Here is a 68,714-nt window from a genome sequence, read left to right as displayed (position 1 = left end):
TTTATTCATCACTTTATAAGTTTCTGCAACTGCACAACTGACCCAGTGAATATGTTCTACGTCCACTAATGGGAAATACTATTTTAGCAACAGAGACACGTCATCTCTGCATATTTTAGCATAAACAATATGCAACAGAGACACGTGATCTCTGCTGGTATGGGGGGGAAACCTGGCACACAAAGTAGGGTTCAGCAAATGAACCATGCACATGAAATTCCAAGCTCCTGTGTTACTGCACTCACCCTCGAGTGCCCGGTCCGTCCCAGCCTCACTGTGGAGAACACGTGTGGCCTTGATTTGATGTGACAAGTGCCTAGCAGGCACTTTCTTTCCCAAGGACCTTAAATAAAGCCCCCTTCGCCTCCTTGTTTTGCACGCTGTAGATGATGGGGTTGAGCATGGGAGTGAGGACCACGTACAGCACAGAGAGCAGCCGGTCTCGCAAGCCCGAGTATGCAGAGCTGGGAAGGATGTAGCAGAGCCCTGAAGTGACGTAGAAAATACAGACCACAGTGACGTGAGCGCCACAGGTGGAAAAGGCTTTCCTTCGGCCCTCAGCACAGTGGACCCTGAGAACAGCGGCCACAATGTGCATATAGGAGATGACAACCAGGGCGCAGGGGGCAAGAGCCACCAGAAAACCAAAGAAGACCAGGGCGAGTTCACTTGCCTGCGTGCTGGAGCAAGAGAGTTTGAGCAGTGGAGGGAGGTCACAGAAGAAGTGAGTGATGAGGCGAGGTCCGCAGAATTTGAGTAGAGCTGCAAGGGTGGTGTGGGTGAGTGCATTGGCCAAGGCAAGAAGGCAGGAGATTGAAGCTAGTCCTGCCCGGGTTCTTAAGAATATCTGGGCAAGACAAGCACGATAGGGCATGGTCCGCACTGGTGCCAGCAGATGCACCAGCACCTGAGGCACCGTGTTGGAGACATAGGCAGTGTCCAGCAGCGACAGGTTGGCTAAGAAGAAGTACACGGGAGTGTGGAGCCGGGAGTCCATTACAATGAGGCTGACGATGCCCAGGTTCCCAACCACAGCCACTATGTAGACCAGCAGGAAGATGGCAAAGAGCAAGGGCCTCAACTCCTCTGTGTCAGTCAACCCTTCCAGAAGGAACTGGGACACTAGGGTCCCATTTTCCAGCCACATGGAACCACGCACAGAAACCTGCACCTGTAGAGTCCCACAGAGACTCAGATGAGGGAGTAAGTTCGGAGTTCAATTGACAAAGGGAGTGGGGGGGGGGTGAGGGAAGGTCCAGAGACAAAGCAGACAGCTTTCAAGCTGACGGGATGAAGACTCAGGATTGGAGGAAAGGAGGTCAAGCTGAAGAGCCCAGCGGGAAGGTAGAGGCCAGCAGAATGGAAAGGGTAGCCCCCCTCAGCCCCCACACCAAGAGGAGGTGCACACGCCTTGACGTCACAGTGCACGCACCTCCTGTCAGGGTATCAGAGTCAACCCCTCGGAATCCTCTCCCTGAATAAATGACCCTGGACCTTGTAACTTTCCGAAAGGGCCCCGTTATTTCACCATCGCCAGTCCAGCAGAGGCCCAATTCAGGATCACTGATAAGACATCAGTCAGGTGTCTCTTTCTGCTCTTCTGAACCTTTCAGTGCCTTCCACATCACTCAAAGTCAAAGCCAAAGTCCTCCCCAGGGCCCACCAGGCCCTCTGTGACACACCCTCTCCTCTCCTCTCCTCTCCTCTCCTCTCCTCTCCTCTCCTCTCCTCTCCTCTCCTCTCCTCTCCTCTCCTCTCCTCTCCTCTCCTCTCCTCCCCTCCCCTCCCCGATCTTCAGGCAAGAAAGAGGTCTGTCAGCTCCTTGCCCCATATTGCATCTTCAGACCTATTTACCGAAGTGAACATCCTTGCCTGTTGCCGCCCTCCTCACCAAGGCTAATTTCTACAGCTGCCTCCTCTTCTCGATCCCTGGAAATTCTTTCACATGGGAAACTACTAGATGCCACTGAATTGTTTGCTTTAAAATGGTTACTTTCATGTTATGCCAATTTTACCTCAATAAATAAGGAAGCAAAGTAAAGATTTTTTTCAGGCATATAAAAGCAGAGATCATTTGTTATCAGCCCAACACCTGCACTGTAAGAAATATTAAGGACAGTTCTCTATAAGGAAGGATGATACGAAAACATTTCAGGTTCGATCCTTTGTCAGGGTGTGTGTGGGAGGCAACTGATCGATGTTTCTCTCTCATATCAGTGCCCCTCTCTCTCCCCCCCTTTGTACAAATCAATGAATGTATTGCCCGATGAGGATGAAAAAAATTGACACAGCGTGTCCACACAAAGACTTGAACATAAATTTTCCTATCCACTTCATGAATCATAACCCCAATTTGGATACAACCCATGCTGTGGTTAGACAAATCATGGTACACCTGTCCAGCAGAATACCACTCAGCAATAAGGAGGGATGAACTACTGAAATACCCAACTACTTGGATGGATCTCAAAATAACTACGCTAAGTAAAACAAGAGTACCTACTGTGTAATTCTGTTCAAATGAAATTCCAGAAAGGGCGAATCTAACCTACATTTGTTGCCTGGGGGCAGGATGTAGAGGAGGGGATTGGCTGTGAAGAGGCACATCCCCTGAAGAGGAGAATTGTGAGAGTGGTGAAAATGTCCTCTACCTCGACTTCATTTGTACACAGCTTTGTCATTCTCAGGAAACTGTGTAGTTAATATGCGTGCACTCTTCCGTAGGTACCTTTTGCCTCAACTAACTTGTGCAAGAACCAAACACAGAAAGGATGACCAAAAAAAAAACAAAAAATGAATGACAAAGTGGTTGCTTTAAATCAAACCATACCTATTATATTAAATGTGAATTTGCCAAATACTTCCATTTAGAAACAGACATTATTGGAAGGAGTTTTTTTAAAGAACCGCACTACTGGCTGTTGACATGAGCCACAGTTACAGTACAAAGACACCAATAAGTTGGACGTATGTAGGAGGATGGACAACGGCATAAAAAGGAAATAGTACAGAAAGCAGGCTGAGGTAGTTATATCAATATTAGACAAATCAGCCTTCAAGGAAAGCTGTACTACCAAGATAAAGGGATCAGTTTCATAACAGTAAAAGTAGGGACTGATCCATCGGGAAGATACAACAACCATAAATATGTTAATGCCTATTAACATATCTGCAAAATACGCGAAGCACACACCCACAGACCTCATAGTTGAAAGGGGCAGGGCGAAAATCACAGTTGGAGATTTTTAACATCCTCCCTCAGTGAGTGACAGGAGGAGACAACACAGCCCATTGAGATGGAGAACAGGGGCTGGCAAACTACAGCCCCCTGCCCAAGGGCGGCTCTCTGCCTGCTTCTGAATGGCCCATGAGCTAAGAATGTGTTTTCACTTTTAATGGGTAGTGAAGAGGAAGGCAGGGGAGGAGGGGAGGGATGGGAGTGGGGGAAGGGAAGGTGCGGGGAGGAAGAAAATGGGGGAGGAATGCGAAGAAAGAGCAGCAGCGGCTACAGTGACGCTTGTGACTGAAAAAGCTACAATTTTCACTGTCTGATTTTTACCTTAAAGGCTTCTTGGCCCCTGCCCTGGCTGCTGTGGCCCGGTGGATTGACTGGTGGCCTGGCCAGTGGGCCTAAAGGTCTCTGGTTCAGTCCCACATGCCAGAGGCAACCAACTGGTATCTCTCTCACACACTGATGTCTCTCTCCCTCTCCTTCTGCCTCCCTTCCCCTCTCTTCAAAAATAAATAAGTAAAACTTTTAGAAAAGTTTACGGCCCCTGACATAAAAGGCCTGAACCATATTCTCACCTACCTGAAATGCATTTCCATGTTCAGAACACTAAGTACGAAGTCTGAATTTTACATCTGTGTAGATCAGACACTCTTTTCAAGGACAGGGTATGTTCACCAGGATAAAGCATTTGCTGGGCCCAAATCAATTCTCATCGAATAGTTTAGAAATTAAAATCTTGCGGAGTATGCCATCTGACCAGCCCGGTGTGGTTCCCCATTTTAAAGGAAAACTTTCAGCCTTTCACTGCTGAGTATGGGGTTAGCTGTGGGGTTTGTCATATAGCCTGGTCTTTACGTTATATTGAAGTATGTTCCCTCTATCCCCACTGGGTTGAGAGTTTTACTTTTATCACGAAAAGACGTTGAATTAGCCCAGTGCGTTTTCTGCATCTGTGGCGGTGACCATATGATGTTTAATCTTTCATTCTATTAATGTGGTGTCTCACAGAGATTTCCATACATCGAAACGTCCTTGTTCAGTTCAGGAGAGGTCCTAGGCCCGGCCTGCAACGGGGAACCCCTCCTTTCCCCTGTCCCCCCGCCCCCCTACCGCCAGACCCGGTGGGGGATGGAGGGTGGGGGTGGGGGCGAGGGAGCATAGGGGGATAAATGAGTGTGACTCCTGCTGGGAATCCCCCGAGGGCTGGGCCCCACCCTGCGCACACAGATTGGGGCCTCAGCCAGGGCCTGGAGTGCAGCCCTTAGCACAGAAGCGCCTGAGTACTCCCAGAACTGGATGACAGGTGACCAGGGGTCAGCGAGCTGGTCTCAGCCGAGGCTGGCCTGGCGGTGCTGGCACTGACTAGGAGGCCCACCCCCAAGCTTGGGGCCCGAGGTCAGCCCGCCTCAGCGAGCCTCAGCAAGGACGCCCCTGTGCCAGAGCACCGCTCTCCTGGCAGGTAACAGCCCAGTAGCACAGTGTTTCTCCACGTGCACGGGGGCGGGGGGGGTTACACAGTGCTCTGTGGGGCGGAGCTCCATGAGGGAGCCCTCATTGGCTAAGCGGTCTCTGGGGTCTCCCGGACCAGGTGGCAGGAACCAGGCGCTGTCCCTGGACCTCCAAAAGGGGCGGTTTGCGCAGGCGCCTTGGAGACCCTGCGTCGGACTGCGTGGGAAGGGGTGGAACCTCCTGAGAAGGCCTCAGTCCATCCTCCGCGGGCTGAGAGGGTCGGCCATCAGGTGTAAGTCGAGCTCTGAGGGCAACCGGGAGGTTGCAGCAGCCATGGAGGCTGCAGACGAAGATGCAGGTGGTACGGCTGGTGCAGGGAGTAGCCTCGGCGGCCCTGAAGACCAGTGTGGCACCGGAGGCCCTAACAGCCGTGGTCTCCCCAGCGTTCTGGAAGGTCACGGTGGTCTTGGCGACCCTAGTGGCTCTGGTGATGTGGACACCCAGAGCGGCCCTTGCAGCCCTGCTGACCGGGGTGTCTGTGGCACTCCTAATGGCCAGGGTGCTCCCCACAGCCCCCCTTGCCAGGGCGACCCTGGAGACGAGGAAACGATGGGATCAGCAGCCATTGGTGCTCCCAATGTCCAAAGGGCTGCACGTGCCTCAGGGCCAGCGTCAGTGTCTGTAGGACCAGGAAACCGGAAGATGACCTTGTATCCTTTCCAACGCGCCCCTGAGGCCCGGTGGCCAAGGGATGGTTCAGGGACATCGCGCAAGGCCAGGGTCTGTCTTTTGGGGACAGGGCACAGGGCAGACGTGGGGAGACAAAAATGGGAGCGGGGAAGGGAGCCTGGGGTAGGCTGGTGGGAGGGGAGTGGACACCTGAGGAGGCTGGAGGGTAGGGAAGCAGGCCTGAGGGAGTGGGGGAGGTGGGACGGGATGAACTGAGTGAGGAGGGAGGCAGGCGTGGAGGTGGCCTGAGCGGAGGTGGCTTGAGCTGGCAGAAGAGGGAGGGTGGGGGTGGGAGGGAAGCTGGGGGTGGAAGACTCCAGGGGAAGGCTGGGGTGAAGGCCAGCCTCCGAGGTGTGAGGAAGCCTGAGGCTCGGCCAAATTCAGCTGCGGACGGTGCCTTAACCACGTCTCCCCCAGCAAGCTCACTGTGCCTTTCCGGTGCCCCCTGGAGGCAGAGATAGCCCGCAGGTCCATGGACCAAGAGGAGCAACACCAGCTGCAGGCGGTGGGGAAGGAGTTCAAAGTGAAGGGCAGCGTCCTGGCTGTGTGAGTTGTAGTAGGGGCCCAGATGGGGGCGGGGGAAGCGCTGAAGGCCTGAGAGCTGCCTTAGGCCTGCCCGAGCAGGGCTCTGTCATGGATACGATGATGCACTCAAGGGTTAGGTCTCAGGAGGGGCCGTGGTGTGCTGGGTGTAAGAGAGAGTCGTCACCTTCAGCTTGATTTCTGCCCCTCCCTTTCAGCCGATGGACTGCAGAAGACCCTGGTCTCCTCCGAGTGTCCGTCAACGCCTTCCTGGAAAAGCTTTCCGTGGTGATGGGGAACATCCAGCGCATTTGGCCTCTTTTTCCACCAGGTCTCAGCCAGGAAAGGGGGTCTGGGGCCTAACCCTGTGACCCCTCCTAGGCAATGCGCAGGGAACGCACTCCTGGAGGAGCGCCACGCCACTCTCTTACTGGGGCCTCATTGTTTGCCCGTGCTGGCATTTGGCTCTCTAAGCCCACTTGTTTTATTTCCCTGTTGCTTGAGGAACGGGATGATTAAATGTTTGCTACTGCAGAAAACAAAACGGAGCCAGTGTTCGGTGTCTGAGTGTCTGTCCAGCTTTGGCGCCTGCGCATTTCCTTGTCTTTGTCTTCATGTTGGCGGGGTGGGGAGATTCTGGGACTCGGGGAGGAGCACACAGCAATCGAAGACAGTTAGGGAATAAAAGGAAACGAAAGCCAACTGTCCTGACATTCCGCATCAAGAGCTGTCAACATTTCGAAATACTTTTGTACGTGTATACTTGCATTTATACATTAAGTGAATAATGGTAACCCAAGTGCCCAAGATTATTTGCTACAAGGATGTTTTTTGCGGGCTTAGCATTCATCTCTTCTGAAAATATTTCATGGAACACAGGAATAGGACCTCTTTGTCAAAAAAAACTTTTCCTGAGGAGGCTGTTTAGTGAGGTCTGGAGACAACACAGCGCTGTGAAAAACAGCAAACTCAGATGGGGGTTGGGGGGGCTTGGGGGGGACAGAAACGGGAAAGCAGACTTGCAAGGAGAGAGGGACTGGCTTTTCGGTGGGCAGGGGGGGTAGGGAGACGGTGAAACGTTCTCAGGGTCCTCAGAGGGCATGGGGGGTGTGGACCCTGGGATTGGAGGGGTGACTTCCAGGAGCTGGAGGAGGAAGCCCAGGGAGGGAGGTGGATTCCAGGGACTCGGGGCTGTACTCCCTGGGACCTGGGAGTGGATTCCAGCAGATGGGGGAGGGTGGACCCCAGCAGCAGGCAGGTTGACCCCAGGGGCAGGTGGGTAAACCATGGGAGCTGCAGGGTGGACCACACCTGTTGGTGGGTGGTCCACTGGGCCCCAAGAGCTGGAGGGGGGCAGCTAGGGCTGGCTCAGGGGCCCGGAGGGTGTAGGCTGACTGGCCGGCATGGGGGGCAGAGACAGGCTTTGGAGCCTGCCTCGGGGGCAAGCCATTCATCAGTGTGGGTGGCAGCAGCTTCACCCCAGGAGGCCTTGCCGGGAAGCTCAGCAGGGAGAGGGCTCCTCCACATTACAGTGGAACTGAAGGAAGAAGCGCTTGGTTTCCCGGTTCCAGCGAGTCCAAAACTTGCCCTTGGCCTTGTCAGTCTGCCTGCTCGGCCCCCTTGGAGATGATGGCCTCTTAGGGCTCGGCCACCACGAGCAGGTACTGCCAGCACCAGTCTGGGAGATTGCTCCTCCGCTCATAGGAAGCGGTGCTGAGGCATGATGCCATCCGTCATCTCGGGGTAGTAGATCTGGAAGAGCAGGCTCTGCTGGCCATCTCTGTGTCCCTCTGCTCAGTCACCTGGTAGCCCGGGTGGCCAGCCTTCACAAGTTTCTTCCCCTCCTCCTTGACCTTCTCTGGCGCCACCTGGCTGGGTGCTCCTTAGCTGCTGTGGCTGCTCGCCGGCCACGTTGGTCCGGTGCTTTTTCCCCTGGGCGTGTGCGAGGTAGCCCCCGTTGTTCTCGTGGAGCGTCAGGCACAGCTTGCATTCACAGGAGCCCAGGTCCAGAGTCAGTTACAGCCTTGACCCCACCATGGAGTGCTGAAGCTGCTGGCGGCTTCAACACTTAGGTCAGGTCACAGAATTCCTCTATTCCAAACCTGCTCTGGGATCCGCTCTCCCCCGGGGACAGCCAAAGCCTTCACAGCGGCCTCCACAGTGGCCTCCACAGCCCTACGTGATCCGGCCCCCGCCCCCCGCTGTCCTCCCCTCCCCTCTCCACCTTGCTCACTCTGATTCAACCACGTTGGCCTCCTGCCACATCTGAGACACATTAGGCCCACTGCTGCCTCAGGGCCTTTGCACTGGTTCCTTCCTGTCTGGAGCTCTCTTCCCCCACCCCGGAGATCCACCTGGCTTACTCCCTCATCTGTTTTGGGTACTTCTCAGATGTCACCCCTTCAGAGAGGCTTTTCTGGCCACCTCATTAAAATTGCCTCCCACCTCTCCTGTCCTCTGCATGACCTATCACCCCATGCAGTATCCCCAGCTCCGAGGACACTGCCCGGCACAGAGTAGCCCAAGGCACGTTTGTTTTTGAATAACCTCCCTTCCCTGAGTCTCATGAAAAGCCAGTCTCTTGAGGCCCAGAACCTTCCTGGCCTGTGCCTTCTCTCCTCCTTGTGCATTGATGCAAAAGCCTGCATCAATGGGTGGGGGAGGGGAGAAGAGGTTGGTAGTTAACTGTGATGGATATACAGCAGGGACAGGAAGGAGTTGCCAGATTCGAAGGAGTTTGGGTGCATTTAAACCACTGGGGGTGAGGGGGTTGAACGCAGTGATGACTGTCGGAGTCGCTCAGGAAACCAGGCGGATGCAAGCGAGCCAAGGAGCAGGGTTTATTAGCGGGGAATAAGAGGGAAAGCGCGGCCAACCGAGGGCGGCTGGGGAGCCAACCAAGGGGGGTTTAAGACTCGCTCGGTTGTTCTTAGGGCAGGGTTTTTAAGCTCCGAAACCCGCAGAGGGTAGCTGTTGGGGTGTCAGAGTGTGATTGGCTAGGGCTGGTTTCTGGGTGCCGTTTCTGCTGACCAAGACATTGTTCTTGATACATCTTGTCAGGCTCAAGGTAATGCTGCATCCTGTTATGCCGGGTAGGCCGACCCCAGACCCCAATCTTAGCCGGGCATCTGTGTGTCCTGGGTAGGGCCGGCAGGCAGTGTCCCAGGCTACAGTTTCCCACAGTGCAGTTTTCCCGCCTGGTGATTTTCCATTCCCCCTAGGCCTACCTAGTCCTGTCAATGGCGTGATGCACCATGTGTCTCAGCAGGGTTTCCTGGCTGCCTGGAGCACAGCCTGAGGAAGGCCAGGGAGGCCAGCAGTGGGTTGCCAACACCTGGGGAGGGGAGTATCGACGCCTAGAAATGGCGAGGTGCAGGTAACTTAAGTAAATAGGTGGTTGGGATTATAAACAGCAAGGAAGCCAGGGGCTCTCATACCACCTGGGCACAAGGGTAGGAGGCCAGGGGTATTGCTGCTGCTGAGGTGGGTGGCTTGGTCCTGTCACCCCTTCCCTGCCTCTGGGGCTCAAAACCTTGATGAGGTGTTGATGAGCACTGATGAGGTTTTGATGAGCGCTGATGAGGGAGGACCAGGTGTGAGCCCCCCTCCCACAACGAAAGAATGGCCCAGGGCTGAGAAGCCCCCTCCTGTCTGGCTCTGCTACCCTGAGCTGTTGCTGGACGTGAGGCTGATGCTCTGTTCCAGCTGCTGGCACAACGTAGGTGAACGGTGAAGCAGACAAGTCCTTGGAAAGACACAAACTGCTGAAACCAGGACAAGAAGAACAAAGAATATCCGAGCAACTCTGTATCAAAGAAGGAAAATGGACTCACACTTTAAAACCTGCCCATAAATAAAGCTCCAGGCCAGGTACCATAGTTATTATTTCCACTACACATTTAAGGAAGAAACGGTGCTAGTCTCGCCCCTTTTCCCCCCCCAGAAAATAAAAGAATGGGAGCAATATTACCGAGAATCCAAAACCAGACAAAAATGTCAGCAAGAAGGCAACTACAGGCCGTTATCTCCTCTGAGCATCGATGCAAGGAAATTAGCAAAAATGTTTCATACCAGATTCCACTGTATATTGAAAGACTAATGCACCATGACCAAGTGTGGTTTACCCTAGAAATGCAAACTGAGGGGCTAACATAGCCTGATTTCAGGACGTTCTCCAAACGCACAGCAATCGAGATGGAGTGCAAGTGGTGCCAGGGTAGCCACCTAGATCCAATGGCACACGGCCGGAAGCCCAGAAGCAGACCCACCCATATATGGTCGATTGATTTTTGGCAAAGCTGTCAAAGATAAGTCAGTGCGGGAAGCATCACCTCTCGAATCAGTGGTTCTGGAATATCCACATGGGAAAAACAAAGCTGGACCCCCTTGGCTGCTGACCTGTCCTGCGCAGAGATTAAGTTAAAATGGTCATAGCTCTACATGCCAAAGTGAAAACTGTAAAAATTTGAGGGATCATAGGAGAGAAATCTTTGGGACCTTTCGGTAGGCAATCAGTTGGCATAAAAAAACGCAACTGATTTCTGGGTGTTAATTAATGTTGTATCCTGCCACTTTGGTGAATTGATTCATCAGTTCTAGCAGTTTTTTGGTGGCATCTTTGGGGTTTCCTATGTACGGTATCATGTCACCTGCAAATAGGGACAGTTTTACATCTTCCTTTCCAACTCGGATGCCTTTTGTTTCTTCTTCTTGTCTGATCGTTGTGGCTAGGACTTCCGGTACTAGGTTGAATAAGAGAGGTGAAGGCGGGCGTCCCTGCCTTGTTCCCAATTTCGAGGGGAACGCTTGCATTTTTTGCCCGTCGAGTACGATGATGGCAGTGCGTTTGTCATGTATGGCCTTTATTATGTTTAGGGATGATCCCTCTTACCCCACTTTGCTGAGAGTTCTTATCCTGAATGGGTGCTGGATTCTCTCAAATGCTTTTTCTGCACCTATTGATATGATCCTGAGGTTTTAATCCTTCATTTTTGTTCCTGTGTGAATCACATTTATTGATTTGCGCATGTTGGATCAACCTTGCATTCCTGGAATAAATCCCACTTGATTAGCATGTATGATCTTTCTGATGCCTTGCTGTATTCAATTTGCTAATATTTTGTTGAGGATTTTAGCACCTGTGTTCATCGGGGATATTGACCTAAAATTTTCTTTCTTTGTAGTGTCTTTATCTGGTTGGAGTTGGGATCCTGCCGGCCTCGTAAAATGAGTTTGGGAGCCTTCCCTCTTCTAGAATTTTATGGAATGGTTTGAGAAGCAGAGGTGTTACTTCTCGGAATGTTTGCTAAAATTGACCTGGGAAGCCATCTATCTGGTGCTGGGCTTTTTGTTTGTTGGGAGTTTTTTGATTACTGCTTTAATTTTACTAGGTGTCATCTGTCTATTCATATTCTCTGATTCTTCCTGATTTATTTGGAAAGGTTGTATGTTTCTAGGAATTTATCCATTTCTTCCAGGTTGTCCAGTTTGTTGGCATGTAGTTGTTTATAAAAGTGTCTTGCAATCCTTTGTATTTCCTTGGCATCGGTTGTTATTTCTCTTTCAGGTCTGGTGCTGGTTCTTTGAAAAGTCAAGACTGACAAACCTTTACCCAGGCTCATCGGAGCAGCCAGGGACACCCGGACTGCCCTGGGCACCAACGCCTGCAGCCACACCGCCTGCACCTCGGTCTTCAGCCCGCACCGTTCCTCGTCCTTGACCTCCGGCTTTCTGTTTCCCAGAGCTGGACAGAGGCTCCCCTCACACCACCCCCGTAGGCAGTTGCCCCCCTTGGCGTGTGACGTCACTCGAACTCCCCTGAGCAGCTGCTCAACTGCTCCCTGCCGCCACTTCCCAGCAGCCCCATCATGCCAAGCCCCTGGTCACATGACTGATTCCTGCCAAGCCTGCCCAGCCCCAAGCTTTCGGGTGAGCCTCAAAGCCTGTGCCAGTGCCAGCCTGGCCAACCTCCCCTTGTGACCAGCTTGCTAACTGCCTGTCCCTTTTCATTGAGTGCTGGGGGTGTGTCAGGTGCCTCAAGGACTCTCCAGGCCTGTCTTCCTCCCAGGGACCCACACATGGCCTGAGTCTGTGTGGGCCCAGCCGGGCCCAGCCTGAAACTGATTCCCAGCAGGGGTCACTCCTGGGCCCTGTGGGCCCTTGGGCACCCCCAGCCCAGTGCCTTGGGGAGCCAAGATGGATGGACTTTGTTCCTTCATCACCATTTGTCACTCTCGGCCCTGTTAATGCAGGTGCCTGCCAGCCTGGGGTTGGGGTGGCAGCTGCCAGTCCCACGCCTCTGCCCTGGGGCTCCCGTGATCCAGCCACACACACTGCCACATCTCCAGCCCTCGGAACTGGGCCGGCTCCTCCTGGCCCAGCCCAGCGGCTCAGGAGGAACCTGCTTGCACGAGGCCTGCAGGGGCAGAAGGACCAGCCCTGGGACAGTTCCCAGTTGCTTTGCCCTCTGCTGGCACAGCCCTCATGCGCTCCCCATCCCGGGCTGCAGAGTCTTCCCTCTCAGGGTGGAGGACACGATGGGAGGCTGAAGATTCCAGAGGTGCCAGGGACCCTCAAGTGGCATGGAGCCCTGCTCGGTGCTACTGTACTTCTCCTGTCTGGAGGGGTGTCGAGTCAACCTGGAAGTTACAGCAGGAGGCAGGCAGGGCCTACAGGTGAGGGTAGGGCTGGGAGCCAGCATTTACCTAGAGGGGTGTTTCTGGGCCCATATCACCCCTCTGCCCACAAGTCTGGAGGGCGACCAGAATGATGTATCTAGCAAAGTTATCCTTTGGATATGAAGAGCAAATACAGGCTCTCCCAGACAAACAACAACTGAGGGAATTTATATTACCAGCACTGCATTATAAATAATGTGGAAAGGGACTCCTCTACCTAAAGCAAAAAGACGAAATTTAAAAAAAAAAAAAGAAAAAGAAAGAAAGAAAGAAACTGTGAGTAAGGTGACAAATGGAACGAGGAAATCACACCTCGGTCTCAGAAAAGGGTATTAAGCACTTCATTATGACATAAAAGTTAAAGGGAGAAAAGCATTAAAAATAACAAAACGTGCAAATAGGCAATGAATGCACAACATGAAAAGGGATCACGTGTGATAACAGCAGCACGAAAGGGGAGGAGGCAAGGACTGAACTTGTACCCGTGGATGAAGATAAGGAGCAAAGGCAGAAAAAGAGGACCATTGTGTCTATGAGGCATTTTATACACGCGTAATGGTAACCAGAAAACAAAAGTCCAGAGCTGAGCTATGAAACATTAACAAAAAAGGAAATGGAAAAGAAAGACCATAGAAATCCCCTACACACTAAGATAGCAGACAGAAACATGAGGGAAGAGAAACAACGGAGAGCCCTGGCTGGTGTGGATCAGTGGATTGAGCACCGACCTGTGAACCAAGGGTGGCGCTGGTTCAATTCCCATTCAGGTCACATGCCTGGGTTGCAGGCCAGGTCCCCGGTGGGGGGGGTGTGAGAGGCAACCACACGTTGATGTTTCGCTCCCTCTCTTTCTCCCTCCCTTTCCTTCCCTCTAAAAAATAAATAAATAAAAAATAAAAGACCTTAATCTTAAAAAAAAGAAATATTGGAGATACAGAGCAATCAGGATCAAAAGATGAAATGGCTCTAGTAAGTAGTCGTGTATGAATGGTCACTGTAAATGGGCTCAACTCACCAAGCAAAAGGCACAGGGTAGCAGGATGGATTTAAAAGCAACACACAGCTATATGCTGCCTTCAGGAGACCCGTCCCAGTCCCACAGACACGCAGAGGGGTGTGGGGTGTGAAGGGGTGGAAGACGATGCCCCCAAGCAAATGGCATCCAGAGGAGACTGGGGTTAGCCGTGCTCATGTCAGACAAAATAGGTATCAAGACAAAAAGGTAACAAGAGACAACAGAGATGGACATTTCATAATGAAAAAGAGGACAATCCTTCAAGAAGACATAACACTTAATATAAATGGACCCAACCTGGGAGCACCAAAATATACAAAACAATTATCGACAGACCTAAAGGGAGAAATTGGCAATAACACACTAACTGTAGGGGACTTTAGTACCTTTCTTACAGCAATGGGTGGATCATCCAGGCAGGAAGTAACAGGGAAATATCGGCCTCAAATGACATATTGGACTGGATGGACTTCACGACATTTCGGGAACTTTCCATCCAATAACAAGAGATGGAGAGGACATCACCCTGAGAGAGTTTGGACTTTGAGTCGCCGGTGTTGCTGACAGTGGGTGTGTTTTTATTCGTTTGGAGGATGGTTTCATCATGGCAGAGATGAGACTGTCACTGCCACCATAGCCTGAAAACTTACGTGATAGATTAATACACGTAAAGCACTGGAAACGGTGTCTGGAACGTAGTGTTAGCTGTTACTGCACATTAAAAGCATACATACAGATGTGCAGTAGCCGAACGGAGGACGGTGCTGGATTCTGTGGCTTGGCTCCTCACCAGCCTTCATCTAGTGAGCCTCCTTCTGCTGTGCACACCAGAGAATGAAAACCTGCACTTCCCTGGCTCCTTTTGGAACTAGCGTTGTGGGTGTGGTTCAGGTTTGGTGGGCTAATTGCACTTGCCTGTGAATCGGAAGGCAAAATGAGGTGAAGTCAGCTTCTGGCTGTTCTTTCTGCAAGTCGCAGGGGCTCGCATTTCCAGAGTGTGTGAGTGTGATGAGAGGCAGGGTGCGTGCAGTGGTGCGCTGGGCCACTTTGGCCCTGCTGGTGACAGCAGCTCAGCAGCATCTCCGAGCAGCTCGGCATTCAGAGACGTCATGGCGGTAGCTTGAAATCGGCTGTGGTGGGAGTGTGTGTGTGCATACACCAGGGCCATCAGCAAGTGCTACAGTCAGGGTTCACCCTGCCTCTGGAGAGGTCACTGTTAAAGGTGCAGCATCCTCCCCAGTGGCCCGTGCAAATCTCGTGGCTGCAGTGTGGCTCTGGAACCCAAACACTTCCTGATACTTGGACCATAGCAAGGGGTATGTGTTCCTGGAACGGGCAGTGGATCAGCAGCTTCCTGAATCTGTCCCTTCCTTGTGACCTGAGCACCGGCTCCCCAAGCAGGTCATTACTGTGGTGTTCTGGGTCACTCCCAGAGCCTCAGCCTACATTCCATTCTCCCAGCCCTTCGTTTGTTTTGTAAGCTCCTGTTTTTCTGTGTTAAACTCCCTGGGTAAAACTCACCAGAGAGGTTTGAGATATCTGGGAATGAATCATGACTGATACTTGAGGACACCCCAAATAATTCTAAGATGCCTGCATCTACCCCTGCAGCTCTAGCCAGGGCACCAGCAGGAAACAAGTGGGAACCTTTTGAAGTATTTAACTGAGGAGTGCTTAATGAAAAGACCATCTAGAGGGGTGTGAGCAGGCAGGGCCAAGGGGCCAAGAAGCAGTGGTGAGTGGGAGTTGCCTCGTGTGGGCTCCGGAGAGCTGAGAGTTAAATCATCAGAACTTTGGGAGCTGGATGTGCACTGGAGCCAATAAGAGAGGCTTCTTTTACTTTATTCTCTGAACCACTCTATTGAGTTATGTTTAACAGGTAAAAAGCTGTGCACATTTCATGTATGCACGTCTATGAGGCTGGGGAGAAGCCCACACCTGGGCAACCCTCACCACCATCAAGGCCATAGACATACCTTCAACCAAAGTTTCCTCCCACCCTTTTATTATGTTTTTGTGTATGTGTGGGAAGAATACTTATCATCACACTTAACGTAGCCAATTTTAAGAACCCAATTCAGTATTGTTGACCGGAGGCACGGTGCTATACAGTGATCTGCAGAAGTCATTTATTTGCATAATAATTCAAATTTCAATGATATGAACTTACGATGAAATGAATTAGACTTTCAAAAGGTAAAACCCTTCATTTTCTAGTACTGTGCTACATGTTACTGTCACCCATGCTCTCGCTGTTAATTTTGCCTATTGCAACTGTATGGTGGAAAACTCTACAAAGGCGAGCCAGTCTCTCTGCAACACTGTTCCGCGATGTCCGCTGGTGGCTTGAAATTGGCCAGGGTTAGAATATTGACACCACAGAAACTGGCAAATGCTACAAATCAGGCCTCGGCTTATTGTTTCGTCGATGGCCTAGCTTAAGCAAGTGATGGAGGAAATGTTACTAATAAGATGAGCTGTACCGAAAAGACGAGCTGTGTCATCCATCTGTGGCTGCTCCAGTGTGAGTAGCATAAACATTTGGGGGAAATGCTTCTGCCACAATCTAAGACTATTATTTGACTCAGAAAAGAAGTTGCGTATGTCGCTGATGGGTGTGTGTCTGTGTTGTTTCCTTTCTGCCTCACTCATTGATTAACGTGAATGAAGATCTCAAGCAACGTTTGAGTTCAGGGTTTGGCAAACGCCAACTAAAACAATCTGTGAGAATCCATGAAGTCTATAAAATTTACAAGGAAGAGATCGTTCTATTTGATTATTATTTGTAAACTGTGTACTACACATTCTTTGTGAGTGAGAATTATAACAGAGTTAGAATTAGAGTAAACCTATTTGCACATGTATATGCATGCTTTTCAATCCCACCACCCTCCCCACACCACAGGGAACAAGCTGTCGACCATTTGCCAGCATGCCACAGCTACCAAGGGATGGTCAGGCTCCAAGGGAAGCCACCTTCTCTATAGCAATCCTGGGCCTAAATGTAGGGGCCCAGGATTGCTACTGCATCCTGGTGAGAGCTGAGGAATGCAGCCCCTCCCAGAGCTGCAGGGAGCCTCAGAGGATGAGTGTTAGGGGAGGGGGCTACAAATGCCCTTGGTTCTCACTCCCCCCACCCTCTGGTCTCTTGCCAGCGGCCTCCATTGGCTGAGCCCAACTGGCAGCCTGAAGAAGGGCGCTTCCTGAGTGGTGCCATCCATGTGGGGCAGCCTCTGAGGCACAGAGCAGAGCTGGGTAAGGGCAGTAACCAGAACAGCAGGTAGAAGGGCGGTTCAGAAGTAGCAGAGAGGAGCCTAGACGTGGCCTGTGTCACCTCCTGGGCTGAGGTGTGACAGGTGGGGCCTGGCACAGGAGCATGAGCAGTCAACACCACCAGTGAGGCCAGCTGGGGAAGCACTGTCCTCCAGGCAGGGAGCCCAAGGACGGGAAGGGGGCACTCTGAGGCGAAGTTGAGAAAGTGGAATGACACTCACCAGAGGCTTTGACCTCCGTAGCTGCTTTGATTCCTGCAGCTTAATGAGGGCATTTGTGAAGCCAGAAAAGAAACCAGTGTTTGGGCTGCCTGTCACTACCAAATCCAATAAGCAATGACATTACTTGAATTTTTATGGGCACTTGATTCAGATGGCTAGCAATCTGAGAAGATGGTGGGTTCATACCCTAACAGACCATCTTCCCTTCTTATTCCAGGCTAGACTTTTTATAATGGGGAATAAACAAGGTGCAGTGAGGGCCTTGAGGTTCAGGGAGGGTTTGGTGAAAGAAGCTGCAACATTCCTGTCCTGGGCAGTTAGCTGTTCCCAGGGGCAGGTCGTCATCTGTCTCTCCCTAGAAGACAAAGGCCCGGATGCCTCCAGTTGTTCCCAGGCGGTAATCTCTAGCCAGTGCCCCAGGAGGTGGGCTGGACCAGCCTTATCTGTAGTTTCTGAAACAATAGCTTTAACATATGCATTACTTGCTAGGCTTATAACTTTTTACCTGAAGCTAAAATTTTCCAACTCTTGAGTCCCCTATCATTTAGAGTTGAGTTGCTTTAAAGAATTTTTGATCACAAAATCTTAGTTTACTGCCTCTGTCCTGTGCCTCAGCTGGGAATACCTGTGAGACCTTGGGTCCTCCTCTGTCATACCCATCAGAACAGCTAGCATGGATTGTCAGTCGGTACAGACATTGTTTCTATGTTTGGTCACCTCAATCCTTGGCTCCCTGTTAAAAATATCCACGTTCCCTCTGGCAATGGGCGAGGACACACCTGGCTGGTGCTGTTGCTCTTGTATCAGTCAGGGGCAAAGCAGTTGTACAGTCCTTAGATCATCCTGGCTTGTTGCTTGTTGCCTGTGTTGGTGGCCAGAGCTGGTTCATGCCTGGGGCACATAACAAAAGTATTCACGTAAACACAGACGGAGTCAGTGAGGTGCACCCTGCTACTATGCACTGAACGTACAAGTCCTCTCTTCCGCATAATTGGAATACATTGAAGCCCTGACCCCGGGCAAATAGTGTTTGAAAATGGGGCTTAGATGAGGCCATGAAGGCAGGGCCTGCACGATGGGATGACGCCCAGCCATGAAGACACTGCCCACTACTGACCTCCCAATTTCGGGGAGAACCCTTTTCTTGGAAGTCATATGCTTCCCCTGATGTTTTTGCACCGTCTTTGGTTTTATGTGGGGGAGGTTGGGAGGCGGTAGCCCTTACTGCCTGCCTGCAGCAGCATGGTTTGGGAGCTGCTGTCAAGGCCGTGGGGGTGGAAAGTTCTAGTTAATCTCTTGGGAGTGTCTCCGTGGGCACTTGGGCACTTTCAGAGCCCATGCTCAGGGGAAGTGAGTTAGTTTCTCAGTTGGCCGGAGGGAACTGGCTGCTTGGCGGACAGGAGCTCATTGGTACGTTTTTCAGAAACACTAATAATTCTCAGAATCCCAGAAGTTTGAGGCTGGCAGAGACATTTTAATAAGACCATTTTCCCCCAGCATGCCACCCGCCACTCACTGTTTACTAATAGACACACACAGGGCCCACTGGGACACGGACCATTTCTTTCCCTCGGGCACGCCTCTCTAAGTCCTAGCCATGGTGGCCCTCCAAGGCTACACTGCCCACGTCTTGACCCTGTTTCCCCAGCCACATCCACCCTATTTTTCTTCTCCCCTTCATCTGAACCTCCTCTGCCACTCAACACCCCAGGTTCTCTCAGAACAATCTCTCTCTTCCAGGATGGGCGTGGCCTGTGGGGCCTCAGGCAAGGGGGGCGGGGCTTCATGAGCGCACCTCGTGCCTCCCTCAAAACAGGGTCTCCCCAGGGACCCCAGCTGGACAGACTGTGTGGTAAGTGTGGCTTGGCGGGAACCAATCCCCTGCCAGGAGTCTCCCCACAAGTTCTGTGTGCGCAGGCGCCACCTCTGGTGAGGAGGGTGGGCGGGGTTTTGTGGGAGGGTCTGGTGGCTCACCCTTGAGAGGAACGTGTGTGTTTTGGTCTGTGGTGGGCACAGGAAGGCCATGCAGGCCCCCGGCCGCGATGATGACGAAGGCTCGGACAGCATGGTGACAGGTGCAGAATCTCCCAGTGGCCCAGGGGACTCCATGGGCCCTGGAGACGCGGACAGCACCGGAGCCGAAAGCGCTGCAGCCGGGAAGATCCCCAGGTCGACAGAGCATCACTGGACTCAGGGCCGGCTGGAGAAGCCTCTGACTCTGACGGAGACCTGGGAAGTGAGGTACTGGAGTTGTATCCTTTTTGAGGAGCTCCGTCCCTCGCGCCATGGAGGTAAAGGGAGAGGGGTGGGCAGGAGGTGAGGGGATGCAGAAGGATGGGCGGGAGAGGCTTCGGGTCCTCGTGGCAGCGGGGTGGACTTCTGGTGGGACGGAAGGGGATTATGGGGACCCAGGGTCGCTGGGAGAAGCAGCTGCGGTGGCCTGGAGACATGGCGGGGTGGCCCGAGGAGGACTGTGGTGCAGAGTTCCTTTAAGGGTCATCCCGGAGCGTCTTGGGTGTCCTGAGGGTGAGGGACAACCTGGCAGAAGACTGGCTTCTGACAGGTAAGGGGGCCTGAATCAGAAAGCCCGTGTAGATGGTGCCTTTACCTTAACTCCACCAGCACCCTCACGGTGCCCTTCCTGTCTAACGTGGATGCCGAGGTGGCCCTCAGGTTCCTGTTGCCAGGTGCTGACCTCTACCGTGGGATGGTTCTTTGGGAGCTCTCGGTGACTGGCAGTGAGCTCTTTATGTAAGTACTTGAAGGGCCTGAGTCAGAGTAGCAGCAGGAGACGGGGCCAATCTCTGCTTGAGGGTCGCTCCATTGGAGAGGTGGAGACATCAAAGGGTCGGTCTAACTACGGAGGGCGGGGGGAGGGGGGCACCGGGTGTGCCCCAGACTGAGGACCTCCCCAGTGAGGGAATAGGTCTTAATTGACACGGGGAGGGGGAGGGGTTGGAGTGAGGAGGGCCAGGAGTTAGCACCTCTGAAGTGATTTTCTTTTCCCCTCACTCTTAGCCGATTAACTTCCGAAGATGCTGAGCTCCTGCAAATTTCCACTTTCTCCTTGCTCATCCGGCTCTTCATCGTGAGGCATGTCATGCAGCACCTTGTGTTCCCGGGTTTTCGCTAACTTTCAGTACAGAAGAGCAGATTGAAGCCACAGGAGTGTCTGACCCTAGGCGGTGCATCCATCCCTAAGGCCATGATTTCTGCAGTAGTTGCGACTTTACTTGGAGGGAACGGGGCTGATTGTTTGCCTGTACTGGCTCTTGGGTGCTCTCACTCTCTTCTTTGGATTGGTGCCTGAAATATTCCCTCCTGCAGATAATAAAGCTGAGCTAAAGTTTTGTGTCTGAGTTTCTTTTCAGCATCCAGATTTTCTTGATTTTGTCCTTGGGTGGGAGGGGAGAGGTTCTGGGGTTCAAATATTCAAGTAGTACAGGCAACTGAATACAAATTAGGAAACTAAAAGAAAATGAAAATTACTTGCTACTTCTCCTTCAGCATTAACTGCCATCAGCATTTTGGAGTACTTTTATAGAGGTGTGTGTCTATGTTAATGTGTAATAGTCGTGTAAACAAGCAAGGCTTATCAGGTTAACATTAGCGGTTTTTTCCCCCTGAGATGTCCCCATCGAATATCTGGGCCTTACGTCTGTCGAAAAACTCTTTGAAAACATCTTACTGAATGGAGGCATAGAAGATGCATTATACATAGATGCATTATATGCAGAATGCACAGATGCATTATGTCATCGCTCAACACTTAAATCTTTCTCATTTTCCCCTAGCATACATAATGTTTTACTGCAATCTTTGTTTACAAGTCTCTGCCTGATTGGCTGTTTCCTTAAGGTAGATTCCCAGAGGGACATCTATAATACAAAACTGCTCTCCAGGAAACGTGCCCACCCCCACAAGAATGCTGGTTTCCCCACACTCTGGTCACTGCTGTATGTGTTTCCTGCTGCAATACTAATAATGACAATGCCAAATTAAATTTAAAATAAAAAAATTAAAAGCACTCAGTTTGCATGAACAGAGCAAGGAAACCAGAAAGACTGGAATATGAACTTCTTGCTTTACTGTCCTTGTTTCAGGTCAGAGGAGAAGAGTGCTGGGACAACTGGTTAAGAGCTTGGAGGGGGGGAGGGGGAGGGGACAGCATAGTGTAGTCTTGGGGAAATACAATTAAAAAGAGAGTCATCTGTGCACAGGCAATCTGATATGTACTTTGCCTACATCATTACATATCATTCTCACAACAATGCAGTGAGCTAAGCACTAACATACCTTTTATGGGTGAAGAATTGCAGATCAGACAAGCTAAGCAACTTTCTCAAGGTCACTGAGCTAGGAAGTGGCAGAGGCCTGATTTGAATGTAGGTCTGTTTGATTCGAGCACCCAGTGTCTTAGCCGTGGTATCATACCAACCTCAGCACTGCGGCGTGGAGCCACGAGGAGGCTGGGATGGTGCTTTTCCTCCCGATGGCTCCGGGGAACATCCACGTGGCTAATGAAAGATGCAGAAATGGACCAATGCCGGAAAAGTAGAAGAGGAAAGAAGGTTGGTAAGAAACCCAGTCCTGGCTTTCCAGGGGCTCCCTGTACTCCCAGATCCTTTTACATGTTGAAACCTTATTTGACCCTCTTCGAAATGGACGTACACTGGTGCTACCCGTTGGCCTGCTCCCCTGGCCTCACTCCTCACCTACAAAGAGGGCTCTTTTCAGGTCCTTTCAGGGCAGAAGAACACAATCTGCTGCCCACCCAGAAAACGTCTCCATGAAAGTAGAAGAAAAACAGCCTTATTGTTGAGTAACCATTGCACCAGAACGTGGTGTACATACATCACAGGCAATCTGCATTAGAGATTCCAAAGACAGAAAGCAGTCTAACCCCCTTTGCACAGCCAAGCAGCTGTAACTCATTACACACACGTTGTCAAGGTGTCCGGAACCGGTCCTCAGGTAAGAGGACTTGACACCAGCAGGCCTCACACGTACTTCATCCTAGGTTTACCTGGTAGCCGGGGTGACCATATGCATTAGTTCACCGGTACCTTGGACTGAATGCGTGGGTCCCCTCCACACCTCAAATTCATATATTGAAGCCCTCCGAGTTTCCATCATCAACTTTCTTGACCAGCTTTCCCCGGTGATGGGGACCATGCAGCGCTTTGGGCCCCCTCTTTCCCGCCAAACCTGGGCTGGGAAAAGGGGGCTGAGGCCCAACCTTGTATCCGGCCCTAGACAGTGGACCCTTGCCACAGCAGGGATTCCTGCAGTAGGTGCCACTTTCCTATGGGGCCCTAATCTTCTGCCTGCACTGGCCCTTGGGCACTTGCGGGCCACTCGTTTTGTTTAGCGCTTCAGTGTTTGTCTCTGCAGCAAATACAACTGAGCTACTATTCCATTTGAGTTTCTTTTCAACTGCAGCACCTCTTAACAGGCTTGGCTTTGTCTCAGGCTGGGAGGGGAGGTCTGGGAATCGTACTCAAGCACTACAAGGTAACCGAAGACAATTTAGGAAGTGGAAGATGGGTCTTGTCCCTCAGTATTAACTACTGTGAACATTTTAGAATCATTCCTTAGTTTTATAGCTGTATTTATATAGTCAATGTATAACAATAACGTAATGTATAACAAATTGTTGCGAGCTTAACATTTTTACTAAAACTTTTCATGTAACATGAACTTTTCCTTTTTTCTAAAACTTCTTCAAACACATTATCTTTTTTAAGGATTTCATTTATTCATTTCTAAAGGGGGGGGGAGAGAAACGTCAATCTGTTATCTCTCACACACCCGCCACCCGGCCTCTGGCACACAAAGCACACACGTGCCCTGACTGGGAATCGAACTGGCGACCCTTCGATTCCCACAGGTCTGCACTCAACCCACTGAGCCACACCAGCCAGGGCTTCAAATGCATTATTGAATGGAGGCATAACAGGCACTTTACAATGTAATTATTGACCATTTAAATTAGTTTCCATTTTTGTCCTATTACAGGATTCAGAGGAATTCTCATGAATAAATGTTTGCGTGAATGAATATGTCCTTAAGACAGACTCCCAGAGGCCCTGGCCAGTGTGGCTCAGTAGGTTGGAGTGTTGTCCCGTACACCAAAAGGTTGCAGGTTTGATTCCCGGTCAGGGCACATACCTAGGTTTTAGGTTTGATCCCTGGTCCGGGAGTGTATGGGAGGCAACCAACCGATGTTTCTCTGTCACCTCAATGTTTTTCTGTCTCCCCTCTTCTTTCCTCTCTCTGTAAAATCAGCAAACATATTTTTAAAATTTTTTCAAAGATACCTTCTAAGAGGTGGACCTACTGAGTTGAATATGATTGATTTATAAAGCTCTCCATCTTCACTGCAGAATGGCACTAGAGAAAATGGACCCTCCAACCAGAGTGCTGGTTTCCCACATCCTTGTCACTATTGGGACTCCTTGGCAAGAACGTTTTTAAAACTCTAGTTTGCACGAGAAGGGCAAACAGCCCAGATATGATAAAATCAGAGCTTTGTGGGCTGAGTGGCCTTGTCTCAGGTCAGTGAAGAAAAGTGCTGGGACAACTGTTTCAGCCTTTCATGGGAAGGAGTGAGTTCCCTGTGTAGTATAGCGCAGCTCTTGCTAAGCTCACTTACTATAGCAGCTCTTTTCAACAGGCCATCGGATTATCTCCAGGATGACCATGTTTTCTTAGAAAAAAGGCAGTTTTACTTCCTTTTCAATGTGGATGACTTTTTTTTTGGAAGATTTTATCTACTTATTTTTAGACAGAGAGGAAGGGAGAGAGAAAGACAGGGAAGGAAGTATCAGCATGTGTGGCCTCTGGTTCGCCCCCTACTGGGGACCTGGCCCCCCAACTCAGGCATGTGCCCTGATTGGGAATCGAACCAGTGATCCTTTGGTTCGCAAGCCAGTGCTCAATCCACTGAGCCAACCAGCCAGGGCTCAATGGGGATGACTTTTATTGGTTGATACCTTTTCTCATTATCGGACTGTGTTTTCCTGCTTCTCTGCATGCCTGGTAATTTTAGCCTGGATGCTAGATATTGTGATTTTCCCTTGGGTGCTGGATATCCTTGTAGTCCTAGACATACTTTTTGCCGTCAGTAGTTCTGGATGCTGTTAAGTGACTTGGAAAGAGTTGGACCCTTTAGAGTCTGGCTCTGAGGGTTTGCTGTGTGGGCCCTATCAGAATGGGAGTCATCCCCCCCCCCGCCGCCCCCCCCACCCGCCCCCGGGCCACTACTGACGCAAAACCCTTGGGAGCGCCCTGCCCGATGCCTCCCAAATTGTGAGGGTTACCATCCTGGCTGGCGGGGACAGCCACCAGTCCCTGTCCAGCCTGAGCTCCCGGCATGGTTCCCTTTCATCCCTCCCGGTAGTTCTCCCCCGGCCTCATGTACTCCCCTCTCACGCTTGTGCTGAGCCGTGGTCTGCGGAATACTCCAGGGGACCCTCTGCGCTTAGGCAGCGTCCTCGCCCTGCGCCACGCTCTTCCCTGCGGTCCTCTACCTCGCTCACTCCAGGTGCTGAGAATTTCGGTTCCATCTCCCCATCTCCTCAACTCGGGCTGTCCATGGGGGCTCTGCCAGGGAACTCCCTGTCCGGACACTCGGCTGCGGCAAACGCAGGGCAGACCTCTCGTTTCTCAAGTCCCAGAGATCACTGCCCGTCATCACTTGATACCCGTCATCTTTACACCCTGCGTTTCATTCACTGTGTCTGGTTTTGGGGGGTTCTTTCAAGTGAGCGGCAGCGTAAATCCAGTCCCCGTTATCCATATGTGTGAACAGGGCCAGCCGTTGCAGAGCGTGCAGAACTCTGACGTGGTGAGCTGCGGGGAGAGAGCGGCTGATGCTGTCCCTGGGGTAATGGTGGAGGTGGTCATGATGAGGCCGACGAAGAATGTCCCCTGACAGCATGCAGCAGGAGGGTCCCTCCCCTCCCTCCCTCCCTCCTCCCTTCTTTCCTCCCTTCCTGTCTTCCTCCTTACCCCTGTTCCTCTCCATCCCTGGTCCTCTCTTTCTTGGTCCTTTTTCATTTTGTCCTTTCTTGATTCTTACTTTTTAGAGAGTAATTACCAATGAATAGAAGAGGATCTGGCTCTTTTCCAACACTGTGCACTCTGCCTCTAGTCCTGACTCTTCCCTTATGGTTCTATTACATTTGGTTATTTCTGAAAGCTTGGATATTTGAGGATTACAGGATGGGGCGAACGTAGGTTTACACTTGTTTGTATGGAAAATAATCCAATAGTTAATAAAGAATAGTACACGAATAAACTGTGTTTCGAGCTCTCACAACTGTAAACCTGCTTTTGCCCCACCCTGTATAAGGCGTTCTGGGCGACATTCCCACAAAGGGAAACTGAGGAGCTGCAGGGCCCCATTCCTCCACTCTAGGAACTAAGGGACTGGCAAAAACTGTCAGAATCAACATTTACAGAACTCTGGAATCCAGTAGGTAATGTACCACCAGGAATAGCTGGTGAAAAATGAAGGTGCTGATTTGAGGCAGGAGAGCGCTGTGGCATTTCAAATTGCCCACCTAACGTCCCTCAATATCCCCACCATCAGCGGGGTGGACACAGCAGCCAGCACACCTGGCAGGTGGCCAGTACCATCATATTCACCGCTGCCTGCGGCCCTCGAGGTGAGGAGATTGTACAGGTTGTACACGACAGGAATCGCAATCTGAGTGGACTTGCTGAAATTCTACCCACCTCAGGAAAGGACTGGGGAGAGGCCATTCTGTGAATTACAATTTGTGCCTTTTATGCTTTTGTGTCACAGATTATTTCCCTCGGAGCACTTGCCAGTTTTAAAACGAAGAACCAATGGATATTAGAGGGTATATGTATACTCACATACATGTGAGGAGTCTTGGTCAGTAAGGAGCCTTAGAAGGGCATCAGGGAGGGACTCAGGGGTGACCGGTAGGTTCCAGGGGTTGGCGGGTGGGGAGGGGGTGCCGGGGCTGTACCGTGTAGCAGCATTCTCTACTGATCCTGGCTCGGCCTCTGCTGTCCTGAACAAATTCCGTTTTTCTCCTGGGCACTCGGGACTGGGCCTGCTCTCTGTCTCTCTTTCTTCCCCATGCCTGTGGTGTCAGGCATGCGGGACGGCAAGAGGTTACCGTTGGGAGCAAGTTACCTAGTGCAATGGAGCATCGCCTGCTCAGAATAAAAGCTTGGACTTCGTGGAGAGTGTTAGAAATGAAAACTGCTGTCTTCATCGAAATGGCTTTACTCTTTTTGCTAATCTCGTCCATTGCGGCCCTGAGACACACTGCCACTTGATCAGAATCTGGGGTCTGGGTGGTTGCCCTGGAATGTCTGCCTGAAGGGTGTCCGGGACTCTAAGATGATAAAATCCTGTGTGTCCCGGCCTTCTCTTTGCATCAGAGAGGTGACGCTCATTCTTTCAGTTTTGGGGATGAAGATTTTGGTCGCCCCTCTAAGGTCCCTCAGCAGATTTCCTAACTGAAAACTGACATCCGAACGTGTCCTCTGCCTTTGCCCTCTGGCGCATGACCTCACGGTGCAGCCAGTGCGAGTTAGGGTGTGGAAGAAGAGTCAGAAGCAGCCTGCCACACCGTACAGTGGCTCTCAGCATGGGCTCTGTAGCCGGACACAAGGGTTCATTCAGTCGGAGGCCCTCCCCTTGAGAGCTAGGTGACCTTCGACCACTACTCTGGCAGCTCTGGACCGAGGCTTCTGGGTCTGGGGACTGGCGATGGTGACAATACTACCTGCAGGGGTTTTCCCGAGAAGTAACTCAAGTGAATGTCATTCAAGTGCTTGGAATAAGCACCCATGCAAAGGTGGGTTGCGTAAAGGTTAGCAACCACATTCTGTTGCCGTGCTCTTGTAGCCTCGGTCCTTGTTCCCGTTCCTGTGGCTGCATGGGAAACTGCCCCCAAAGGTAGCGGCTCTACACAGCCACAGGCTGTGCGCACAGATCACAGATTGTGGGGGTCAGGAATTGGGGCAAGGGCAGTGGGGATGTGCTGTCCCTGCTCTGCCGTGTCTGGAGCCTCTGCTGGGAGGACTGGGAGGACTCAGGCAGGTGTGAGCCGGAATCCTCACTCCCTCGCATCACTCCCCTGGTGGTGTGGCACGACTGGAAAGCTGGGGCCCTGTGGACCGGAGCACGTCCACACAGCCCCCCACGCAGCTTGGCTCCTTCACGGCATGGAAGCCTCAGGGGGGTCCATCTTCTCACAGGCAGCTCAGGGTCCAGGGCGCCTAGCCCAGGGGACAATCCAGCAGCTATACCACCTTCCACTACTCAGCCTTGCAAGTCACACGGCGTCACTTCCACTGAGCGGCATTGGTGCAAGCAGTCACAAGGCAGCTGAGACTCAAGGGTCGGGGACACAGACCCCGCCTCTCAAGAGGAGACCGCAAAGGACATCGTGTAGCAGAGCACGTGGGTGGACTAAGGTTAGGTCCATCGCTTGGAAAAGACACTCGGCCACACTGTTGTGATCACGGTCAAACCCACAGGTCGAGAAATGGTGGTGAATCCACTCTCTCCACTTGAACTAGGAATGCTCTTTGTGAAGTCAGCCGGTGAGTCTACGGCCTGGGCCGGGGGTTCACATGCCATGGTCCGCACAGGAGTTGGAAGGGGGCGCCCATCTGTGTCTCTGCTTGGCTCCCAGGCCCACCCAGTGTGCCCTGAAGTCCCCACCCGTGCATTTACTGCCACCTGGTGACAAGACCCTCCACTGCAGATTTTTTCCCCCCTTAGAAGTCACAGGAACCTCTTGAGTTCTGCCCAACAACTGGTTCTTATACAGGCAGAAGGTGAGAATGCCCTCACTTCTCTGATGACACTTCATCGGGCAGCACACTCAGACAATGCGAGGTGGTTTGGGTGACTTGCAATTGCTTATTGGGTCAAGTTGGGGAAAAGCGACAGACTCCCATTCACATTGCAGGAGAGGGACACAGAGAAGCCAGCTGTGACCAGTGGGCAGCTGGGACCGAGTGTTCACCGAAGGCAAACCCTGGGACTTCGGTAGAGGTTTCCGTGAGACCATTTAAAAAGGTGACCCCTGGGTACACAGTCCCTTCTGATGGGGTCCAGACCCACAGGGAACCTTCTGGCCCCCTCCCCGACCTTGTCGACGGCGTCCCATGGTGCCCGCAGCCAAAGTGTTGAGATGCCCAGGGAACACAACTCAGAAAACTATTCTGAAACTGCTATGATTGCAATGGTACTAGGATTCCCAACTCTCCATGCCTCTGTCATGGACACAAGAGCACCGATTTCCTCCCAGTTGTCAGGGGGATACCTGAGATTATTTGGAAGACTGGGAGAGCCTTACATCCCTCCAAGGTGCCACGCAGCTGAGAGTTCTGTAAGCCTTTCTCCCAACACTCTGAAGAAACCAGCTTTTTTCTGCTTCCATCTCGCTTGCGCACGCCCTCCCTCCCTCTCCCTCTCCCTCTCCCTCTCCCTCTCTCTCTCTCTCTCCCTCTCCCTCTCCCTCTCCCTCTCCCTCTCTCTCTCTCTCTCTCTCTCTCTCTCTCTCTCTCCCCCCCCACACACACACACACCCCTCGCCTGACAGGATTAAGGGACCTTGAGAATCCTCCCTGTTTATGCCTGAGCTGTGACCTTCTTTGGAAGAATAAAATATAGGCATGCTGTCTCTCAGGGAGAACTGGCCCTTCTTCCCAGGAGATTAGCACCTTTGATCTTTAGCCATTCCCTCAGGGAGAACTGGCCCCGTCTCCCAGAGGGACAGAGTAGTTAAGTTAGTCAAGTCACAGAAGGCCTTTGGCGTGCAGCCACTTTTGTCTAAAACATACTTAATCCTAGCCCCCAAAGTGACACTTTGGAGTCTCACCCAAGGGAAGGACACCTCGCCTGGAACTTTTCCCAGGTGGACCCCGAATGCTGCTGTCTCCAGGATTCCCCAGTGTCTGTGTTCGGGTGTTGGTGATTTCCCTCTGCCGATGTATGCTCTTGAATCTTGCTTTCCTCTTGCTCTCGCTTAACAAAGTGCTTAACTATTCGCCTTCGACTTGGGGTTTTTATTGTCGGTGAATCCAAACCTCCAAATTAAGTGGCCACAATCTCATACGTGCCCCTTAGTGGCACACCGCCCCCCTAACCCATTCCCTCCCTTTCATGCTGTATCCTTCCCAGCATTCTTTCAGAGAGGACATCCTGGAATCTCTCAACCGGAATCGGCTGGAAGAGCCGATGTGCAAGAACAAACACAGACGGGGATTTATAGTTCGGTGAAGGTGACATTTCAACAGAGCGGGGGAATATTCGGTCAGTTGTGTTGGGACAGCGGACTGACAACGTGGACAGAAAACAAAGTTAGATCCCAATGACTGGGATGGTCATTTCAGCACTGCTAGTCAGAGTGAACAGTGAGAACGGCACAAAGGCCTATATAGTAGGGGGCTGGTTCAAATAGCCATGGAACACACGTTTGTGGATCACGACACAGCCCACTGCCCACGCCCTGCCTCCTGTGTGTTGGAGTACAGAAGCTTTAAAAGCACAAACAGGTGTGGGAGGTCGTCAGAATGAAGCCCCTCCTACGAAGGAGAGGGGCGGCAGGAGCAGCGGCAGTGGAGGGCCAAACAGGCACTGCCGGGCCTGTTCCCTCCAAAGAGGGGAGCCGGGGAAGGTCCACGAGGGTGACAGGGAGCTGAGCTGGTGGTCCCCTGAGGCCCAAGGTCTGGTGTACGGTCTGTTGCCCCCACACAGCCGTGTCCCGATAGGCTCACACACACACGAGAACCCTAAAAGAAGATGATGGGTTTCCCAGAGCCAGCCCCGGCCCACCCGGGGGGTGTCCCCCTCGGCACCCAGGCACCGAGTCCCCAGCGCCAAGTCCACCCAACCGCACATCCTCCTGTGTCACCTGGGCTTGGCGCACTGAGGCCCGTGAGCTTGGCCACAGGAGTCAGCTGCTCAGAGCCTGACTCGCCCTGTCTGAGTGCCTCAGACACTGCTAGAGGCGGGGGCTGGCACGGGGAGCACCAGCCCATAGGTCCCAGGGACTTCACCAGGTGTCCCCTCCCCAGATGCCCTGTCACGGCTCCTGCCACAGTCGTGGCAGGCTCTGGCCCGGCCTCCCTCCGTTCCACCCCGTGCTTTTCGCACAGCAGCCGCCAGGGCCTCATTGCTGGATCCAGACCGGGAGGCTCAGCCTTGGCGTGCCCTGGTCAGGGCCCCTCCCCCAAGGTCATCTGGAAGACCCAGCCCAGCTGGCTAGGCCCTGAGCACAAGACCGCTCCCACTTGCAGCCCTGGCACCCCAGGACACACTCCAAAGCCCCCAAACATGCCACAGAGCGACGAGGGCTAGCTCAGCAGCCCGTGGCATTCAGGAGGCCTTCTGTCCTCAGTGCCGACCCTGCCCTGCTCCTCTGCCAGGGAATCGGTTTCGCTCAGCCCCCAGTCCCTGGGGGAACAGTGGCCGGCATTCCCAGTGCTAGTTAAAGCGGCTGCCCAGAAGGCTTCCTTGGCCTCCTTCCCAGGCTCCTCCTGTCCGCGCCCAGAGTCCTGTTCTTGCAGCCCCCACTCAGCCAAAACTCTCCCTCCCACAGTGCCCCAGGAAGGGGCTACTGTCCTACAGATACACTCCCAGTACCTGTCCAGTCCCATCAACCACTCGGATGGAGAGCAATCCAACCCCCCTCCTCAGTCAGGTCGCTCATCTACTCCCCACACACGCCGTTCTCTGTATGTTTGGAAGGGCACCTGCAAGCTGCTGGCATATACAGCAAAGGCCAGGGTCCAAGCCGCTCTTGACTCTCGCCTAGATGCCAGTCTCCCCGTTTCTGCCTTGTCCGCCCTCAGCCCTTTCTGAACACGGGAGGCAGTAGGGTCCTCTCTAGCTACCAGGTGGCCCTTCTCCCTCTCTGTGCAGAACTCTCCGCTGGCTGCACTGCACCCAGACTCCTCCATATAGGACAACTCCCCACTGTCCCCATTGTATCTCAAGCAATGTGCGCCTACCCACCACTTCTCCCCCATCTGTTAGAGAAGGGTGAGGGAGATCCAGGGCTGTCCAGGAGCGTTCCGGGCCCAAGAAAGAGAGTAGACAAGAGCAGGGTGAGAGATCGTGGGCTGGTTAAGGACAACACGTGTCTGGGACTATTCTGTGCCAGGCAGGCACTACTCCAGGAGTTGGGCATATGGCAGGGGTAATGGGTAACGCAGCAGCGGGGAGGGGAGGAGGGTTGCAATTTTAAATAGTGGGGCCAGGAAATCCTCTCTGCAGGGGTGGCATTTGAGGACCTGAAGTCGGGAAGTGAGTCAGGTGGAAACCCAGGGGAAGAGAGTCCCCAGACAGGTCAGAGCCAGTGCAAAGGCTCTGAGGCAGCACAAGGGCCAGGTAGTTTAGAAAGCGAGAAGAGGCCAGTGTGGCTGAATCAGAATGAGCAAGGGAAAGAGTGGGAGTGCTTAAAACCAGAGAGGAAAGCAGGCCAGATCACATCGGGAGTTTTAGGTCTTCGGCTTTGTGCCTGAGTAAGGGTCCCCTCTGCCGATTTTCTTGAACAGAAGAAGGAAGTGACCTGACTTGTTTCACAGCAACCCAGCAGCATCAGCCACCCATCTGTCAGGCTACGCAAGTAGACTGATTCTGGGCTTTGCAGGAGACGGAGGGAGAGCCGACTGTAGATCAAGAGCATCAGGCAGACAGGACCCTGGGGATGTGCAGAGGACCCCTGGGTTACTCAGGAGAATGCTGATCAGAACACGTGTGTGAGGAAACTACCCTAGGCCTGAGAAAGGGCCTCCAGAAAGGATTCAAGGTGCCTGTGCTCACTGCTCAAGCTGGAGCTCTGTGAACATCTGTCCCCACTGGCCACAACAGAAGGCTCCCTCTTCTGCAGACGTGAGGGAGGGGCCGAGGCGCTCAGAAGGGTGATCCTGGATGCATGAGGACTTACTAGAGCCATTTTACCTTTTGTTTTCCGATTGCTCTGTATGACCGTTGTTTCTTTTCCCTCGTGTTTCTGTCTGTTGTTTGAGTGTAGCGGTTCTCGATGGGATTCTTTTCCCCATCTCCCCTTGTTTGCCAGCTTCGTGTCTCGGCTCTGGATTTTTGTTTTGTGGCTACCATTAGATCTGTATAAAGTGTCCCCTGGACACAATAGTCCCCTTTCTCCTCCTTGCTTCTTCTCTTCCTTTGCCTGGACCAGGTGAGCCCTTTCCCCCTCCTCTTGTATGCTTCCGTTATCACAAAGGATCCCTTTTCACATTGTGCACCCATTACCATGTGCAGTAGTTATAGTTAATTTTCACATCTTTTGCCCTTTAACCACTCTGTTATAATTCAGTGTCTGATACCCTGTTCTGAGGTAACGTTGCGATTTCCTGCGTCCGACTGCCATCTTACTCACAGTTCTGTGTATTTTGTCTGTTTGTTGTAGGTGCAAGAGCTCCTTTCCACATGTCTTTCACTGCAGGGCTGGTATAACAAATTCCCACAGCTTTTGTTTGTCTGGGAATGCCTTCATTTCGTTTTCATACCTAAAGGGTAACTTTGCTGGTTTCTCTCTTTCAATATTTGGAATATACCATTCCATTCTTTCCAGCCTTGTAGGGTTTCTACTGAAAACTCTTGACGATGACCTGAAGGTGTTTCCCTGGTAGGTTACTGTCTTTTCTCCCTGACTGCCTTGAGAACTCTTTCCGGGTCATTAACTTCTGACAGTTTTCATACAATGTGCCTTGGGGGAGGTCCTTCTGTGTTGAGATATGTAGGCATTCCGTTAGCCTCTTGTATTTGAACGTCCAGCTCCTTCCACAGGTTTGGGAAGTTCTCACTGATTATCCCCTTGAATAGACTCTCTGTTCCCCTGTCCCCCTGCATCCCTCTGGGAAACCCATTCTCCTGATGTTGCTCTTTCCTATGCAGTCAGATAGTTCTCATAGAATTCATTCCTACTTTTAAAATGTTAGTTCTCTTTCCTCTTCCCCCTACCCCCTGAAACATTTCTAGATTTCTGCCTTCAAGCTCGCTAATAATTCTCCCTTCCATGTGGTCTGCTATATTTTCAGTGCTTTCTAATGCTGTTTCCGATATGCTTCATCCCATTTGTTGAGTTCCTCAGCTCCATAATTTGTTTGGTTCTCCCTGACAGTTTCAAGCGCTTTGGAGATGCACCCCTTTAGTTTAAGTCTGTTTCTGAGCTCACAGATGTGCCTTTCTGAGTTTTCTCGATCTCATCGAGTTACTTCATAACTGCGATCTTGAATTCTCTGTCATTTCCATGACAGTCTTCATGACTGAGTTTGCTGTCCGGAGACGTTTTATTCTTTTTGCGCTGCCATGTTACCTTGCTTATCTCTTTTTTTTATTTTATTGATTATACTATTACAGCTGTCCCATTTTTTTCTTTCTTTTATTCCCCTCCACCCTACAGCACCCTTCCCACCAGCATTCCTCCCCCTTAGTACATGTCCATGGGTCATACATATAAGTCATTTGGCCCATCTCCTAAGTCATTTGGCCTATCCCCTAAGTCATTTGGCCTATCCCCTGGCTGGTGTGGCTCAGAGGATTGAGTGCTGGACTGTGAACCAAAAGGTCAACGGTTCGATTCCCAGTCAGGGCACATGCCTGGGTTGCAGGCCAGATCCCCAGTAGGCGGTATGCAAGAGGCAACCACACATTGATAGTTCTCTCCCTTTCTTCCTCCCCCTCTCTCTAAATGAGAATAAGTACAATCTTTTTAAAAATGAAAATAGAAGTAAAAGTGATTAACTGAACATTGTGCTAGGAAAATATAACTTTTTCAAGAAATAAAAAAAACCTTAGTAGGACTAAATTGAATTTCAAGGAAATTGAATCAGTGGTTTAAAATCTACCATCACCTACATGAAATCCATTAGGTCTAAACAATTTTATCAAGCAAAGAGCAGACATTCCTAATGTTATACAAACTTTTATGTAGAAAAATTATGAGTGCTGCCATAGCTTACTTAATGAAGCATCATATAATTTCATACATAAATACTGATTTGTATGCATAAGAGAAAGGGCCTTTTTTCTTTTGGAAAGTTCAATGACAGTACCATTTTCCCACCCACATGGTAGCAGGGTGTGCCTCTGCAGCCTGTACTTTTTTATTGGGGTCACACCTTATACATAACTTTGTCTATTGGTTTTTTCACACCAACATGCTACATATTGTGTTCCATTATCACAAGATGCTCACAACACTGGCTGTGCAGGTGCATGTGGTTGACATACAGCTTGTTTTTTTTCTGTGGTTTTTGGTGGCTACAAATGATGGTTCAATGAGCTCCTCTACAGTGCCAAAGTCACTGTGTGTACCTGACTCTTACAGTTAAACAGGTTAAGGACACTTCCTGAGTGCTTGTTCCATCCTGCCACATAGGAGGTATAGCATCACAGGCCTGTCCCCTGCACCTTGCCAGCGGAGCACCAGAAGTCTTTATTTGCTGCACTTTAAAATTGCTTTTTGTTTTAGTTGGAGTCTGTGTTGTTTTAGTTACTAGCTCAAGAGAAGTGCTTTTTATTGTGCTTATTTTACTGGCCACCTGGATTTCTCTCGAGCATCAAGCAGCTGGTAACACAGACGGCGTGTGTGAACAACAGGGAACAACACAGGTTCCAGCAGGATGTGCTTTCAGCTGTGCATTTCTACCCCCTAGACTCAGCCTGGAAAATCATACGGCCATGGCTAATAACTCAGGCAGGCTACTTGCCTCACAGGAAGCATCCCACCACTTGTTCCAGAAACCCAACCTAAGTCAAGTCAGAAAGGAAGTAGAATCCCTCTTTTCTGGGCAAATAGCCTGGTTTAAAATCTTTGGTATGGAGCCCTGACTGGTGTGGCTTGGTTGATTGAGTGTCATGCAGCTAAGTGAAAGGCCGTTTGGTTCCCAGTCAGGGGGTACGCCTCGGTTGCTGGTCCGATCCCAGTTGGAGGGTGTGTAGAAGGCAACTGATTGATGTTTCTCTCACACATTGATGTTTCTCTCCCTCTCTTTAAAAATAAATAAATCAAATCTTCTTAAAAATGTCTGGTGTGGAGTATAGAGTTGGCCCAACAGAAGGAAAGAGACAAAAGACAAGGTTCCAAAGAGCAGCATCTCCCAGCCACTGCCCAGTGCCATGTGTGGGCCCGACTCAGGTGGTCCAGGGACTAGGAGGGAAACTGTAAGATTCTCAGCTGCTACTGCAGCTGTGTGGCCCATACGGGTACCACCCCGTCAGAACCTGAGGAAAGTTCCCAGGAAGAGAATGTTCACCTGTCTCACTGTTCCTGTATCTCATCTTCTTTCTTTCAACCACCTTCCAGAAGAGGGAGCTGGTAAGAGAAGGGCTCCTATGTGCCTTTGTTCACCCTGTTAGAAGCATGAAGCCCACCCCGAGAGCCAGCCAGCAGCCGCTACTCAGGGCACAGGTGGTTTAACAGCTCCATCACATTGCAGCTTACCCCCTTCTCCGCCCACATCCGCTGGCTCCAGTAGCAGTGACCAGCTGGAGACGAGATGTCCTAAGAAACAACAGTCCCCACGCCTACAAGGGCCTGCCCTGCACCAAACTCCAGCTTTCCTTGCCATAAAGCACCATGTGCTTTTGCAGCTCAGTGGCCACCATCAGCCTGGGGAACGTGCCGTCTAACACAGCTGCGGGTCCTAAAGACACCTGCCTGCAACTGCACTTGTCCTAATCTGTGGACTCCAAAAGATGCCCCATACTGGGTTGAATGGTGACCCCCTAAAGTATGCACACATCCTGACTCCCAGAACTTGTAAATGTGACCTTATCTGGAAAAACAAATTTATGGATATATCCACAAACTTATTTGTGGATATAATGAAGGTAAGGATCTTGAGGTGAGATCCTCCCTGATGGCAGAGGTGAGTCCTAAATCCAATGACTTGTGTCCTCGTAAGAGACAGAAGAGAAGACATGGTCAGCCTAGGAGAAGAGGCCATGTAACCATGGAGGCAGAGAGTGCAGTGACACATCTACCAGCCAAAGAACACCAAGGGCTGCCACCAGAAGCTGGCAGGGTAGCCTGGAACTGATTCTTCAGAAGCAACCAACCCCGCCCACAACTGGATTTCAGACTTCTGGCCTCCAAAACTGGTAAAAAATGAATTCCTGGTGTTTTAAGCCACTGAGTTTGTGGTCATTTTTCACAGCAGCCATGGGAAACTAATACATCCTCAAAAACCTAAAAGTGCTCTTGAGAAAACTGAGGTATTAGGATTGAAATGTAGCACCCATGGGTGGAGAACCAGGCTGCATCTTTAATTTTTTCCCAAAGCACAATCTGCATTTAGACACCTGGGCTTCAGGAAACGGGAGTCAGTCCCAGCCCCGGAGAGACCAAGAAACCTCCTAGTCCAGGCTTGTTTTCAGAAGGAGCCGCTGGCCATCTTCCAGCATGAGACTTAAGTCCTACTTCTAGTCAGCCCTCTCACTGCCAAACAGCAGACAACCCTGTGAGAAGGCTCAGGGATGGATTAGCAACATCCCATTCCTACACAGGGGAGCTTGCAGGAAGGCAGGATCGAGGGCCAGGGCACCAAGGAGTAAATGATATGTATTCTTCCTCCATTTCCACTGTCCTTTTTTTTTTTTTTACAGTGTTACAGGGTAAATGCCTATGGCTTTGACATCCTAGGAAATATTCAGAATCTTACAAAACAACAAGCAAGAGTCCTCTGGTATTTGTAATCTGCCAGTGATTGCCAAGTGGCTTTCATTTGCAAAGCCAGGGCGTATAGGACTGATGCAAGGAACAGAGTCCCAAACTTCTAGAATGTGATGAAACGTGGCCACTGCCACTCAGGCCAGAGGGCAATGCTCTCAGGGAGAACAACAGCATGCTTCAGTGCTGGGAAAAGGAAAGGTAAAGTGTACTTGTGAAGAGCATCCCCCATCAGACCAAGAGGTGGCTGCAACTCCAAACCCAAAGCAGTGGAGTAAAGGCGGATAAACGTGACTACACAAAGATGACAAACTTCAAAACATGCTAGTGCAAAGTCACAGTAGGGAAAGGTCATCGCAGCTTCCATCACACAGAAAAGCTGATCCCATTAATGACCAAAGAGCTCCTACAAACCAGGGAACAAATGCTAACGGCCTAATAACAAAATGGGCAAAAAACACAAACAAGCCATTCATGCCAGAATTGAAAAAGAACCCTGAAGCTCTGAAAGATGCTCAAGCTCACTCTTAATAGAGAACTATACACCTGGTGGATGACAAAAGCCCACAGCTTGATACCCCTCACTGGGGCAAGGCTATGGGGAATGAAGGGAGAGCAGGAAACCACACTGGGGGGCACCAGCACCACTGACCCCATTCGCAGATGCTCAGTGTGGCCGCTTGCTTCTAAGAATCCAACCCAAAGACACACATGATTGATGCACATGGGTTTTCACTGCGGTGTTTTTTATGGCAATAAAATGACTGACAACCCAAACGCCATGGTGCAGCCTCCCAGCGGAAGAGCACACAGCCCTCGAGTGCACCGGCACCACCATGTGCTGGGCCTGGGCCAAAAGGAGGGCCCCCTGCCATCTCAAGCTGTGAAGCAGTTCTGAGAGCCCCAGCCTTGATTCTTGACTTCCCCAGTTGAGGTGGAAGAAGAGGGAGCCCTGGAGGCAAGTGGTTCAAGCAGACAGAACGAACAGAAAGAGCAGCATATCGGGCCTAGCTGGGATGCTGTGTACCCTAAGAAGAGACCAACCAGCAGATGGGGGAGGTGAAGCAGAACTCCCTGCAGCTAGCTCTTGGGGCTCAAAGAAGTGGCCCGCCGTCTGTCACCTAACCTGTAAGTCAGGACTAGGCAGGCAGGAGAAGAAAGCACAAACTGCACTGTCCTGGGCTGGTCATCGGTGGGCGGCCCTACTGAATGCACTCCATGACATGTATCTGCAGGGTGTCGATATCAGGAGCCTGATACTGGCACTTGGGACAACAGAAGTCAGGTGGATCCTCTGGGGGGCTTCTCCTCGGGGGGGGCAAGGGAAAGGACTGGTGAGCTGTGGAAAGAGAACAGGCACTGGTTATAGCACAAACTGCAGGGAGGGGAGGAGAGAGAAAGTACTGAGACTTAATGGGACCATCAGATCCAACTACCAGGGTCACCACCACCTTCCCTTTAGCAACTCCCCTGGGTGGGGGGTACCAATAAGGAAGGGCAGCCAACACAAACACCCACCGCCTAGGCTCCATGCGCTGCCAGCACCTTGCCCTCCCGTACCCCTCCTCCTGCAGCTCACTCACCTGGGGCAGGGGCCAAGGGGGGCTGGGAGACCTCTACGTGCCGCTTCCTCATATCTTCAATCCTTTGAGAAGAGAAAGCATCCAATCAGTAAATGCAAGCCAAGCTCCAAATGGCACACAAAGCTGACAGGAGGACAAGGGTGATAGGCGGGGAGAGAAAGGGCCAGCTCACCCCACCTGGACAAGCCAGAAGCACTCAGTCTCTCGCACTTACTACTGAAGCCCCGACAGCACCCATCCTCCTTTGCACAAACTGCTCTGAGGCACGTGTTCCAAGGCCTACCTGGCAGACTCCTGACAGCTGGCCTTCAACCTGCTATACTCCCGCTGTAGCTGCTCCAGCTGCTCCTGCAGGAGCTCCTTCTTCTCAGCCAGCTTCTCCCGCGCCTGCCTCTCAGCCTGGAAATCCGCCTTGTAGATATCCGCCTGGCAAAGCCGAGACAGGGCCATGACCACCCCCCCAACAGACATTCATTGGACACTCCGTGCTGGGCACCAGGGGGCAAAGCAGAGCCCACTCCCACCTCCCACAGCCCATGGCACAGACAGAGTCACCCCAAGTATACTGAGAGGTCAAGGACCAGTGCAAGGGGCTTGAAGAGCTTCCGAGAAGCCACTGCAAAATGACACCAGAGGCATGCCAGGTCCCAGCACCAGTGGGCCTGGTCTACTCGGCCACATGCAAACCACATAGCAGAGCCCTCACCTGGGCCTTCAGCACCGGAACGGTCTCCATCACAATCTTGTGCTGCTCAGCCTCTTCTTTCAGCTTGTCAATCACTTCCTGTTTTGCCACCAGGGCCTCCTCGGCCTGCTGGAGCTGCTGCCTGAGATCTTCCAGCTGCATTCCCTAGGGATAGGCGAGGGGAGCTGACAAAGCTGGAGCTGGCCCAGGGCTGCAGTCATGCCAGCCCCAGGCTGGCTGCTACTTCAGATGAGAAAAACCAAAAGAAAAAAAAATCGGACCCAGCTGGCCCACCAACCACAGATGTCAGTGTGTGTAGGGCACAGGAAAGGTGGAGGCTTAAGAGGGGACTTCTGAGGTTATCTGGCACAACCTCCCACCCAGGCTGACATTCCCTTCCCAGAATCCCCAGCTGACAGCCCTCCTCCAACCCTTCAGAGGACAGGGGCCACACTCCCTCCTGAGGCCATCCACTCCACACTGACCTGGTCTAAAAACTAACACTCCACCACATGCCCACTGAGCCAAAACCCATCATCGGTCCTCCCATTCTGCCACCTAGTCAAGGGCCTGCCGTTTCCTCACAAACACACTCACACACAGACACGACAGTCAGGCACACACACAGGTGCAGTCAGACACAGTACAAATACATGCGCACACAAACAGCTGCACACACAGACACACGTGCAGATAGATACCTGCATAGATGCACTCCCACAGACACACAGATGCACGCGCACATACCACCCAGCCTTCCCTCTGAAGATCAAACAGCCAGTTTTGTAATTAACTCTTCCTATATAACCAGTTTCAGGCTGTACCCTTCAAAGCCTCCTCTGGGTATGTTCGTATTTCACAAGCTCCTTCTTAAATTGTGATTGCTAGAAACTGAACCCAGTATAGGCCTAATAAGGACGAACTACAAAAGGGTTCCCAGTTGACTTTAACACTGGAGTGGAAGCATTCCCGAGGAAATCCAAGCCAGGAGCCAAGTGGTGATGGGTAGCTAAAGGACCCAGCACGGCCCAGCACAGGCAGCTAGCAGCACAGCCCACGTGTTCCCATTGCCCCATGGCTGGCCCTAAGCCATCACACTTCAGCCTTGACCAAACTCTAGGACAAGTCGAGTATCCCTCCCGAAAGCCAATTATCTGCAAATCTGGGAGAGCAGGCCCCATGGAAGAGGAACTAAGGTCAGTTCGGTCCTAGGTAGTCCCAGGGATGTCCCTGCCATACTCACTCGGTTGCGTTCACTGTTCACCATGCTGTTCTTGATGTGGTTGTCATAGTCTTGGAAGAGCTGGTGATAGGCTACCTGTAGCTGGGCCAGCTTCCGCCTAAGAAAAAGGAGTTTTTGCTGGAGAAACCACCTTGTCTTGGTCCAGCCATAGCTTCTCCTACTTCCAACTACACCCTCTTTCTTCCCTCCACAAATCCAAATGGGGCTCCCAGGGCACATTTGTGCCCTAAAGGCCATCAGCCCTGAGGCATGCTTGGCTAAATAGTTAATATCATTTTCCTTAAAACAAGTATTTGTTAGAGTATAAAAAGAAATGTTTATAATAAAATGGTAGGGCCCCAGCAGGAGCAAGGGTGCTTGCAGCACCCCTGCTGTGCTGAGGACTGCCAGCACAGCAGGGGTGCATACTGTCCTGCATACTTTAAAAAAGTCAACTTCAGCCCTGGCTGGTGTGGCTCTGTGGATTGAGCGCCAGCCCGTGAACCAAAAGGTTGCTGGTTCGATTCCCAGTCAGGGCACATGCCTGGGTTGTGAGCCAAGTTCCCATTTGAGGGTGAGCGAGAGAGGCAATGAATGTGTCTCTCCCTCTCCCTCCCTTCACCTGTCTCTAAAAATAAATAAAAAAAATAAAATCTTTAAAAGAAAAAAGTCAACTTCAAGAAAAACATAGGCAGGCAGGACTATTCTAGATTAAAGGATACTCAAAAGGTATGCCAGCAAAAAGAATGAAGGATCCTGGACCAGATGCTGTTAACACATGAGCCAAATGGTGGAGTGTGAATAGGGACTGGAAAATGGAGAATGTTATCGTATCAAAGATGAAATCATTTGGGTGTGATAACGGTAAGGCACCAAACCCAGCCCTCAGCCACAGAGTCCCTAGAAGGGCTTCCCCAAAAGCCAGAAAGCCACCAACGGCTGTCTGGTCTCCATCCCTCCCATATTGAATGCCCACTCACTTCTCCTCTGAGGCAGCCTGGCGCTCCATGCGCAGGGCAGCCTCCATACTCTGGTTCTGCATGCGCAGCTGATCCACCTGCACGCTGTGCTGCTGCTGCAGTGCCTCCCGCTCGCTCTCCAGCTGCCGGGCCTGCTCGCTGGCTGCCCGGGCCCTGGCATGGAGGAACAAGTAGGTCACGGTAGGGCCCCAGCAGGAGCAAGGGTGCTTGCAGCACCCCTGCTGTGCTGAGGACTGCCAGCAGAAGGAAGCTGGGAGACAGTGAACTAGAAGCTCTGCAGTCTTCGGGGAGAGGACAGGCACTGGGAGCAGGGCACAGGGAGGAGTCAGAGTTCAGAATATCCTGTCAATGCTGAGCCAGCACAGCATGAGAAGGGCAGGCACTGTCACTGGACACAGGGACAACTGCAGGGCACCAGGTTAGCGGCAACACATTTGTATCAATGCAGGGCCTGGCCAACAACCAGATGCAGGTGGCAAGGAGACCTGGGGCTCAAATTCAGATTTATGACATCCATGTGAAAGCCCCTTCAAAGGTAAAGGAGGTAATCCCAGAAGAAGATATGATGGGACCAGGGCAGAGGAGCCCCTCAAAACTACCCATTAGGCTCAATAGGTGGGTGCTGGGGGCCCTGGCCAGAGCAATCTCAGTGGAAGGGTCAGGTGCGATTGGGAGGAGAGGAAGTAGAGGCAGCCAGCAAAAACAGGCCTTTCTAGAAGGTCAGGAGAGGGGTAAGGTAAGAAATGAGGTGGGGCTGCTAGAGGGAGAGGCAGGGTCAGTGCACTCAAGCAACGCTTCCCCCCCTCCTAGTTGCTGTTCTAGCAGCGGCAAGGAGGTGGCCGGCCCACCTCCGTGGCTCATTTGGAGATCCAAACACCCACACCTGTAAGAACAGCCTCCCATCTGCCTGCCTGAGATGCAATAGCCTTGGCAGGGAATTCCTCTTTCCTTCTACACTCCCACTGTAACAGCTCATCTTTTCTCCCCTGGGTCCCCCCATAGCCCCCAGTCTTCTGATCCAGGCCTCATATGCCCCATGCCCCCCAGTCTCCCACCTCCACACTCATATTTCCTAAACCTCCAGTTCCAGGTTCCAGTCATGTTATCCCACTACCCTGAGGCCTTCCACAGTCCCCACAGCAAGGCGATGGTAGATGGTTCTGGGTGGGAGGAGGTTACTGGGGGTTGTCACTGGTCTGGTTTTCTACATCTGTCCAAATATGTTGAACCCACATTTCCCTCTGTGATCGGATAAAACTAGGTGCAGCTGCCATCATCACCAGATGGAATGCTGCCTGCCAGGGGCCCTGAAGACGGGGGAGGATCGTTCCAACGTGACAGTCCAAAGACTCATAGGGCAGGCATGTGTGCGAAGTTCAAGGCTGTGGAAACAGCCACATCAAATGATCTGAGAGATACAAGCAAGGTATTGTGTCCTGAGCAGTCCAGCTCAGCGTTTATACGCTCAGCTACATCAGGGAGGGGCAGGAACAGAGGCTGCCCAAGAGCCTATAGCTGCCAGAGTAAATGCCCCTGTGGGGTGCTTAACTGACCCAAGTCAGCTGTGAAACTGCACTGACAGCCTAAATCCTCAGCAGCTTCTATAACGTGCACAGAAAAAAGACAGGCAAGAAAAGCCGCAAACTCTCCTCAAAACAACACGTGACTTTAGAAACACAGAGGTACAGAAGAGTATATAGGAGAAAGCAGCAGAATGCCATGAGCAAGAAACAGTGAGACTGAGCCTTTCCTCACGGCCTGATTTCCAGATGGAAGCATCTTCACACTGTCTTCCATATCACTCTGATGATGGGTGGGGAAAACTCCTGACTGCTCCTCAATCCTCTTTCAGGAAAGTGCCCCTGACACACCTAATGCACCCTGATCCCCTACTGCACTGGGGAAGCTGGGGCCACCCCTGTCAGCAGGACATCCTCCTGCAGGGCAGCAGCTGGATGGCATGGGAACCACAGAAACAGCTGTGCCCGCTGACGCAATGGCTTCACTTGCGGGAACCCCCCTTTGCAGAAAAGAACAACTGGGAGGCTTGAGGTGACCAGCTTCAGAAGGGCCACTTGCAACACTGGCCCTCAGGTGGCAGGCACATGGGCAGTGAGCCGGTGCACGTCCCCTGGGTCGACGTGACAATTTCCCTACTGATAATGGTGGTCCCTGCACCTGGACTATTTGCACAATAGGGTGGTTTACGTGGAGCACCTGCTCTCCTTTGGGAGTGGGGCATTTGGTATGGCACAGGGGGCCCACGTGACCAGCCCCCAATAAAACCTGGGGCGCTGGGTCTCAGGTGGGTTGATTCCCTGGGTCTGCAGTGACACATTTTTCACTGTTGAAGAGGGAGAGTATCTGGCAGGCCCCTCATGGGATTGAGGGAGAGAGGAAGCCTGAGGTCTGGGGTTCTCCACCCCTGACCTGTGTCCTCTGTCCTCGAGGGTCCTGAGGGTGCCCTTCCCGGTAATAAATCTCAGCCATGAAGGCACTGGGAGTGCTTCCAGAGACTCTGTGGATCTCAGGTATGCCCCTGTGCCCCCACAAATGCCACATAAGGAAATAGTTCAAACTCCAGCAAAAAGTCAGAGAGCCCAGAAGTGCTGCTGGGATCCAGGCCCCAGATACTCGGTTCACAGCTTGGCTACATACCTGCCCCAGTGCCCCACGCACTCACTCATCAAGTCCTCCAGGCTGTCCTCCCACAGAGGAACCCCTGGAGGCTCCCAAACTGCCTCATTGTTCTCAAGCACCCTGCCAGTGGCCTCCCTGGTGGGCTCCCTCCCCACTCACCTGCCCTCCAGAGCCTGCCGATCCTTGGTGGCAGCCTCCAAGCGACTCTGGCTCTCCTGGAGCTCCCCCAGCAAGGATGTCACCTGGGCTTTCACCGAGGCCTTGTCCTCGGCCATCTGCTACATGAAAAAAAAAAGCCACTTCCTGTCAGCTGCCCACTCCAGGGGACCCCAAACCCTAGGGCAGCCTGCGAGCACTAATATGTGTCACCTTGAAGGCTTCTCCCCTGCCCTTGGCGCCCCTGCTCACTTCACCTCTCACTTCCAGGAGTCTGCTGACCCCAGCAAGGTGACTGAGACAGTGGAGAGGGGTTGGTCCCCTAAGGCCACATTCCCAAGCCCCTCTTCATCTCTATAGACAGGGAATGATGAGACCCAGGGACACCAGAGCGCAGAGGGACCTCAAGTCTCATAAGGCTGATGACCAGGTCGTGAGGGCAGAGCCCCACAGGAGTCTCTCAGCCTCTCTGAGACTTTGTGTCAAGGGAGGCAAGACACAAAGACAGCAACAAAAGTACATGCTCCCTTCCACAGGCCCAGGGTCACTAAAAGGTAAGATGGACTGTCACTGTTTCCAGAAGACCTCCACCAGCAACAAAATTCAAGAGCTGTCCAAACTCTCCACCATCTGGCCCCCCTCATCACACTGTCTGAACCCAGGTCCTCTGTGGCCTCAGGCTGCTGCAGCCCAGGGTTGAAACTCAGTCGTCCCCTCCCCGACCGCTCCACAGTAATCCCTCTGTAGTAACCACCACTCCTGAGGTTGTTCTGGGAGACCTCTCTAGAAACGATGACATCTCTGTGGGTTTTCAGAATGCATATGGCTGGTGACACAGGTGGCCAGGGCCCCTAGCTCTCCCACACCTGGGAAAGGGCCTACTCTGTCCCCTTGGCTACCTGTTGGCATCTCTTTAGGTGCTCCACCTCCTGCAGGGCCTGCTCCCTCTGCCTCTTCAGGTCAAGCTTCTCCAGATTCAGTCTCTCCACCAGTTTCCTGGCCTCCTGGAATTTCTGTATGAGGAACTCCTTCTCCTCCCTCTGGCTGCCTTGAAAACGCTGCAGCTCCTCACAGCATTCTCTCAGCATCTGGTTACTCTGCCGGATGGCATCTGGTAGCAGAGGAAATGGCAGAGGGGAGGTAAGGCCTGGCCACTGGCCTGCCAGCCTCTCCCTGGGCCTGTCATGGCGCCTTCCCCATAATACCATGCTGCCTCTCACACGGAGAGATGGCTTCAAAACACTTTCATTTTATGAAACACTTTCAAAGTCAATTATGCTAATGATATGCCCCTAGATTTCTCCAACAAAATACTGAACATATTGGCTTCACTCAGAAGTGTGTCCCAAATGTCACTTTATTTGTAAGTGATTCCTGGAACTCATTTGTATTCTGGTGGTAGTCACAGGCATGCCTGCCCTAGGGTGCACAGTCGGTCACTGTCTTTGGGATCGGTAGGTCCTGACCCACCTGCACACTCAGGGGATGACCACTAGGGCAAACTTCCCTGTGACCCTGCTGGCTGCAGCCTGGGAGGGCCAGAGGGCTTGAAGTGGACCAGTTACTCACCTCTCTGAGACTCACCGTCCTCATCTGCAGATTCAGCGGGGACAATTGTACCCATCTCACAGGATGAGGAGGGTTAAATGAAAGAGCAGACGAAGTACCTGGTGCACAACACAAATCTAAGAAACAACCAGTCCCGCTCTCACCAGGCTGAAGGATGGGCATTTGTAAATGCCACACACTCAACAGAGGCCATGGAAAGGAGACTCACACACCCGGGGGACACCCCAAGCAGCAGCAGACCATCAGGGGTGACAAAACTAATCAGTGATGTGCAAAGGTTCTAGCAACTACAGAGCTATAGAAAATGGGGGCAGGCAGTAGCTTCGTGTCACCCACCCTCTGGCCAAAACCCTTGACTACCTAACTAGCTCCTGCTGATGGAATATTTCTTTCACTGGAACTTCAGGGGCTTCTGAGCCTGGCTCCAAAGCTACCTTCTGCACTCTACTGTCCCTGTGTGACTCGTCCCCTGCAGAAACTCAAAGCCCTCCTGCCCCAGGTACACTATTCCCCCACCAACCTCCACCTGTTATAGGCCTGCCCAGCCCCTGTCCAAGGCTCAGCTCAGGTACAATTTCTTTTTCCATTGAGGTAAAATGCACAGAACATCAAAGTCATTGTTTTAACTATTGGGATTATTTTTAAAAAAGAAGAAGGGAAAAAACTCATGAACACGGACAACAGTGTGGGGATTGCCAGAGAGAGGGAAGTGGGAGGGTAGAGGAGGGTATAGGGGGGATAAATGGCGATGGAGGGAGACTTGACTTGGGGTGATGAACACACAGTACAGTGTACACATGATGTTTTACGGAATTGGGCACCTGAAAGCTGTATAATTTTGTTAACCAGTATCACTCAAATAAATTCAATAACAAGGGGAAAAGTCTATTTTAAAGTATAGCTGACCCTTGACCAACATGGGTTTGAACTGCTCAGGCCCACTTATATCTGGAATTTTTTCAATAAACATAAAGTAGGCCCTCAGTATCCCTGGGTTTCGCATCTGAAGATTCAACCAATCTCAGACTGAAATGGTGTTTTTCATCCATGGCTGGGAAAACGTGGATGTGCAGGGCCTACTGTATGCAGTAGTCTCCACCTTTTTACTTTATTTTGTTTAAGATTTTTGTTTAATGTTTAGAGAGAGGGGAAAGGAGGGAGAAAGAGAGGGAGAGAAACATCAATGTGTGGTTGCCTCTCACACACCCCCAACGGGGGACCTGGCCTGCAACCAGGCTTGTGTCCTGACTGGGAATTGAACCAGCAACCTTTTAGATTGTAGGCCAGTGCTCAATCCACTGAGACACACCAGCCAGGGCCTCCGCCTTTTTATATAAGGGAATTGAGCATTCATAGATTTTAGCATGGGGTTGGGGAAGAGTCCTGGACCCAACCTCTTGTGGGTACTGAGAGAGCACTACAGTTAAGTTTTCGGTGAATCAAGTTATATGAAGATATTCAACTGTGTGGGGGTCAGTGCCCCTGATTCCCATGTTGTTAAAGGGTAAACTATATACAGTCATTCAACGGTTTTAATGTACTCACAAAGCTGTGAACCCATCACGTCTAACTAGTTCCAGAACATCTGCCTTACCCCTAAAACAAACCCCATACCTACCAGCAGTCACTTCCCCAGTGTCCCCAGCCCCTGGCAACCACTCATCTGTTTCTTTGGACTCACCTCTCCTGGACATGTCACATAAATGGACTCTGACACTAGGTACATGCAAGTTCTTCCATACAGTTTCCCCCAACACATTCCAATCAAAGTCTATGTCCTGCCTTCTGCCCCCTCCTCCACAGACACAATCATGAACATCAAGGGGGAGAGACACCTTCAAGACCTCAGGGGTTTGGCCCAGGGCCTGACACACAGCACCTATTTAGCAGAAACCCATGTAGCCAACCCACTGCACAAGGGTGGGTCAGGTAGCACAGATGAAAGCCATGCAGCCACAAGGCCTCCACCTGCCACTGGAGCCTAAGCTCCCTGTGAGGGAACCAGAGGTGCCACAGTCCTTGCACTGGGGGCTTACCACACTCTCACTCGAGTCCCCCTTGCCCGAGTGTTCTCCTGAGGGCAAGCAGAGGACATGCACATAGCTGTGGAGGATGAGCTGTCTTCCCACCCCCAACCTGGCTGTCAACTCCATGTGGCCCCAACACAGCAAGACAGTTGACAACCTCTGGGGACACTGTTGGTGATCATAACTGGAGGGGTGCTACTAGTAACTAGTGGGTGGACGTCAGAGACGCTGCTCAATACCCTGCAATGCCCAGATATCACTGGACGTCTGAGCGCTGAGGTGGAGAACTCAGCCCTAAAGGCAGGCGGGTCTTGTTGGCTCTCTGTGCTCCAAACAGAGCTGTCTCCAAAGCAGGCCAGGCGTCCAGGAGACCAACCAGCCTCTTGGGGGCAAGCTGACTGCGCTGGACCCCTTCCATCCTGGAAGGAAACACAATTAATTTCTCTTGACAGGAAAAAGAGATATATTCCAGGCACGGGTTTGGTGCTCTGACTGCAGGGCCTCAGCTAGATCAGCCTCTGAGGCTGACAGAGCATATGACTTGTCAGCACAGGGCACCACATAACATCCCATCACACCAGGGGACACACTATCCAGCAAAAGAGGTGGAGTAGTGGCCTTATGACTACGACCTCCACTGGTTGTGTCACATGCCAACTCACCAGTCCACCACAATAGTAGACAGCTGACTGAAGACAATGGAGACACTGGACTGAAGGCAATTTATACAAGCATGAGGCGCCACCCTCCAGGACATGGTGTACGTAGGGGCTGTGACCTTTACAAGCCCTAAGTTCCCAGCATGAACCAAGGGATAAAGCAAAAGGGGCTGCATACCCCATCACTGCCCATGGCCCACCTGGGAGTCTGTGCGTTCCTCCCTACAGCTCTGAGCTCGGCAGGTTAGACGGTCCCCACAGCAGAAACACAAGAGTCTCTTTGAATTAGAAGCTAGGGGTGCCCCCTGGGCACCTAGGGCTACTCATAAGTACTAAAGGAGTGGCAGGCCAGATTTGGAACCCCAAGGGCATGACCATGAGGAGGGGCCCACTGTCACACGGGAGAGGGAGGGCATGTACAGCACCCAAGGACAGCCACATCACCTGAGGGGCACAGTACCACAGCCACTGGGACCTGGAAAAGCTGCTCCTGATCCAGGTGAGGACAGTGAGTGAGTGGGGGCTGTGATGGAGACAGGGATGGGATGGCCAGGAAGAAACTCGACTACTAGCTGCTGGCTAGGAAGGGGCTGCTGAAAGAAGCCCCTTTAACTGAGGGCTCTTCACAAAGCTGCTAGGCACCTGGCCCAGGGTTGGGAGCCAAAGACTCCTCCCTTTCTCAAATCAGCCCACAAGCCCTTCCTAGGCAGGCCACTCCCCCTCTTAGGAGACCCAAACCATGTCGAGCTCCTTCCCAGGATAGTTAGCCCTTAATGACTAATCAGTATGGAACTATAAAGGCCTGGCCATGTTGGCCCAACTTGGGGCACTTCAGAAGGGTCATTCCAGCTCCCTGTAGGGTCAGCCTGCACCGCAGCCCAGCTCTCCCTCTGTCCACCCATTTCTTTCCTGTCCTTCCCTTCTATTCCCCAGTTTTGGTCCTCAAAGCACTAAGAGCACAAGAAACTTCCTGCACATTATTCTCCATCTGACAATATGCTTCCAGGGAACCCCACCTAAAACAAAGGAGGGTGGCTGAGCTTAAATCACTAGCTGGCTCTGAGATGCGCCCGTCCCCCAGACCCAGTAAACACAGAGGCACAGGTGAGTAGAGTAAGCCTTCCCCCCAGCACAACTGGGTGCCCTGACTTTTTACTCCACACCCCCTCTGTCCTCCTCACCTCGGAGCTCTTGATTCTCTTCCAGATAGTGCTGGAAGGTCTCGGGAGCACCCTGCTCTGAAGGCAGGTGGAGCATGGCCGACTTCCCCAGAGAAGATTCTTCACCCAGCACGTCCTGGTCCCCGGCCGGGCCACTGCTGGGCTGCACCATCTCACAGAGCTGGCTCTTCCAGGGGGGCCTGATCATCCAACAAGTCAAGGTCTGGAAGGAAAAGGCAGTGCAGGTGTCACACGAGACCTGTGCAGAACTCTTACCCTGCAGGACAAGGAGCGCAGTCTGTGCAGCGGTTTTGGGGGCCACACTTTAAGCAGAATGCCGAGCACTTCGGCAAGTGTAATAGGGTGTTAAATGGGCTTTCTGGTCTAAAAGGTGACACATGCTCCCATTCCAAAGGGAGGTGCATGCCCATATGTAGGACTTAGAAAGGCCATGGCTCAGCATTGGTTATAACTCTGTCTAGCGCCTGTTCTGGGCTATAAGTTGAAATGAAGAATTTCACCAAAGGGAAGAAATCAGCAAGAGGATGACTTTTGGAAGGAGGTGTCTGTGTGGTGGGAATCCTACCCCCTACACACATCTCCAAGCAGGAGTGAAGGCTGTTGGCCCCTCACCTAGTGGAGTGGGTTGAATGACTGCCACCAAGATATGTCCATGTCCTGACCCTCAGAACCTGTGGGCATGACCTTATTTGGAAGAAGGGTCTTTGCAGATGTAATTAAGTGAAGAATCTTGAGAGATCATCCTGGACTAGGGTGGTCCCTAAATCCAGTGACAGGTGTCCTTATAAGAGATAAAACAGAAGACGCTGACGCAGAGAAAAAGCCATGTGAAGGTGGAGGCAGAGCCTGAAGTGGTGTGGCTACAATCCAAGGAATGCCTGGAGACACTAGAAGCTGGAAGAAGCAGGAAAGATCCTCCCCTACAGCCTCAGGAGGGAGAAGGGCCCTGCCGATACTTGATTTCATACTTCTGGCCTTCAGAATTGGAAAAGAATAAATTTCTGTTGTTTTAAGCCACTCGGTTTATGGTCACATTTTACAGCAGCCCTAGGAAATTAATACACTTAGTAAGAGGGGCTTCAAGGAAACTGATCAGAATCTGGTAAGTGTTCCCTGGAACTAAGGGGGCCAATGGGGACATCTGGCATCAGACATGTGCTGAGGAATCCCAAAGTGGGAGCTGGGCTCACAGCCTGAGACAGTGAAGCAGAGAGATGCGCTGAGCTGTTCCCATTCTCTTGTGAACTAAAGCAGAGGTAGGCCATGTGTGATAGAACCCACCTGGAGCCCTTTCAAATCCTGCCAAGACTGACCACCTGGAGTAACAGGCCAATCTCAAATCTCCAGGCCTGAGCAGACGGGCTTTAACACCAGATAAACTTGAACATTTGACTATTCCACTGAGCACCCCACTAACCCATCAGCAGTATCTGACCAACCTCTGATCCTTCCCTAAACTTCCAGAACAGCTCACTTTCCTGGTTTTCCCTCTACCTCACTGGCTGCTCCAGTTCAGTCTCTCTCACTGAATCCTTCTTCTTAATCCATCCCTTCACGTTGAGGTGCCCCAGGGCTATGTTCTGGGATCTCTTCTCCTGTATATCTACTGCCACTCCAGTATTAATTCCATCCAGCAACACAGCTTTAACCCCCACCTTAATGTTTATGATGCCCCAAATCAGACCTCTTTCCTGACTTCCAGACTCACATATCAAACTCAACATGTCCACTTGGAATCTAGTAGTCCTCCCAAAATGAACCTCTCTAAAAATGCACTCCTGACAGTTCCCAAAAGCCAGTTCCCTACAGCCTTCCTTATCAGTTGATGGCAAATCCACTCTCCAGTTATCAGGACAAATAAATTAGAGTCCTTCTTGATCCTGTTTCTCACAGCTCACATCTAATCCATCAGGAAATGCTATCAAAATGTGTCCCTGAATCTACTTGATGACACTAAGCAATTAATGTTAATTATCTTGGATGTGATAGTGGTATTGTGGTTATGTTTTTTCAAAGTCCTTTCTTGGAGACGCATACTGAAATATTGATAGATGGTGTCTAAAATTCACTTCAAGATAATGGGGAAACTCCTAGGTGTATACCCAAAAGAAAACACATCTATACACAAATGCTCACAGCAGCATTACATAACAGCCAAAGAGTGGAAACAACCCAAATGTCTATCAACTGATGAGTAAACAAAATCTAGTACAGTCACATGCTACAACATGGACAAATCCTGCAAAGTGTATGCTAAGAAAAAGAAACGACTCACAGAAGACTACATATTGTATGACTGCATTATATGAAAAGTACAGAATAAGCAAATACATAAAGACAGAAAGATTAGTGGATGCTTAGAGGTAGGGGAGATGGAGTGATGGGGGTGCTATCCAAAGGGTACAGGGTTTCTTTTTGGAGTAATAAAAACGTTCAGGAATTACTGGTGATGGTTGTAGAACTCTGTCAATACACTAAAAACAGTGAACTGTACACTTTAAATGGGTGAATGTTGTCGTGTGAATTATATCTCAATAAAGCAATTATTGAAAATAACAGAAGATTGCAAAGGGTATAAATTAAACAAAATTAGCCATGAGTTGATAACTGTTGAAGCTGGGATGTGGGTACTTGGGATTTACAATACCGTTCTTCCTACTTTTGTATATTTTTGAAACATTTCATAAGGAAACACTCAAAGCACCATTGTCTCTCACTTGGATTATTGCTGCAATAACCTTCTAACAGGTCACCCTGTTCCTAACCTTAATCACTACATCTGGCCAGAAAAATCAGCCTAAAAAGTCATTCCAATCATGCCCTTCCTCTAATCAGACCTACCATGGCTCCTCATTGCCCTTCGTGTAAAAGCCAAAGTCCCAAGGGCCTACAAGATCCTGTACCATCTGATCCCCCATTGCTTCCTCTCCAAGTACCTCACTCACTCTGCTCCAGCTATAGTGGCCTTCTTACTGTTCTTTGAACATGCCAGAATGGCCCATTCATCCTCTAGTCACACAAACGGTATGAGGTCAAGTAGACATTAATCGTTTTTGCAAAGTGAACAAATGGAGGCACCTGAAATAAGATAGCTGCCAAACTGTAGTGGAGTCTTTTTAAACAATTTTAACAACTTCAAATGCAGCCAAGTTTGATGAACAGAAAAAGTCTCCGAACTAGAATCATGCAAGAACTAGGGGTGTGGTCAAACTCCGCGGCAGCAGAGGAGGGACAGGTGGAAGCAGTCCCACTAGCCACCAAAGTAACTTGGGTCCTGCATTGGCACCGCCTGGGCCGGGGCTCTAGAAGCGAGAGGTAGAAAAACACGGGGCCCAACTGGAGTAGGAAGCCTGGATGTCCGGGGGAACCTAGGAGGCGGCGGAACGCCCACCAATGGTACCCTGTCTTCCTGTCTTCAGGAAAGAGGACCACACCTGTCAGCAGAATCCGTCCGACGTGAGATGGGCCGGAGCAGCGGGCCCCGAGCGATCCTCGGGCGCCGTCACTCCAAGAAAGTCCCGATTCCGTAGTAGCTCTGCCCTTCTCCCGTGGCTAAAATTCCAACTTCCGGCTTCCGGTGTCGTACTGCGGGACCCGGAGGTAAAACACACAAGCCCCGCCCTAACCCAGAAATCCAGCAAGAAGTGTGAAGGTGGTTGTTTTAGAAAGAAGCCCGAGCCCGTAAGCATCGGCCTGCCCACAGGACGCTCCCCAGTGATATCCACCACCCGCTACTTTTCCTGGTGTCAAACGTACACTTCCCCTAGTCTCTCGGGTAGCGGCGACCGGCCTACGGTTGCTCGGATGCCCCGCCCCCTCCCGGGGAGGAGCCACGACAACGCAATTTAATAGGACTGATTTGACCCCAGCCGGCGACCGGTCCGGACCAGAGGGTGGGGCTGTGCTGTGAACGTGGTCTAGGGGGCGTGGCCACGCCACCGGCGGATTTGGAGCCCTTCACGAGGGCGTAAGGCCGCCGGGGGCGGGAGAGAAAGCTGGGTTGTAGGAGTCGGGACTATCCTGTGATGGATACGTGAGCAAACGGCGCGGAGCTGCACGCGGATCTGGTAGGCGTAGGGTACTTGGCACAGCGGCACGGCAAAGCGGCCGGCGCAGGTGCCCAAGGGGCGGGGCGGGCCGGGCCAAGGCTGGGGACCTCGCGCCGAGGGCCAGCCTGCGATGCGCGCGCACCTGCCCGCGCCCCGCCCCCGCAAGGGATGGATCCTTGGAGGCCCCGCCCGCGCGCGCCTCGTCTGAGGCGGTCAGCTCAGATCTGGCGCCCGCCCCCGCTGGTTAAATGGACCGGCGGTTCTCAGGCCCCGGAAACGGCCAGAAACTCCAGGGCTGTGAGCGCGACGGGCGGCGAGGCTCAGGTAACGAGGTGATGGGTGTCACCCCAGCGGACGGGCGTGCTGCGCCGCGAGTCTCTTCGGTGTGCCATGCTTGGGAGCCGGGCAAAATTAAAGGGTCTTATACCATCCCATTGTCCCCATTGGACCCCTGAGGAAACAGACCAGGAGACGGGCGGTGATTTGCCTAGGTCTCCTAGCTTGGCCGGAGGAGGGCTGGAGCTGCGGGGTCTAACTTGCTCCAATTCTGTGGACTTTCCACCTGATTTCCAGGGTAATGTGAACCTAAGGCAGGTCGTGCGGTACTCCAGCAGGGTTTAACTCAGTCCCACAGAACAGAGGCTTTAGTTGGAATCCACTAGTGCTTTGAGTAATTTTATATTGTACACTGTAAAAGAAGGCTGCCCGGGGAGCATGGCCAGAGCCCAGAGCCAGAAGTTTCTAACCCCTAAACATCCTGCCACTGCCCCTGCCCCTACCATTCATAGCCAGTGAGTGGTTTTAATAATCAGACCTCAGCTGGGTGAGAGCCCAAAAGACCTCTCAAGAAAGGGGCCAACTTCTCAATGCTCTTCTGTTCTCTTGCCTTGTTAATAAGTTTTTCTTTCACCAGAGAGCATCATGGCAGAGCAGGTGGCCCTGAGCCGGACCCAGGTGTGCGGGATCCTACGGGAAGAGCTGTACCAGGGTGATGCCTTCCATCAGTCCGAAACACACATCTTCATCATCATGGGTGCTTCGGTGAGTCTCCCCCAGGCTCTGCATCTTAAAATCCAGACTTAGAGTGTGACTTTGCTTTTGGTCCCTTCCTGCTGGGTGTCTGAACTTTTCCAACTGGGCTTTCCCTCTTGCTCCTGCCTGTGTGCCACCCCAGCACCACCTGGTATACACTCACTTCAAGGCATATCTGGAATCTGTGCACAGCCATTGGCTGTAGACCCAGGTCCTAAAGCCAGGGGGTCCTTAGGGACTATCTGATTGGACTTCCTCTTCCCTGGGGAAAACTGAGATGCAAACAGGAGAGACTATTCATTGTGTCTATCTTTTTTAAACCTGTTTGTGACTTGACAAATGTCACACAGTCAGTTAGTTGCAGGGGCAGGATCTGAGGCTCAATCTCCACCTTGTCTCTCTCTACCACGTCAAGTTCCCTGGAGACGAACAGTCAACCTTTGTTTGAACGCTATCTCTTTGCCCCAACTTCCAAGGCCTCCTGAGGAGCTGTGACCTGCCCCATTGCCTAGCCAGTGGCACTACCATTTTGCTCAGATAGGAAAAGCCATGACTCCCACACTGAGGCCTCCTCCCAGTGTAAAGTGTAGAAAAGAGATCTGCTGGGTGGCAAGATGTGTACAGGGGTTGGTGAGATGAGCTGTCAGGGCTCATCTGGAAGTAAAAAGCATTTTTAACCCTGGACGTGACCAAGAATCTGCTAAGCAACACAGGACCATTTTTGCCTGTAACTTACCACATAATCTTGAGGGAGAATTCTACCAAAACTAGTTAGCTCTTGAAAGGATAGGCATTGTCTCTCTGCACCTTTCACACCATGGTCCCCTCAGTCTGGAGGACCTTGATTCTTTGTTCATGCATTATAATGTGCTGCTGCCCTTTGCAGAGACTATTCTCTATCAACTTTGAGATTCTGATCAGAATTGAAAAAAGAAAGCCAGAATGCAGGGCGGAAGGCAGAGCAGGGAAGAAGGGCTCTCAGCCAGTGGGACGGAAGGGAGGTCTTCTGATTCCCCATAACGCCAAGTCTGGGGAGTAAACAGGAGGAGCACACGAGGGAAGGCTTGGCCTCCACCCTGGCCCCAGCCTGGTCCTTAGGGGAGCTATACCTGTGTTGGCCGCCAACCTTATCACCTAGGACTCTGACCATTAGGCCCTTTGTCCAAGAAATAGTTTGGAAGAGAAAGTAACCCAGGATTATTTCTCCTTTTTTCCTCATTCCCATGCCAGCCTGACACAAGGTGCTCTAAAAGAGCATCCCAGACCGCAGTAAATGGCTTACAGTTCCAGACCCTCGACTCTTAGACACTTCATTGAGGGCATCCAAGCTTGCTGTGTAACCTGGGGCAAGTGTCTTGTCTTCTTCCACATAGCAAATGAGACCTTTGAAGCAAGGGTCAGGGTGCTCAGGCTCTGCCAAGCTGCTTCTGTGACTCCTCACTGCCTTCACCCTGTGGGCTAGCTTGGGATTGGGCAACTTTGTTTCTTTGTAATCAGTAGGGTTCCCCTTTGTTCTCCTCTGCTCTAAGAGTGACAACCAGAGGCTTCTAGAGCAGAAGTGGGGAAGTGCCACTCCAGCAGGGTGGACTGGGGGAGGACAGGGTTTTCTCCAAAAAAGAACCTTGTTTGTCTGTCCATCCTTCTGTTCAAGGGGGCTGGAGCAGGGTGGGCTGGCCTCCCACACTCAGGGAGCACCTAGAACAGCTCCCAAAAATCCAACCTCCTGTGCCTGCTCCTTCCATGTAGAAGGTAGGCAGGGTGGTAGTGTGGGAAACCAGTGAGTTTTCTGTGTATTCATCCAGCAAATGGTGATCAAGTGCCTCCTCTGCAGCGCAGAGGCACAGGCCCCACCCTCCTCCTGGGACCTGTGTATTAGGGGACCAGGACCCAAGGTGAATTAGCAGCCCAGTAAGAATTCAGAGTGGCACATGTGACAGAAGACACAAATGGGCCCTTGTGTTCCCAGCCCCATTCCTCAGCATGTAAATCTGATGAGGAGGGCCTTCAGAGCGAGGCTTGCAGAGCCAGGGCCAGGAGCCGATACAGAGCACACAGTAACTGGCAGGTCCCCCAGGGCAGGCTGGGCCCATGTCGCCATCCTGTGTTCTTTCCTCCTCCCTCGCTCACTTACCCAACCCTCACCCGCACACCCCGCTTCCTTCCTGGGGGCATCATGATGTTACCCAATGGGCTTAGAGCTGCTCTCTGTTCCCTCTGCTGTGTAGCCACTTCCCCCACCTTCTCAGGATTCCCAACCCCAACCAGTCCAGAAAGCAATGAAAAGAAACCAGTTTTTCCCTACAGACCAGCATGGGGTGGTCTGCAGATCCTTGGGCCTGGCAGATCACTTCCTCCCCCATCTGATAGGACCTCTACCAGACTAGAATGACTCCTCCAGGGGATGTAGAGAGGAAGGGGGGTAAGAGAAAGAGATAGGACAGGGGGTCTGCTTGGACAGGATAGGCTTACTGCATGGTCCTCAGTGAGCCCCTTATCTCTCTGGGCCTCAGTCTTGCCACCTGGACCACAAGCACCATGGGCTCAATGGGTGCTCAGGACCCATCTCAATGTACAAGGAAAGGATGACCTGGCAGCCCCGGCCGCTCCCTTTCCTTGGAATGTTTCTGCACTGCCTTCCCCTTGGGCTGATAAGATTCTTGCTGTGTCATGATGATATTGGCACCCCCCCAAAGCCCTGGTGATTCATGAGCCCTAGAGTGGAGGAGGGAGGCCCTTTTGTTGACTTTGCAGCCAAGCTTACCTCAGCAGCCCCCAGTTCTCTCATCCTTGGCAAGGAGCCATCTGTGCCCCACCCAACACCCAGGCTCCACCCTGGGAAACCCAAGCAGACCCTTGACCTGAGTGACCCAGGGTGGATGGGATGGCCCACCTCTACAGGGCCTCCAGCTGGCAGCCAACCCCTGGCGCTCTCTGCCACACCTTCTGCCCTAAAATCCTCACAGACAGACATCAGCAGTGGTTTGGGCTTATAAGACAGGATACTGAAGTCAAACCTGAACGACAACAAGCAGGTGGTAGCCCAGGTTCTTTGGCTCCAGCCAGGCCAGATATTGGTAGCTGGAGATCCCAATCAGGTCCTGCTTCTCCAGCTAAGTCACCACGTCCCCAGACAGCTCCTTCCCAGCTGTGGTCCTCAAGCAAAATTGAAAAGTCCAGGAAAGATTGCCGTATCTCACCACGAGCCCCTATAAATTTGTGCTTAGATTCAGTCAATGTCTTCCCACATTCCTTCTTGCAAAGGAGTCCAGCCCTAGCCAGCAGGGAAGGGAGCCCAGACACGGCAGCTGCCAGACTACCCCCCCCCCCGGCCACTGCCCTGGTCCCACATCACCTCTTCCTTGGGTGACTTGGAGTCCAGCAGACCTGCTGGCTGCAAGGGCTGAGCTAAACAAGACCAGCAGGTTCTATCGCTAATTAATCCCAAAGGCAGTAGCAAGAACAAACAGCTTGGGGTGCGGGGCACTGTGACTCAGCAGAAGGGAAACTCATCCCCTGCCACCAGTCTATTGCCCATAGTCTGTCCTGATTCCTCACAGCCTACTGGAATTTGATGGTAAGCAAACTTTTCCTGCCATGAGGAAGGCTGGGAGAAGTTTGCAGGTTGTGTTTCTCATTGTTTCTCCTGGGGGCTAGTCCCCAGCAAGCCCTCTCTGGAACCAGCAGGGCCAACGCGGAGCCAAAGTGACAGAAGCAGAGTCCCCATCCAGCCCCACTGGTGGGAGAGGGTAAAAGCTGGCACTGACAATTAGCCATGAGTAGTACCTCTGTGGGGGCCATTGGGCACTGAGGGACATGGAGGGGAATCTCAAAGCCCAGACTAGGGGGTCAGAGCTGGACCTTGAAGGACCAGTGAGGGCAGCCGTCTGATGGGGCTGTGGCAGCACATCATGTGGAAGGCGGCAGTCACAATAGAGACCAGAGCATTTGGGAGAGCAGTTGGCAGGCTTGAGCAGGGGCACTGGCACAGTGTACCCTTGTTTGGGGACTGCCCATTTTGGAAATGTGGGGTCCCAATGGAGCCTGGAGAAGGCCAGTAGACATGTTACTTGTGTGAACTTGGTGCTCGGTGGACTTGGGTCTGGAAGACACTTGGAGTTGTCCACATGCAGGTCCCCACCTAAAGCCCTGGGTAGAGGTCCAGTCACCCAAGGAGACTGGAAGTGAAGCAAAGAACAGAGGAACAGGAACATTCAAGACCCCAGACATCCCTGAGCTCCCACAGAGCCTGCTGTCTCAGAAATGGCCTTCCCCTATCCCCACCCATAGTAAGGTGGGATTTCCTGCCCAGGAGTACCCTCCCCCAGGCCTCCAGTGCCTCCCTAACTGCCTGTCTCCAGGGAGATTTTAACCAGATAGGGATTGCTTTGGTTCCAGTGGTGTGGCCTCCTTTTTTTTCTGCCTGGGGCAAATTCAGATCCACTCCAGCCTAGCATGTTCCCCCCTCCAAGTGGTTGGCAGCGCTCAGTGGACAACCCACGCCCATCCTGTGCTCCAATTACAGGGCAGGCAGATGAAAGGGCTCCCTGCTTTGTTCTCCAGGAGCCTGTGACCATCCTTACCCCTTCCTCTTCTACCTGGAGGGGGAATTCAGTTGTTAGTTTATAAAATTTAAGACTGTTGGAATGACTACAGCAAATGAACTGGAGCTTGAGAAGAAACTGTGATTCTTTCTAGTGAGACTTCCGTCAGATTTGTGGGATTCACCATATCGTTGCTCACAGTTGCTGTGTGTCCCACCCTTGCTTTCATTTTGGAATATTTCTCAAGTACACAAAGTCAACAAAACAGCTCTATGCACAGCCACTGTCCATCACCCAGCTCCCACAGCATTCTGTTACCTTGCTTTTATCCTTTCCCTACCCTCTGCTCAGTTGTTTTTTTAGTCTTGCTCTTTTTTTTTTTAAGGAGGGGTGTGTGTGTGTGTGTGTGTGTGTGTGTGTGTTTCAAGATTTTGTTTATTTTTAGAGAAAGGGGAAGGAGAAAGAGGGAAACATCAATGTGTTGCCTCTAGCGCCCCCACTGGGGACCTGGCCCACAACTCAAGCATGCGCCCTGACGGAGTCAACCAGGTCTGCAGGCTGGAGCTCAATCCACTGAGCCACACCAGCCAGTGCAGTCTTGGTCTTTTTAAGGCAAAATGTGCACACATTGAGATATCAGATCTTAACTGCAATTGGTCACAAGTCTTTATGATGATACAAGATGTTTCCATCTCCCCAGGAAATTCTTGGATGGCCTTCCCAGCCAATCCACTCCCTGCTCCAGGCAACCACTGATATAATTTCTATCACAATAGATTAGTTTTCACCTATTCTAGAGCTTCATTTAAGTGAACTCAAAGAGTAATTTGCCTCAGCGTGTTTTTGAGACACCACTTCATTGCTTATTGTTGGCTGAGTAGTATCCCATTGAGTGAATATACTGTTTGCCCATCTACCTGTTGATTCACTTGAGCATTGGGGTGGTTTTCAGCTTGGGGATATCGTAAATTAAGGCTGTTATGAACATCCATGTACAAGCATTTGCTTTACATCCTCTCCATCCCTTGGTGTTGTCCATCTTTCAGAGTACAGCCAATTCTAATGGATATTAAGTGGTATCTCCTTGTAGTTTAATTTGCATTTTTCTCACAAGTGATGATTTTGAACACTTTCTCATGTGTTTATTAGCCATTCATTTTTCTTCCTTGTGAAGTACATGATCAAGTCTTTTACCCATTTTTAATTGGGTTGTTTTTTTACTATGGTGCAGAAGTGGCTTGTATATTCTGGAAATAGATAAATTTGGTGGCTATTTTCTCCCAGTCTATGGCTTGTCTATTCCACTTCTTAATAGTGTCTTATGAACAGGAGTTTTTTAATTTTGATGAAGCCTTAATTTTTCAGTTCTTTCTGGTTATTGTTTTCTGTGCTCTAAGAAATCTTTGTTTACTCTCATCTATTGATTTATTTAATCTAGCAACCTTGCTAAACTCTCATTAATTATAATAATTTGTCTGTAGCTTGGTTTGAGGTGGTTCTATTTCAGTAGACAAGACTGTCAGCCATTGTACAAGTAACACCAGTTGTTTTGGGTTTGTTTGTTTATTTGTTTGTTTTGCTTCCTCTCTCACCCTTACATCATTTTCATTCTGCCACCTTGCTGTGCTGGCTAGGGCCTCTAGTTGGTCTTGGACTGGGGGCAATAAGACCCTGGCCAGGTAGCTCAGTTAGAGCATCATCCCAATACACCAAGGTTGTGGGCTCTATCCTCAGCCAGAGCACATATAAGAATCAGCCAATGAATGCATAAATAAGTGGAGCAACAAATTGATGTTTCCTTCTTTTCTCTCCCTCTCTCTAAAATTAGTAAATAAAAGAAATTCTTAAAGCTAGTAGAAGGCACTCTTCTTGCACCTGGTGGTTACTTTTTAAAAAAGATTTTGTTCATTTATTTCTAGAGAGAAGGGAAGGAAGGGAAAAAGAGAGGGTGAGAAACATTGATGTGTGAGAGACACATCCATCAGTTGCCTCTCACACACCCCCGACCGGGAACCTGACACCTGGCCTGCAACCCAGGCACATTCCCTGACTGGGAATGGAACCAGCAACCTTTGGGTTTGCAGGCCAGTGTTCATTCCACTCAGCCACACCAGCCAGGGTGCTCCTGATAGTTTAAAGGGGATTATCTCAACATTTTCCCCCTATGTATGATCTTTATGGGGCTTTTATAGGTACCTTTTATCAAGGTAAGTGAGGAAGTTCCCTTTTATTCCTAATTTGATAAGAGTTCTTACCGTGGTAGATGTTGAATTCTGTACAACACTTTATCTACATCTGGTGAGTTTAGCAAGGTTTCCGGGTTTTTAAAAATCAATAGATAGGAGTAAGACAGTGGTTCCTTAAAGCTTTTTTATTTACTCTGATACTGTGGTGAATTTCATTCATTTTCTGTTTTTGAATATCAAGCCAACCTGTTGTTCCCAAGATGCCTCCCAATTTGGCTCTAACACGTAACATTTATAACATTGCAGGACTGGGTTTGCTTATGGTTTTTTGCAGGATTTTGCATCTGCACTTGTGAATGTGAATGAGACAGGCCAAAGAGTTCCCACATACCTTTCTTATAGGTCTCAGGACCAAGCCTCTGCAGGCCCCATAAAGTGGCTTAATGAGTGCTTCCTATTCTGTTTGCAGCAGAGTTTGTCTCAGACTGGAGCGCTTGCTTCCTGGCGTTGTTGTAGAACCCGTTGGCAAAGATTCCTGTGCCAGGGTCAAGGTTGGGGTTGTCTTGGTGGGAAGGTTTAGTGACCGCAGTCCTGTTTCCTTAATGACCATTGCCCACTCAGGTCTTTTACTCCATTTTGGTAGGTTGGATTTTTCAAGAAATTTGTCCATGTCTGGGTTGTGGTCCAGGTCCACGTTAGAGGGTGCATGAGAGGCAACCACACATTGATGTTTCTCTCCCTTTCTTTCTCCCTCCCTTCCCCTCTCTCTAAAAATAAATAATAAAATCTCTCTCTCGCTCTCTCTCTCCCTTTTTTTTTTTTTTTAAAGAAATGTGTCCATTGCATCTAAGTTGTCAATGTGGAGTAAGGCTGTTCATAAAATCCTCTCATGTGTTGCCTGGTTGAGATTTTGTCCCATTGCCTTCATAATTCTTGGTGCCGTTTAAAAAGCAATCTTGCCAGAGAGTTGTCTGTTTTTTATTAGTCTTTTCAAGCACCAGCTTTTGGCTTTCTTCATCTTTTGGTTTGTTGTGTGTTTTTTTCCATTGTTTCCCACCTTGTAAATTTTTTTTGGCTTAAAAAGCCTGCTGTCCTTTTTCTAACTTCTTCAATTGAATGCTTAGCTCATTAGTTTCAAGTCATTTCCTTTTTTTTCCCCTAACATAAGCATTTAAGGCCACCTATCACAAGTTTTGGTATGTGCTGCTTCCACTGCCATTTGGTTCTAGTGAATGGAGTTTTCAAGTTTCCATGTTTAGCTCATGAACTGTTTAGAAATGGGCTTTTTGGTTTGGGTTTGGTTCCTCTTGCTTGCACTGAGACCAGAGATCATGGTGTTTGTGACTGACTGCAGGGAGGCCAGGTTGGTCGTGGTGCTTCCTGGCCAGCACAAGGTGCATCCACTTCAACGTGGCTCCTGCGATATATGTGGGCACTGTTAGTTCAGGGTCGGGATAAAGGACTAGCATAGGCTCTAATTCAAGCTCCTCTGACTACATACAGGAGCAAAACAGGTATGCCTATGGTTGAGTGGTGACCCTGAGTGGGTACTGGGTCTCCAAGTGGGGAGATGATCTAGGTTCATGTCTCCAGCTTCTCCTAACCATGCCTGTTCCCTCTGCCACAGGGCGACCTGGCCAAGAAGAAGATCTACCCCACCATCTGGTAAGCAGCCTTCTCCACTGCCCCACTGCCCCTTGCCCTCTCACCTTCATTGCCCTCCCTGCCCTGGCCACAACCATGCTCTGCCCTCAGGTGGCTGTTCCGGGATGGCCTTCTACCCGAAAACACCTTCATTGTGGGTTATGCCCGCTCCCGCCTGACAGTGGCCGATATCCGCAAGCAGAGCGAGCCCTACTTCAAAGTGAGTAGCTTCTGGGTTCTCTGAAGGAAGTACCCCCCCTCACCCCGTTCAAGGATGCCCTTCCCTCCTCCCATCCCACTTTCTGTTCTTCCTCCCCTCAGGCCCTGCCCTTCTCTCTCTGTCCTGAGGGCAGGGCCATGTTAGGACAGTCACCTGGGGCCACTCACACCCAAGCACTTCTCATCCTTGCCCTCCACAAAACCACCCACACCACACTGCGGAACTGGCACGGAAAACTCTGCCTACCTGCTCCTGCCACTCCCCAATGACAGGAGCAGTGCAGGGAGCCTGCGAGCCTGGGACCCCTGTTTCCCATCTCACCTTCTTGTGGACTCACTGTGCCCCAGGGCTAGGGGTAAAGAAGCCTCTTTACCATGGAAACCCTACAGATTTGGGTTTTTCCAACACACTGTAGTTTGGTGTAATGACTTTAGAGAGAGAGATTTTTCTCCAGTATGTTTCTCCCCGGTCAAACATTCCTGAAGTTTGACTTCTGTCTTGGGGCACGAGGTCCCCAAGGGTGATGGTGCCCATCGTGGGCCTGGCCTGGGACTGCTAGGTCCCCATCTGCTGTAGTGACACACGTCACCTTGGCGCCCCTGCTTGGATGTGCAAAACTGACAAAGTAGGGGTGAGCCCCATGTGGGGCCAGGATGGCTGACTTCCATAGGAGCCTGTCCTGGCTGTGGGAAAAGCGAGGAAGGACTAACATCCCTTGTCCGTCTTTCCCAGGCCACCCCAGAGGAGAAGCCCAAGCTGGAGGAGTTCTTCTCCCGCAACTCCTACGTGGCTGGCCAGTATGATCACGTAGCATCCTATGAGCACCTCAACAACCACATGAACACCCTCTGCCAGGGGTCACCTGCCAACCGCCTCTTCTACCTGGCCTTGCCCCCCACTGTCTATGAGGCCGTCACCAAGAACATCCGAGAGACCTGCATGAGCCAAACGTAAGACTTGCCTCCTGCCCTTCCTTCCTGCCTGCGTGGTGTGCCGTGCCTTGGTCTGGCCAGCCCTGGCAGCTGTCCACAGTCTCTGGGGCACACTGCTCTAGGGAATCCGAAAACTAAGAATGCCCCATTTGTTCGCTACGTGAATTAGCTCCACAAAGAACGGAAGAGTCTGTAAATATGGTAGCTTTCTGACGTTCTTGCTGAAAAGGCTACTACATGTATTTACATTTTAAATCCTCGTGTAAATCCTCAGGGTCTTATCTGTATCACTAGAAATCCAGCTATTCCTGGAAGCAGTCCCCACAGTAGCTCAGGGTGGCAGTGTGGCTCCATGAAACTGCTAGTTGCTGCTTTTCTGGCTTTTTGGTGTTTCCTAGGGTTCCCTTCATGGTCACCAGGTGGCAGTGTTGCCCCACAAAAATCCTGCTGCCTGGGCTTGGGCACCGCGCTGTTTTCCCCAAGCAGAAACCATCTTTCACTTTGTCCTGGTTTTGAAAGCCAAACGCCATGTTGACTCTCAGTGGGGACTAAGAAGGGGACTTTTTCCCATTTTAAAACTCATGGAGATAACTGCCCTTGATGTCCCCTCCTGCTCCCCCACTTGCCCTGGAGCCAGTTCTGTCCCCACTCCCTGAGGACAGGTTATCGGGGGCGATAAGGTTCTAGCCCCTGTTCCCCAGTGAGCATGTGGGAATGATGCCACTCTGGGCTCCTGCAGAGGCTGGAACCGGGTCATTGTGGAGAAGCCCTTCGGGAGGGACCTGCAGAGCTCCGACCGGCTGTCCAACCACATCTCCTCCCTTTTCTGTGAGGACCAGATCTACCGCATCGACCACTACCTGGGCAAGGAGATGGTCCAGAACCTCATGGTGCTGAGGTGCAGCTGGGGCCGGGGCCGGGGCAGGGGCAGGCACTGGGGGGCCTCACCTGCCCTGCAGCTGCCCCATCAGATGCAGCACCAGCCTCTGCCCTGCCCCTCCCTCCCTGCAGATTTGCCAACAGGATCTTCAGTCCCATATGGAACCGGGACAACGTCGCCTGTGTCATCCTCACCTTCAAGGAGCCCTTTGGTACTGAGGGTCGCGGGGGCTACTTCGATGAATTTGGGATCATCCGGTAAGAGCCCATGTCCTCCTTCCTATGACGCCCATATAGGCATAGGGCACAACCCTGCCTCCCTGCAGGGTCACCCCTCTCTGTTCTAGGGGACTCCTCCTTCCCTGCCCCAAAGTTCAAATTCTGCAGTGAGAGTATCTGATTAGTCAGTGGTACCTATGAAGGGAAGGTCACTACCTCTTTCCTTGCCTTGAGGGGACCTGGCAGACACTGAGGATCAGGAAGCAACTTGTTGCTCAAAAGTCCCACTTGAAGCCCCTGCCCCTAGAACCTGGCCAGCAGGGTGGGGCTGAGGCTGGCTCACTCCTCACACCTTTCTTCCAACGTGGAAGCCCCTGACCTGAGTTCCACCTGTTTCCCTGCCAGGGATGTGATGCAGAACCACCTGCTGCAGATGCTGTGTCTGGTGGCCATGGAGAAGCCTGCCTCCACTGACTCAGATGATGTCCGTGACGAGAAGGTGGGTGGCGGGGCACCCCCGGCCCTTGGTGCCAGCCCTGGAAACCAGCCCTGAGCAAGGGGTGCATTGGGCTGGGACTCAGAAGCCCAAGATGTCAAGTGGCAGGACAAAGTGACTGCTGTGCAACCAAGGGCATACCCCTTGCCTCTCTAAGTCTCGGCTGCTTCAGAAAAAAAAAGGGGGTGTTTCTGGGAGGCCTTCGGGTCACGTGACTCATACTCTGTCCCATGCATGGGGCTGCTCCACCTTTTTACCCAAGAGACCCCTGTTTCCCCCACCTCTTTCCCAGGTCAAGGTGTTGAAATGTATCTCAGAGGCACAGCTGGAAAATGTGGTCTTGGGCCAGTATGTGGGGAATCCCAACAGAGAGGGTGAGGCCACCAAAGGCTACCTGGATGACCCCACAGTGCCTCGGGGGTCCACCACTGCCACCTTCGCGGCTGTTGTCCTCTATGTGGAGAATGAGAGGTGGGACGGTAGGTGACATCTTTGAGCCTGGCAGGCAGGCTGGTGAGCCCTCACAGAGCTCTTCTCCCTGGGGTCCGACCCACTCAGTGGCATCGGGCAGCCCACAAGGGATGCTGGAACAATGAGAGCCCGTAGGGTGGGACCTTGCCACACACATACACACCTTCATTGGCACATACCCTGTCAGATTCGCTTACACACACTCCCTCGTACTCTCATACACATGCAACATGTGGTCTGGGCTGCTAGCAGAGCCGGTTCTGAGGCCAGCCTTGTCCCCACACAGGGGTGCCCTTCATCCTGCGCTGTGGCAAAGCCCTGAATGAGCGCAAGGCTGAGGTGCGTTTGCAGTTCCGCGACGTGGCTGGAGACATCTTCCAACAGCAATGCAAGCGCAACGAGCTGGTGATCCGTGTGCAGCCCAATGAGGCCGTGTACACCAAGATGATGACCAAGAAGCCTGGCATGTTCTTCAACCCCGAGGAGTCAGAGCTGGACCTGACCTATGGCAACAGATACAAGGTAGGTACCTAGCCGAGGGTGGAGCCGGAGGTCCCAGTGTGCACAGGTAGCCTCAGGGACACCCTCTTTTGCAGAACGTGAAGCTCCCTGATGCATATGAGCGCCTCATCCTGGATGTCTTCTGTGGGAGCCAGATGCACTTTGTGCGCAGGTGAGGGGGGTACCAATGCCATGTGCAATGGGGCTGGACTGGACTCCAGGCAGTGGGGATGGCCTGCCCCCTCCCTTTCTCCCTCCATGTCCCCACATCCCCCCAAAGCCACAGTGTGTCCCCTCAGTGACGAGCTTCGGGAGGCCTGGCGGATCTTCACCCCACTGCTGCACAGGATCGAGCGTGAGAAGCCCCAGCCCATCCCCTACATTTATGGCAGGTGAGGGGGTGGGCAGGGCAGGAGGGATGGGTGGGGGACACTGGACTGGGGGCTCCCTCATGTCTCCCTTCTGCCTGTCTCTCTGTCAGCCGAGGCCCAGCGGAAGCAGATGAGCTGATGAAGAGAGTGGGTTTCCAGTATGAGGGTACCTACAAATGGGTGAATCCTCACAAGCTCTAAGCACCAGGCCCCTCCCCATCCCCTGTCTGTCTCTGCCTTTCCCACCTTCCCACTGCCTGACCCCGCATCAGGAGGAGTTTGGGACCACAGGCCTCAATTGCACATTCCTGGCCTTGGGCGCAGCTACATTCCTCAACTACCGACACTCGACCACACTGTGATCGTCCGCAGCCAACCCTGGCCCTGCCTGAGCCAGCTTCTGTCTATGGGACTGAGCCCCAATGGAAGGAAGGAAGAGTGGCCCCTCCATTTGTCCCAGGCTTCAGCCTAGGACAGGAGTTAGGGATGAGGTGGAGTATCAAAGGGACAGTGGCCAACCCAGGCCCCCATTGGCTACGGGCAAGCTCCTCAGGACCTGGGGGAAGGGGGCAAATGTGTCCACACCAGCCTCAGGGCCACTCTACATTCCTGATCACTTGCCAGAGGGGACTTCCATGCTGTCCAGCCATCCCCCATGTCTTGGGCCCCCTGAATGTCCCTCTGCCCCACCAGGCCAACTCTGTACTCCATGGCTCACCCCACCTGCAGGTTCCCCCCTTGCTATTAGAAAAGCAGAAGCAGCAGGTGGGATGCCCCACCTCAGCCCCTGCCATTAAATGCAGACAGATGCACCTGTCCCCTGGTTTTGTTCTTGCCACCTGTGACTGCAGAGGAGGGTACCTGCCCCTGAGGCCAGCCTACCTGGTAGAGGGCCTCTAGCCACCTGCCTTTCTCAGGACCCACCTCTCACCCCCTCCCTGTCTCCCACTTGCCACTAGTGGCTGGGCTAGGAACCTGGATGTCCTTCACCCTGACCCCATGTCCTGTCATGACCCAGTCCTGCATTGCAGTGCCTCCAAAGTCCCCCTTGCCTCTGTGCCTTCATTCTGCCCCACTCCATGGGATACAAGGATAGATCAAGTTATTTTCATCTTCCACCTTCACGCTTCGCTGAGCATCCGCCCACATGGATCTCCACCCTGACTGTTCCTGCCCCGGTCAGGTCACTTTAGGGCACAGGTGGCAAACACGAGGCCTGTAGACCAAATCCAGCCCAGCACCTTGTTTCTGCCTGGTGACAGCACCAAGCCCTCACTTAACTGTTAAGGAGTAGTTACATGTATACAGTCCTAAAATTACATTCTACCCTTTTTGAAGGCAACTGTGAGGCTGATGTAGCCCCTGGTGAGTTTGACACTCCTGCTTCAGGGACTCGGGGAAGGCCGTTTACACACATTGCCGTCCCACAAAAGTAAACAGCATTTAGGAAGGAAAGGCAGCAGGAGTTTGTGACTAACATCAGATGCTAAGAGGGAGGGGATAGATTAGGGAGGTACCACAGCTTGGCCACTCGGAGGCCAACGGCTGGGGTCCTGAGGTCATAGAGTCTGCTTGTTTTTGTTCCCCAGAGCTGCTGTAACAGTGTTCCCCCGGGGGGGGCTTAAGACAACTTGTTTGTCCCTTCACAGTTCT

The 68,714-nt window shown here is 51.8% G+C and overlaps 4 protein-coding genes and 2 pseudogenes across 6 annotated transcripts; 3 read left to right on the top strand and 3 right to left on the bottom strand.

The window, feature by feature from the left end:
• Positions 1-316: 316 nt before the first annotated feature.
• On the bottom strand, positions 317-1,147 carry LOC123823089 (olfactory receptor 3A1-like). The gene has a single exon (XM_045845407.1). The coding sequence runs from the start codon at positions 1,145-1,147 to the stop codon at positions 317-319; it is 831 nt and encodes a 276-aa protein (XP_045701363.1).
• Positions 1,148-7,023: 5,876 nt separating this feature from the next.
• LOC123823088 lies at positions 7,024-7,945 on the bottom strand (annotated as a pseudogene).
• A 9,925-nt stretch (positions 7,946-17,870) lies between these two features.
• On the top strand, positions 17,871-18,022 carry LOC123823146 (annotated as a pseudogene).
• A 1,119-nt stretch (positions 18,023-19,141) lies between these two features.
• Positions 19,142-20,251, top strand: LOC123823087 (EKC/KEOPS complex subunit LAGE3-like). The gene is made up of 3 exons (XM_045845405.1): positions 19,142-19,359; positions 19,741-19,869; positions 20,137-20,251. The coding sequence occupies exons 1-3, from the start codon at positions 19,142-19,144 to the stop codon at positions 20,249-20,251; spliced, it is 462 nt and encodes a 153-aa protein (XP_045701361.1).
• Positions 20,252-34,054: 13,803 nt separating this feature from the next.
• IKBKG (inhibitor of nuclear factor kappa B kinase regulatory subunit gamma) lies at positions 34,055-53,270 on the bottom strand. 2 transcript variants are annotated; one of them, XM_045845401.1, is made up of 10 exons: positions 52,955-53,270; positions 49,521-49,722; positions 44,984-45,195; positions 44,088-44,203; positions 41,289-41,441; positions 40,330-40,426; positions 39,108-39,251; positions 38,685-38,827; positions 38,402-38,463; positions 34,055-38,157 (listed from the first exon to the last, which is right to left on the bottom strand). In XM_045845401.1, the coding sequence occupies exons 2-10, from the start codon at positions 49,705-49,707 to the stop codon at positions 38,021-38,023; spliced, it is 1,251 nt and encodes a 416-aa protein (XP_045701357.1). In that variant the 5' UTR covers positions 49,708-49,722; positions 52,955-53,270; the 3' UTR covers positions 34,055-38,020. The 2 variants fall into 2 exon arrangements, with proteins under 2 accessions (XP_045701357.1, XP_045701356.1); XM_045845400.1 differs by having other exon boundaries at positions 44,088-44,206; positions 52,955-53,256.
• Positions 53,271-53,431: 161 nt separating this feature from the next.
• G6PD (glucose-6-phosphate dehydrogenase) lies at positions 53,432-67,873 on the top strand. Of its 2 annotated transcripts, none has more exons than XM_045845399.1 (13): positions 53,432-53,587; positions 54,483-54,610; positions 62,956-62,993; positions 63,084-63,192; positions 63,925-64,142; positions 64,864-65,022; positions 65,136-65,261; positions 65,628-65,721; positions 66,011-66,197; positions 66,476-66,711; positions 66,786-66,862; positions 66,990-67,082; positions 67,172-67,873. In XM_045845399.1, exons 2-13 carry the CDS (start codon positions 54,491-54,493, stop codon positions 67,260-67,262), a joined length of 1,548 nt encoding a protein of 515 aa, XP_045701355.1. In that variant the 5' UTR covers positions 53,432-53,587; positions 54,483-54,490; the 3' UTR covers positions 67,263-67,873. The 2 variants fall into 2 exon arrangements, with proteins under 2 accessions (XP_045701355.1, XP_045701354.1); XM_045845398.1 differs by lacking the exon at positions 53,432-53,587 and adding an exon at positions 53,602-53,893.
• The last annotated feature ends 841 nt before the right edge of the window (positions 67,874-68,714 follow it).

The sequence above is a fragment of the Phyllostomus hastatus genome, unplaced genomic scaffold, assembly GCF_019186645.2.
Source record: "Phyllostomus hastatus isolate PE091 unplaced genomic scaffold, TTU_PhHast_1.1 phas_contig_471, whole genome shotgun sequence".
In the NCBI taxonomy this organism is placed as follows: domain Eukaryota; kingdom Metazoa; phylum Chordata; class Mammalia; order Chiroptera; family Phyllostomidae; genus Phyllostomus; species Phyllostomus hastatus.
This window is presented reverse-complemented; position numbering and strand designations above follow the sequence as displayed.

Excerpts from the sequence above, each read along its gene's own strand:
- IKBKG (XM_045845400.1), bottom strand. The coding sequence starts at position 49,707 with ATGATCAGGCCCCCCTGGAAGAGCCAGCTCTGTGAGATGGTGCAGCCC. Across the intron at positions 40,427-41,288 it reads CAGGCTGCCTCAGAGGAGAA|GCGGAAGCTGGCCCAGCTAC; the intron begins GTGAGTGGGCAT and ends CCTTTTTCTTAG. Across the intron at positions 38,464-38,684 it reads AGCTGTCAGGAGTCTGCCAG|GATTGAAGATATGAGGAAGC; the intron begins GTAGGCCTTGGA and ends CTCTTCTCAAAG.
- G6PD (XM_045845398.1), top strand. The coding sequence starts at position 53,818 with ATGGACCGGCGGTTCTCAGGCCCCGGAAACGGCCAGAAACTCCAGGGC. Across the intron at positions 54,611-62,955 it reads TCATCATCATGGGTGCTTCG|GGCGACCTGGCCAAGAAGAA; the intron begins GTGAGTCTCCCC and ends CCTCTGCCACAG. Across the intron at positions 66,712-66,785 it reads CCTATGGCAACAGATACAAG|AACGTGAAGCTCCCTGATGC; the intron begins GTAGGTACCTAG and ends CCTCTTTTGCAG.
- LOC123823089 (XM_045845407.1), bottom strand. The coding sequence starts at position 1,147 with ATGTGGCTGGAAAATGGGACCCTAGTGTCCCAGTTCCTTCTGGAAGGG.
- LOC123823087 (XM_045845405.1), top strand. The coding sequence starts at position 19,142 with ATGCAGGCCCCCGGCCGCGATGATGACGAAGGCTCGGACAGCATGGTG. Across the intron at positions 19,360-19,740 it reads ACGGAGACCTGGGAAGTGAG|CACCCTCACGGTGCCCTTCC; the intron begins GTACTGGAGTTG and ends TAACTCCACCAG. Across the intron at positions 19,870-20,136 it reads ACTGGCAGTGAGCTCTTTAT|CCGATTAACTTCCGAAGATG; the intron begins GTAAGTACTTGA and ends CCTCACTCTTAG.